Below are 54,504 nucleotides of genomic sequence, written 5' to 3'. Positions count from 1 at the left end.
TAATAATATGTAACTTACCTATGTTAAAAAGGATCAATCGTTTAAAATCTTTTATTTCATTCATATGAATGGACTGGGAATATAATTATATTATCTAGCACTCATTTTTATATTCATACATGTCACCGATTAAAAACAAGAATATTTAATTAATCGAAGAACTTAGAATTAACTTACAACTAGTACCAAAATTTACATTTTTTTTATTTTTTATTGTGTGATAGGGAAGCGCTTGACCACGATCTCGCCTGATGGTAAGCTGAGATGTGGCCTATGATGGAGCGCGCTTCCCTAGAAGGTACCCGTTCACTCTTCGCTTGAAGACCCCCATATTGTACTCGTCGGGGAACACATACTCAGGAAGCATGTTCCAGTCCCTCGCGGTTCGGATGAAGAATGTCGATCCGAACCGCTTTGTCCGGGTACATGGAACATCCACCATATGGCGATGCCTAGAGTCTGTGCGCCTCGACGATCGATGCAAAAACGGGGATGGCGGAATTAAATCGTGCAATTCCGCAGCGCACTCACCAAAGTGTATCCGATAAAATACCGATAAACTTGCCACTCTGCGACGGTGGGCGAGGCTCTGGAGTTTTTTGCCTACTAGCTCATCGTCGTTTATTAGCCTCTTGGCACGCCTCTCTATCGCCTCAAGCGCCTCCAGCTGGTACTTGGCGGAACCGTCCCAGAGGTGAGAGCAGTACTCCATGCACGATCGAACTTGTGCTTGATAAAGGTTGAGCAGCTGTCCCGGGCTGAAATACTGTCTCACCTTCGCCAGAATTCCAAGCTTTTTTGAGGCTACTTGGGCTTTGGATTCTATATACGAACCATGGATACGAACCAAAGTTCAGAGTAGGCGTCAGGGTAATGCCAAGAAGCTCGAGGCTCGAATTCCATATCGATGTTGGCAACCCATAAGATACCAACCAAATACCAACCAAAGTTCGTTGCGGCTGAAGAAGTATTAATTTAAAAAAAAGACGGGATGCACTCCGGGAGTGCCGGCAGAAGTGAAAACTTGATTATTAACGTTGAGCATGTTCGATATCCATCCGTCACGCTTTTTCGATCAGGTCACGTGTAACGCGAGTTTAAGATTTTATACCCATTACAGAAAAAGTGCTCAACGCCGCTAAAGAAGTTTTCACTTCAAAAATTAACATAATTATTTACAACTTTTACAGGTTAAAAATATTGAAATCTATCTAATCTTTACCATCCGAGAATAAGATAGATATTATGATTTTAAAAGGCATTTAAAAAAAAGAGTGCAAATATTGATGATACAGACGGATAGAGTATGTTTTTGTCTCGCGCTGTTTTCAGTTCCGTTATATTTTTCCATGAATTCCATTAAATACGCTCTGTCTGTCTGTCTATTTAACCTATCTGACTCTTAAATTTCTAGTACTAACTCTTACTTGAAGATTTATTTACTACACACATTTAATACAGTTAAAGGTCCGAAAACAATTCAGTTAAAGGTCAAAAGCTAACCGCGTCACGTCGTAGGCTCGTAGCGCGTGGTTCTTGTACAAAACATATCCATTATTTTGTCATAACTACGTTATCCCTCTATGTCCGACTTCATTATTGAGTTATAAAGTATAGTTTGCTCGTTATGTCTACGAGGAACACAAAGGAAATTCACTTATATTCTTCAATAGTATTAGTTAACTTTTTCCAATAATAATGCATTTTTATCGAGTAAAAACTATATGGCATTAGTTCTGAAGGAGGAAGGCTCATTTCTATAATAATTAGCATTTTATTTTTACTAGATTATTTATTTTATTACTATTCACAAGGTAGCGGGATTTCTTTAGTCAATCAAAACTATAAAAATGTGTATCCTGGCGTTTATGATGCGCTGATACATTGTTTTGAATATTGAGCTCGTGTTATAAACAAGGGGCGTGGCTTGCAGGAGAGCCGTGGGAAAGCCCATCGATGCTGTGTTTTCGCAACTGCCCAAACAATTAACTACCTATCAAGCTATGAGAGCCTGGTACTCAATGTTTTTGTTTTCGGTATAAAAAAAAATACTGTTGTTTCATTTGTTTCGCTTCATTTTTTTAAATAATTTAAATAAGTAAAAAGCACTAAATAAATAATTTAACATTATGTTCTAATAATAATATCCCGCAGTTTCGAAACACACGGTGGGATCATAAGATTGTTCATTGTAAGTATATATCATTAGTTTGTGTACAAGATCTTCAAATCTTTATTTCTAAATTAAAATAATGAACGAAACGAGTCAGTTGAAAAGTTTCAGCTTTTCAAAGCCTTCCTTTAGTTTTTCTAAGAACTTTGTCATCCTGAATATACTTAGTTAAAAACAGAAAGTATCTGCTATTCCGAGAGCATAAGAAGTCCCTAAGGCTCAATAAAAACTTTATACGGTCTGCAACATACTATTTACTTACAAAGAAGTTTTCCATAAGGAATTCGTAAGCATAAACTACATTATGCTATGACACAAAGTAAAACGATGAATAAGTCGTAGTAATGTTGAATTAATCCTTTTGGAGCACCTAGTCAAGTAAAAGTTTGTTATTTTAACAATTAGCATAATCTAAGCGGACACATACCGAACAAAATCATTATATTTCAGACGTTTATTTTTCAACGACTTGTTGAATCGTCAAAATACAAATTTACCTAATATTTATCACCGGTTCCGAAAACGGTTTACATAGAGAAGAGCCGAATCGAAACTCTGTAGTTAATACTTTTAAATCATACCTATAAACTGTACAACTTTCTTTATTCAAATAATAAAGCAAGCTGAGTAGATACCTACTCCAGTATTTTCTTAAGGATCTCCCTCCTTCTTCCATGGACTCATTAATACAAGGCAATCTGAATGAAAATACATTTTAAACGTGTGTGACGTTTATAATATTCTTTCAAACATAGATTAACATTATTAGAAGTTATTATTTAGTACATTAATATTTGAATAAAAAAAAATATTTTTTTTTTGCTCTTTATTGTTTTTTAATTCTTTAAAGCTCAAACTTAGAAATACAAATTCAGAAGTTCTATAAATAAACCATCAGATTACAATTGCAAATATTTAACCTTCATCAAGAGTTTCTCGGATAAAATATCAACATGTATAATGAATATAGACAATTAAGTTGTATCAAACCAGTCGCTTGAAGTCTAATTTGACTTTCAAATTAAATTGTGTAATTGGTCCTATTTTCTTAAAAAGATTTTTTCTTTGTATTTGTAGCGAAAATAAATACGTTTTTCATTCATTAAAAAATAACAACTCTAACTTCTGAAACAGCATGATCCGTAGAAAACCAAAACATAGGATACCAGGCTGACATAACGTAACGGGAGCATATCGTAATAAAGAAGGCTTTTGGGAAGACCGTATATAATACAAGCACGTACGGCGGAAGCACGTAAAAGAAAGACATAATAAGGAAGTGTAATCAATGTCCATTCAATGTCTATGTAAAATTCATCTTATTTTTCTATTATAAGTAATAATATAAAAGGAATTTTGGAATTGGAAAGGAATTTTCTTATTAGTATTTTTTGTTAATTTACAAAGAAAACAGTTTATAAATCTAAAATGTTAACATTGATATTGAATTTAATCTTTGGCTTACTTTGAAATTGAAACTTTCTGGAAACATGTATCGGGCAGCGGGCTCTATTCAAGTTGTATGATAATTGCTAAAATTAATATTACCGGCCTTTATCTACAACTTTAATTGGATTGCAATTTTAACCTTGTCTTTATATGCATTATAACTTTTGAATAAATTAATTATGAAAAAAATATGTCTTGTATATTTTATAAGTTTCCAATGGGTGGATTTTAATTCGATCAAAATAGGAGGTAACTAATTTATTATAAACGCGTGCATTTCCGTTTGTCACAACATACATTGTCAGTGGGTACATACAACCGGTGGGACCTTGTTCCATTTGAATAATCTGGACTCTAACCCAAAACATTGGATACTAGGCTCTCAAAGATAATAAAGAGCTTCGCGATTGCTAGCTGTCTGCGTGGGCGGAAAGCTCCAAGCTTAGTGGCCTCAAAGCTCCGTCCGCGTCGGCTCGCAACCGTCTTCTTGTGGACTTTTGGAAACAGTAAATTCTCAGTAAGTGTCGTCATTATTGAATAACGACAGTTGCTGATCTTAACGCGCTAACCATTCAGCAATCATATGGCGAGCGTTATAATATCATCTCTGATCAAGATTGTAACATGGGCTTACCCATATCTAACTAGATGTTCGGCCTAGACATTCAATCGAATTTCGTCATTGTATGAACGCGCTAGTCATTCAAACAGATGACGGCGACATATGCATAAAACGGACCGTAGGCTATGCTTTAGAAAAGAAATAAAAAAATGAACATAAGCACCAATTTGATAGAAACAGGAAATTTTGCAGAGGAAAATTTTAATTGAGTTCTAAATAGTAGGGTTTTTTTTTTCTTGATATCATTATCTGACAAACTTGTGCGACCATTTAAAGGTTTATAACTTCAATTTTTATCGATTGTAAACCGATTTCCCAAATAAATTCACTTCCCTTGTGCTTTATAGTGATCGTCCCACCTTTTTGCAGTCAACGCTTGGATGTTTAATTTGTTACCTTGTTTACGCATGCTATAGGGAAAATACCCCGCCCACTTCGCTACATGTGATTGAATTGACTGAACTCTTACATATTTATGAGAGCCTGGTATTGAATGTTTTGGTTTTCTGCTGTTCAAGCAAAATTTCATTGTTACTTTTTGTATGTGTGTGTTTACTTGAAGTTAGTTTACACCTACTTTTTTATAAAACTTGTTTAACGAAATTATTTCATTTTAATTTGTTATTTATATCATCATGGAATATTAAAAACATCGAATATAAGATGATATAGGTAAACCAGAATCTGATGGCAATTAGGGAAATCAAAATTTTGAGTGTGCAACCCTAGGGAAAATGGACTGAACGATCTTGATACTGCTTATTTTTTAGTTTGTTCTCAATATCATTAGTCACATTACATAAGTGGACAATACTGTACTTAATAATGAGATATCCACTTAATATTATGTAGGTACATACTTACATGTATAATATATCTACATATTACTTTTATACAGGTAATACATATTATTATTTACACATACCTATATTTGTATGTTCATTATCATTATGCCATGTGAAAATATCGATGTTATATCGATAGAAAGCTAGACTGCTTATAATTTTTTATAAAATAAAATAAAAATAAAATAAAACTATGTTTATTTTCGTAAGTATTAACAGATACACACATTATAAAATTGACTTGGACAGCTTGGACTTGACGAATAGCCGTATTGGAAACTCCTGTAATAAGTTTTCATAAAATTATATTCCAATCAACAAACAATATTATAGTTACCTACATTTAATATTTTTTAATTGAAAGTATCAAAGCGGGTAAGTCCAATTTACCAATAAAATCTTCTAAATTGAAAATTGTGATGTGTTTGACCCTTCTTCATCAAATATTTTTCTATACACATTATAAACAACACCTCTTGCTTGTGATCACAGCGGCTTTTTCGACATTTTCGAAGATTTTTTAGACAAAATCCTAAAAAAATTTCATCAACAAATAATTTGACAACCAATTTGATAGTTGTCAAATAAAGTTGCCACATGAAAATCGTTGTTTTATTAAATATAAATATGCCATCAGATTCTGGTAGACCTATAGATAACATCCATATTGGATGTACCTATGTTCTTAATAATACGGTTGAACACACATATTTTTATTACATGAAATGGTACGTACACAAGTTTCCTCTTACGGAGTGGGTGTTAGCTCTCTTAACTTATGCTCACACTTCATCATATTTTATTAATATTTTGCTGAGGAAATTTTTCATTTTGCTTTTATATTTAAATAATAATATAAGTAAAGAATAAGTTAGATGAGAATGATGGTAAGAAAGAACAAGTAGGTATTACGTATAAAAAAGTGCGCATATAGAAAATACATTTGACAATTATTTTAAATTTCCAAATATTGGATGTGTCAAGCTTACAAATAAAACATATTTTTCAATTATTTATTTGTTGTATTTTTCATGTAAAAAATATATACTTTTCTGTAATCTTTTTGTTAGGTAATCTGCCTGTTTTCGAGTGTTGTTCGATCATATTATAACCGCTTCCATAAGCTTTCGCTTCGTAAGAAAATAAAATGTACAATACTTTAAATTTTTCCTTTAAATAATAATGTTACCATGTTCGTCATTTTATCTTTTCAAGATGAACTCAAAATCTTTACGGAACATTTCCCATGCATTTTTCCATTTGTAACATTGTAACACAGACGATAATTTTTTACCAGGAAAGTTTTGCATGGTTTTGTTTTTCTTTTTGAAAAAAATAATTATCATTGACAATAAATTATCTATTTATATAAAAACGAAACCCGTTTCGCGTTGTCACGGCATCACGTGTGAACGGCTGAACCGATTTCGATAATTCTTTTTTTTTAATGTTTGTGGAAGTCCAAGGATGGTTCTTATGTAGAGAAAGCATAAATATGTACCACGGGCGAAGCCGTGGCGGAGTATATTATAAAATATAAAGTAGTATTATATTATAATGGGATTATTTATACAAATACACTTTTCAAAAGCAAAAATAAAACACACCCCCTATTTCTCTGTAACCAAAACATAGGCTACCAGGCGATCATAAATAACTAAGCTCCTCAGTTCAAGCCATCATTTGGTCACGCGTAGCGCTCACAGACGGGAATAAGGTAGCATAAACGATACAGAGACTATTTTTCTTTGCATAACATTACATTTAAATTTTTTTGTATTTGAGAAATATTTCAGCAGACATGTAACCTACTTTATTTTCAAGTGTATAGTCTCTCTTATCATAAGACAGTTTTGAAAAGCTTTCGTTCTATATTAAAACAAAATAATGTACAATAATAATTATCAATTTATCTTTTTCAATAATGATATCTGTTCATCAGTCTGTAGTCAGTATTGCCGCGATTTGCTCAAAATGTTCATTAAACCAAATTTAACAAAATTTTTAATTTTTGTACAAATAAATGTTACAATGTTATTTATGTATCTATACCATCATGCGTGTACAAAGAAAAATAAAGTGTTATCCGTCAACACTTTCTAACATAAATATCAAAAAATATCAAAAATGGATTAAACAATGAAACTACAAAGCAGTAGTTTGAAAACTTGTAAAAGTTTTGGCAACAGGGTTTGTTGGACACATAGCGACAAGACGCGTGCCGAAGTTACACAATTGGACATGTTACAAAACACAAGAACAAAATATAATAGAAATATTTTAACTAATTTACATGTAGCTATTAGTATGTACTATTATGTAAACTGTGTATCTAACTATCTAAGCTTATAAAATTCAAAAAGTCTAATCATAAATTCAGTAAAATTAGCAACTGAGAAAAAGTTATTCCAGTAACCTGCTGCTTTTTAATTTTGCATGTCGCAGATCTCATATAATTATGAGGTAAATGATAATTTTTTATTGCGATTATTACATCAGATTTAATAATCGCAATTATTTTGAATGTACGTATATGAATAAATGATTTCATCATAATATTAATAATCACAATTGTTTTATTTCCCATTTGTTGCAACCCTAGCGTATTTTCGTGTGGCAGCGTAAGTACCTACGCTGGCGGCGGCATCGCGCGACATCAAAGGCGTTTCCTTACTGTAGGAAATAATATTGTAATACTGTGGTAATACTAAGAATAAGCTAGAGTCCAACAGAAATAATTTATTTTTTTGCATATTTTTACAATAATATAATAATCAGAGTTGGACATTCGCAATATTATACAATATAGGTACATAATATTATGTTTATACATATTTAAATATTTATAAAGCTTTGGCCTTGTAAATGATTGCTCTACACTAAATCTTATTTCTGAGGTTCAATTTCCAGAATAGTAAGCTTTTTTGAATGAATGGTAAATAGTATCTTGGTAGTAGTAGCCCCTAGAAGTACGACTGATCCAGACTGTCATCTTTCCTGTAACAACATTTTTACTTTACCAATAGTGGCATAATCTTATTAGTGCCAATCATTTTGAAAATATCAATAGAATACTGAACTTTCTTCGACTCTTAATTAACTGTGACATTCGTCAATTTACCAAACGAAGAACCTTCGAGAAACTACAGCGTGAAATAGTTTGAAAACTTGTACAAAACGAAACTTGGGAACAAGTTTAGTTTAGCGTCAAATTCCTTGTATTATTCAATACGTAAGTTCTACTGCACTTCAGATTTTAAAGGTTAAAGAAAATCTTAAGAAATATTGATTTTAACGGAATAGTAAACAAGTACAGGAAATACTACTTATATACTTATAATATACTTATTACTAATAGAAAACTGTTTTTTCCTGCTATTGATTTCCATATGCATTTTGGAATATACGTTATCCAAGTCAATTAATAAAGCTCCTTTAATCGCACTTTAAATGCCATTCTATTTTCAACACAAGGACGAAGGCCCACGATTCATTTTAGTTCTTTCATTTCCAAATTCGCACCTATATAAGGAGGATCAACTAATGTAACTCTGTCATTTAGAATACTTGTTTCGTGGTGTCGCTTCTTCTAGATTTATAAACGGCAGTGCGTAAAATCTAAAATGTTCAGTGCATTAATAGTTTCTGTGTTATGTTTATTAGTTTTTAATATTGAGAGTCATGTGATTAAACCTGATAAATTTCCACGTGAAGGGATGGTGGCTAAATTTGATATCACAGAAGATAATGTCCAGAGTCCAGAGACTATAAACGTTAATGAAAACGAAGAAAAAGTACATCCTATTGAAGCTACCAGGACATTATTACCACCAAGAGGTATTCCAGATTTTGAAAACAGATTCTTAATTCATGATAATAACAAATGTGCGAACGGGAAGGTACGATTAGCGTTTAGATGTATATAGTTTGTAAGCAAAATTCGCACGACAGAAAATATGCATTTTATTATAAAAATATTCTCAAAGGATTCATCAAAATATCAATATGAGCATCATAACTACAGTTTTTAATTAAAATGTGTAATTAATAATATATTGTGTACACAAAGACAATAATGAAAATATATTCTGAAACTGGACGTAAAAGTGTGTTGTTTATTTTAATATCGTGTGCGTTTATGTTTTCGCTTAAATAAAATAATAATGTTAAATATGTATTTATGTGACTAAGATTTATGAATTAATTATGTAATTTAATAAACAATTGCAAATTACAAGTTTTGTTATTTTAAATGAAGATACGATAATTTTTTTTTTCAACAAATAAAAGTAGGTAATAGGTACATTAATAATAATAATTATGTCGTATAGCTTGTTTTCATACTTTTAATCCTCAATAATAACGAAGTAATTATCTATGAGCCAGCCGCCATCTTTGTGATGTTTTATATACATACATTTGTTTTATCTGGTTAATCTAATTTATGAAATAAAATTGTACATCCCGATCATGTCTTTTTACTTAACCATTTAATTGTAATTAAATTAAAATAGAATTTCATACTAATTTCAGTAGTCACTTGCACATATTATTGGGCTAAAGGTTTAGGTTCGATACAAATACTACTACCGGAAAAATATTATAATGTGTTGCGGTAAGCATAGTGTTTTTGTAATGGACTATTTATCACTTATAATACCACAAGAGCTTCAAAATTATCGGGTATTTTCCGATAGGTTCGTTGCAAACAAATGAAGGAGTCAAGTTTTTAGTCAAGGTTAAAAAATCACGAGCGCTAAGGGCGAGTGATTTTTCCTGAAAAACTTGACGACTTTATTTGTTTGCAGGGAACCTTGAGGGAAATGCCAGATAATTTTGAAGCTCGTGTGGTATTCGGGAGATTATTTTTCCGTCCCAAATGTCGGCCAATAATTTCACAATTGAATTGAACCTGTCAGTTTGACGTCAACGACCAGAGAAAATTTTCAAAAAATTATCAGTATAATACCATGTAGGTTGTACCACGTGACGTCGAATGGTGCAATTCTATTGGTCGATATTTGGGTCGGAAAAATAATCACAATAAAAATACACTGACTCACATAAGTAGATATGTATTGTGTTTATGAATTATCCTTTAGTACTTACATACTCATTGTAAACCAGAATAAAGGGTAAAAGTTTCAAACAATGTTTTTATGGAATGACATTCCTTATGTTTTTATTAATGTTTCCAGGGAAAAATATATCCTGCATACTTTCTATTCAATAGTCAAATTCAAATTCAAATCATTAAGCTTTTCCCCATGTCATATAAAGTATATTGATCAATACTAAAATACAGTAATGAGATATGAAAATTCTGGAATAAAAACACAATTTTATACAATCTTTATTAAATAAAATAAATTATGCAAAATGTCAGTTCCACAACATAATATAATACATTCTAGTCTGTAACGTCATAGCAACTCATAATGTTAAGGACGAAATTCATTTAGTAGTGCTATCCGCGAGGAGGGCTAATAGTGATCTGTACTACAGGTCTTTCACAGACCTATTTCAGACTCTAGTCCTTCACAACGAAAATGCTGCACATTTACATATTTAGTTCTTTTGTAATAGTTTAAGTTGTGAAGGCAAATAAATGAACAATTTATTTTTTTATTTATTTCATTATACATTCCAAAAACACAAGATGGAATAACTAAAATAATCACCAGACTTCTATCCAGAGCTTCCTATTTTTCCCTTTTTATAGCTGTTATTGTTCTTGTTGATGTTCTTAATCCCATTCTCGTTTCCTTATAAAGAAAATCAGTTCTTCTAACACGCATATTTTGTTTACATGTTTATACACCTAAAACGATATCGTACCTGTCCATCCGGACACTTGTTATCAAAAATTAAGACTCTGTCATCAAAATTTGGTATAAAACCTCCTGGTGGTAATACTCTCCTGGTAGCAACTGTCTCAATAGGATGAACTTTTCTTTCTTCGTTTTCATTAAACCGTATACTCATTGTTGGGTCTATTTTATCTTTATTTACATCAAATGTAATCATAACACCTTCACTTGTTATTGGAATTTCATCAATTTTTATCACTCTGCTCTCAACACTTAAAATAATCAAATATATCACAGACGCTACTAATGCAGTGTACATTTTTAATTTTTAACTCCAACGTATATTTTCTGGTACAAGACAAATTACAAATGACAATGTTACCTTAACTGTTCTTCCTTATATAGGTGCGAAGAATATGACACAAATCTGACGTATACTTATATTAAATTGTTATTATTATCATTGTAATAGACGCGTAATTTAATGAATCACACATCCTCCGTCTTTGCCTAGAACATAGAATACCAATTAACCAAATTAAATCGTAATAAATTGACCGTTAGTATTGAAATTGGGTTATGTTTTTCCCAGAACATCTAATGTGGTCTAATGGTGATCAGTTGCAGGAAAACTATTGCCAAAACTTTGACTAACTGAATAATTCGATAACAAGGCAAAGTATCCAGAAGCTTTTTACAAGGTTAAATTATGTTGCTCTAATTATACATTATACAATATGATGAATGATGATAATTCAATAGCTTTATCAATAGCGTGTAGGTAGCCTTCGTGTTTATAATGACGTATGATTTGTCAGATGAACGTCATTTGAATTGATTTATAATACGGTAGATATTTCCTGAGGTAGACTTAACTAGAGGGAAGTAAGTTCTTACGCTGATGCTTTGCAAACAATGTATTTGCCACATATACCCGAAAATGGGTCACAAGTCAAAGGAGATGAAAATTATGAACTGGCTAACAATCGATATCTGATAAAAGTTTGTAAACTATAATTATTCTTACGATTTCTTTTGCATATTCGTAGTATCGTCGTTATAGTCGTAATCTATTTTTTTTTATTATTTTAAGTGAATATGGTATCCTGGCATGGCAGAACAACAGGTGAGATCTAGTACATCTTGTTTGTATATAAAGATATTTTAAATTAATTGTGTAAAATAAATTATTTATTATTTATTTTATAAATACTTAAGCCCCTAAGATTTTGTAATGACGTCACATGTAACGTATTATAACCACATCGTTTCCTTAACGGTTGACACACTTTCAGGACATGCAAATAACAGTTTGTTCTACAAACTGTGTTATTAATTATTATTCATTTAGCATTGACTTTGAAGTATTGTCTCAATAATAATAATTATCCACTCGAATCTATATACTTATATTGGTGCTCTTCTTTAATTTTGGTTACGCACTTAAAAATCAGGAACGACAGAATAAACTTTAATGATTTTCCTTTCTTGGATTTGCCTTGGCTATAATAATTAGGATAATAACTTATAAAAAATTGGTGCTTACAAAAAATAGCCAGAGACTGGGTGTGCAGCTAATAACATAGACACTTTTGGATGTAATGTACATGTTGATTTTGAAAATTTAATCCCATGAAAAAACTGATTTTGCATAATAATACCTTACTTACTTGCCATAAAGAGATGTTTTCGACGTATAGCTTATTCTTAAATATTTTATTTTGTTAATGATTCGCAAAATCAATTTCTGTTAGAAAACGATAATATACAGGGAAGTGACCCTGTATTATTATCGTTTTCTGTAAAACACCAGCAACCTCGCAGGACAAGATATCTAATATCATAAGAACAACATTTGTTCTACGACTATTGGCATAACGCAATCAATTATTTTTAAATGATTTTTTAAGCTTTTATTGTACTCTCCTAACATTTGTAAGTCTATGCGCTGACCGTCGCAGATAGGTCAAGTTCAAAGGCGCTAGCGCCGCTATCCCCCTAACTTCCATCTCTCGTTCGCTTCTTGTTTACGTAATTTTTGGGATGCGCGTAGTTTATAATACTCAAACGGAAAATTAAATGGATATTGCACGCCTCATAAGCGAAGCGTTGAGGTGGGTACTACTGTCACTTCGTGCAAAACATCTGATTTTTCAAACTTAAAATGTCTTTATGTATTATATGATTATGTATCATACATTGCACTTGTAAGATAATACATACACACACATATTAAGAAAAAACACTATTTTTAACGTTCATGATATTTTTTATGTCATATTTGTTATTTAAACTAGTTAAAAAACAGTTTAAAAAAGTTCTGTCTTGGACGTCCGTGTGTCTGTATGTGCGGATCCTTTTTCTTGTTAACACGATAGCGACCGAAATACTTTACTAATCGAGTCTTTTTTTTTCTCTTACGCTTGAGTATGCTCAGGAATAGAACCCTTTCATTTTTCAGGGTCTGATTCGATGTGGTTTAATTGTTATTGAATAAACAAAAATAATAATTAATAAATATTTATTAAAAAAAAATTATGAGGCGTGCACTTTTGGATTTTCCAAATTATTTATTTTTGTATGAAAATAAAATCTAACAAATTATCATAAGTCGTAGAACAAATGTTGTTACTTATGATGTTAGCTATCTTGTCCTGCGAGGTTGATGGTGTTTTACAAGTAACCCTGTATAAGACAAAAGCGGCGCTGGATTTTCTCATAAATTTCTAAAAAGATGATTGATCCTAATCGATATTTGAAAATGCATAAAATTCATCGATTTTAATGATAAAACAGTATGCATGCTGTATGAAATATAGAAATGGGATTCGTTTGTTGTTTCTAAAAAGTAGGTATTTACTGCCATTAAGTATGAACTAGGTAGAGCTGATTATGGAAGATACTGTAATTATCTTTTTTTTAACAATTGAAAAACATGTAAATGGTCACTAGGAACAGCACAAAGGCGACTAAGCATCCCGTGATTTTATTTAGCACGAGTAACATCAAAAAACCAAAACATGCGGTACTAGGCTCTCATAAATAGATAAGAGGTCAATTGGAGTCTGTGCAATGGGATAGCCCTCGAGGGCGGGCGGCAAAGGCTGCATACACAATGCACATAATATATAAATACTAGCCATAAGGTATATACATTATTGACGCAATATGCAGCATGCCTTTGTGATGCTTTCCAACAATTTTGTGACATCACTTTTTCCGAATAACAAAAGTAGCACAATGTGTGATTGCGTAGAAACTAAAAATGAACGTACATACCTATTCTTTTTCATTCGATGAGCACTATAAATAAAAAACCGTTTACAACAAATATTTATTTATTTCAATTAAAAGCAATTAATTTGTTGCCAATCATGTATACATATTATTTAAATAATCATTCGTCCATCGGAACACAGACGGGACCAACTCTGACAAACCCTTCAGGACAATTCCCATTGCCAATAATATGCTCACATGTACCAACTTTCACAGGCTGCATCTCTTCTTCAATGGCCACTTGACATTCCTGTTTCTGCTCCTGTATTTCAACTGCTTGTGTTTGAACGCCTTCTGCATCCATCCTTATATTCTTTTTGCGTTGATATTCCGTTCGATATTTGAAACTGTTTCTTTTTTAATTAGCAGACTGTTGTGGGCACAGACAATTGGAAAATAATGGAAGAAGAAAATTGGAATTTAAATGTTTATTATTTTTAATTCATGTACCAGCCGTGTTGCTGATGCCAAACTAATAATGAAACTGTTTGTCTCAATTGGCTAGCGTTCAAATATACTTTCAATGAGAGAATACATGACTAACAAAATTTTATCAAATGTGTATAAGGGTAAATTTAAATATGTGGGGTTTTTATAATTTATGCAAAATGTCGTTGTTATGTGACAACATCTCTAAAGTTTATGTCAGTCAATGAATATTTTTATTTAATATCAAGAAAATTGTAGATTTGCACCTTATTAGAATGACGCACAATTGCGCGTTTCCAAAGATAGATATTCGAGAACTTGTACATATTATGGCTAGTTATTATGAAAGTTTGCGATGAAAATCCCTCAGACATAAATAACTATCTATTATGCTAACAATTTTGCTTCTTAAGAGAGTGGTAACTTATTCTACATGTTATAGTAGATACAAGAGATTTTATAGTATCAACATCTAGTATTGCTTTTTACAATACTTAATTTTGTAATTGGCCAGCCTTAAAATATCATGCTTATTAAATTGATATCTTCATTTTGAAGCAAATTAATCCAAACAAAAATAGTTTATATATCACGTTGAGATCGAAACATTTTGGTCAGAAATAAAAAAACAGAATAATAAATAATTAAAATATAATAATTCTTACTTAAAGTATTTTTTCCACTTATTTACACTTGACACATTTACATATTCCATATATTAGCACATATCCTTCGGCACATTTTTTATTACTGATAACACTTTTACTTCCGAATGTTGGTTGTAACTCGCTGGTAGCTGCTGCTATCCTAGTACCATCATCAAGGGGCACATTTTTCTTATCAGCAATTGATGGACCCACGTCTATCATTTCCACTTTTCTTATTTCTTCTAACGGTATACCTTCAACTTTATTTACTGTTTCAGCACTCAACACAAATAAAATCATAATAAACACAATATACATGTTTTTAGAAAGACTTTTTTAATTTGCACTCAACTATGGAGATGAATCGATAAGACCCAAATGACCGGGATGAAAGTTTAAAATCTTCTTATAAGTATGATACCTCGTACTTATTTGGTAGATTTTGTAATATTATAGTTATTGCCCATCAATTATAATGATTCATATTTTAATCGACCTCGTATCGAAATTGTAAGCTTTGTCATTCGGTAAAAACGTCAATAAATAAAAATTAAAGACACTGGTTTGCATATTTAGAGCTTTAAATCATATTTTATTAATTAGGTGTTCTTTATTTTTTTGTATTTATATAATTTGCTTCTAGATTTAAATTCTATGTTCGCCAACTCATTTGGAAATCAAAGATTAGACATTAGAAACCTTCTTTCAATAACAAATATGGAATTGTGTTTGAGAATATCGGCCGTTAGAAACTTGTTCTCACATGGATAAGATGTTTTATATATATCATAAATTTTATGAATTAATTGATTCTTCGTAATATTGTATATAGACATTTTTTTCTGAAATAATTATACAATGCAATCCCTACTAACGTTACAAAGACTTTATCAGAAAACTCAAAACTTACAGAAAGTTGGTCACAAATGTTATAAGTTCTTATATTTATTGCATTTTACCTTATGATAACTGAACCGATTTTGATGAATTGTAGCACGGGGATAGATCATACGAGGACATTGTGCGATTTATTTTTGTTAGTGTAATACTTGAAGTGATAAATAGGGCGGTAATAAGACAAAACTGGACAATAGTAGGTAATATCTTGCAGAGCAATCAAAGCAGGTACATATTAGCTTCCTAATAGAATAATCGGTTTTTAAATTACCTATAATTATATGGATTCCTTATTTAATGATAGTGCAATTTATTGTAATCTAATTTATGACAATTTTGCAATGCTATTCCACACACAAACACACACACACACACACAATATAATATGTATAACCGTTGAGGATAAACCGCACTGTTATTAAAATATTATAATCGAGTACAGGTTGAAGAATACTGGCCTTTACTACCAGCTAATTAATTTCCTCTGCATATAAACTGAACAGACAAAACTTGCATCATAGATTTTTCAAGATCAGCCATTTTTTAAGTTGCAAATTATCCCCCGAAAGTGTCCATATTAGCATGCCTATGAAAAAATTTGCAAATAAACACTTTTTGAAATCCCACTCTGTTTTAAAGGAGTATAAAGTATTAAATATATTATGATCCATGATTTTATGGGACGATAATTAAGAAATATCTTTGATTATATAACAAGAAGCAGCTACGATACTCGTAATCTTACGAAATTAATATGTTTTCTTTAAAAATGTGTAATGTGTATGTTTAAAAGCACACAAATAGTGTACAGTAATTATTTATCGTTATAAGCTCACAGGAATTAATGTATTCATGTGTCCTTCATGTTTTGAAAAGGTCAAGTAGGTCTGACGATTTGCAGTGAATGAAATTAACATTCAAAAGATGTGTCGAAAGAAATAATATCAAAAATATGTACATAAAAAAGGATGAAAGAACAATAATACAAAGTACATTTCATACCAGTAAACATTTATTACAAATTACCAATCAACAACAACAATTCTTAAAGTTTAATATCACATTTTTGGTTCATTGGAATAATTAGCTATATTTAAATTACATTCATACAAATAAATAGCTGAAACATTTCATACAAATTTAACAAAATTATTAATAATTATAGCCTTGAAAACACTTCGTCCGTGACCTACAAGTCACCAAGGTACCAAGCTAACATCAACGAAGAGAGCTTCCATCGATGTATTGCAAACATTTCATGAACACGTATCTTCCATTACAATCTTCAGTAACAAGACGCTTTCACTTCTTTCACCATTCACTGTGTAAGCTTAAATGCAAGCAAAGCCCTTTCTCACTTTTCCTAAAGGACAGCTCGTTCCCGAAATGAACGATCTGTCATTTAAACTTGGTATCGATTTGAAAGTCGATTTCACAAATTTATCAATCAAATCCATGGGAGCTTGAGGCTTTTCGATCAACTTGATCGAAGCCACGGGGTTTCCTTCGTTGTCTTTCTTAATAGAAATCTTCAACGTCATTTCTTCTTTAATTGGAATCTCTTCCAGTTTTATAACTCTGCACTGTACACCCAAAACAGCGAGGCATGTAACAAGGAAAAATACTTGGATTGCAGACATTTTGGTTGAATACGACACGACTGTTTGAGTTTGTGTTGTTGAATGATATGTTGAAAGGATGAACGAGTATTTATACAAAAGAATGGCTTGATATTTTGTGCATCTTTTTCCCATGACGTAAACCTTGTGTCTTCGGGGATCTATGAATGGGATGATTCAAGTGATGACGTGGGATAATGGCGAGCTGGTGCTAATTTTAGAAATTGTATAGGTATCATTTTATAAGCTTTGCTCTATGAGCTTTACAAATATTTAACTTTTACTATATATCGTATCGATTTTCATTGTTCGGTTATTTGAGAGAGCAACAATTAATCTTCAACATTGTTGTCAAAATTTAATTGATAGTTAAATTACTATACCTATTTCAAAGTGTCAAGATACACATTAATTTAGGATATCGAGTTCATACCTATAGGGCTGTAAAATTATTATTTATAAATCAATCGATACATTTAATATTTAGGTGTATTGGTTAATTGTAAATGCTTCATTATTTTTAGCTATTCTTTGTCTCTATTAAAAGACCAGATAGGTTAGGATATGATTAAAGTAAGGGATTTAATGAAAATTATCCTCAAAATACTTTCTTATATTAAGGGCTGATTTTTGAATCCTTAGTTAAAACTTATTCGTCGAATAATGTATAAAACTACCATTTTAAAAACGTATTCTAATTGCCCGTATTTGACAGTTTACGTGACATTTTAATATCATCGTGTAATACTTTATTGGACGGATAAGTTTTATCTAAGCATTGAAAAATCGGCCCTAAATGTTAAAAAAAGCAATGGATACCTAAGCTTATACTTAGCTAACATAATTTAAGTTTATAAAGGCGGGTTTCATAACTTTTGGATGAGTTATATTTAGCTTATTTTTCAGTTAAAATTAAAGATAATCTATGGCAAAAAAATTGTAACTAGGTAAGTAAAACATATTATAAAAATAAAAATGAACTTTAGGTCTTTCTGCTAAATTAATGCGATTACATTGACTAGGAATTAATTAGTGATCTTTGATTGTTTGATATATCTCCAATTAAATTAGGACAATAACTGTTAAAAATGTGAAAATATTTATGAAAAAGTTAAACGTTCAAAGCAAGCGTGTTTACAATTATTTCTCCTATTCAAAAATTGATAATTTGTCATCATAAAATGTGTAATCATAATATTATGTGATATGCCCTTTCCCACATGTATGAATAAAGTTGGGGAATTACGTCGCAAAGAATTACTATTCGATAGAATGGTAAGCCCCGCGCGTGCCAAACAGGTAATATAATTTGTAATATATTTATGGTAATAAATACATAAACCGGTTGCAAATACGTATGGTAGTTTGCAGGTTTTTTAGATGTGGGGCAATTTATACGTCACGGTTTTTGATATTAAAATAGATTGGGTTTTGATGTAGCTTTTATAATTTGAAATTTAGACTGCGCTTGCGATTTATTTATGATAATTGATATGACATGAAATATGTTCGTTGATTTATTTTTGAATGTTATTCTTGTTTTCTTGTTTGTTTTTTTAGTACCGAATTTAGTTTGTTACAGGCTTACGTATATAAATTTACTAGACTTTGCGTCTGCAATACTATTTCGTAACATGGTATACCAAGATACATATAAACATATTAATTTCCTTATTACATACGTAACCATTGTCATAACCGACGTAACACGATTTCAGATATACAGCATGCTTCCTGGTTCCAAGAATTCAGGGCAATTTGTCGTAGTTACAACTGCGCAGGATAATGAATTTATTGTAAAATAATCATCATTTCTTAATACATTCGATTCAATTTTCAATTGCTTTACTAGAACTTTTAAGCTTTTAGTTCTCCCCTTTCTAACAGAAATTGAGTATCCCATGTTAAATATTAGGTATATGTTTGACAATCTGGTGTTGAATCTTTTATCAGACGGTGCCTGTACGTAAAAGTGTTTATCGCAGGGGAATACAGATTTTTGTCTTAATTTTTTTTCATACTAATAGGTATCAGAATACAGATTCCAACTCGATATTTTTACAATTTATTACGCTAGAAAGATGCGCCTATGTTTTATTTGTGTCATCATAAGAAGAAAGATATGTCGAAATAAATTCAGCTGTTTCACATAAGAATAATAAAAAAATAATTATAATAAATTATTTATTTATTTGATTGATTCAATATACTTATTTGTTTGAGGTTTTGTTAGTGTTCAATAGAATTATTAGCTCCTTATCATAGAAAGTACGGTTGAATGAACGATGTTTTTAGATAATTATATTTTACAATATAGCCAATGTTTTGGTATTTTAACAAACGATTGTCTACTGAGTCTACTGAGAACATTTAACAATGTTACAAACAGAATTTTTTATATAAAATCTCAATCCAATTCATTAAATAACTTACAAAAACATTTATAAAACCGAGAACATAGACCAAATAAACAACAAAAAGTACCACCAATCAGCTTCATGATACAGTGATAATAATTTATAACATAATGAGTTAAAGATAGTTTATCAGTTGACATTATCATGTGTAATACACTCGTTCTTATATAATAATTTAGTCGACTTGTAAACGAGATTAAAATTGGAAGTAAATTCTGTTATTTTAACGTGAGTAATTTAACTAAATATTAAGGAAACTTAATTTTGAGATAGTAGGTACCTAACTGAGTTACCTATAACATAATATCTATGTACGTAAATACATCATTACAAACATATAAAATAAAGTCACTTCCTGTCCGCTGTCTGTATGCCCCTATGTACCTACGGGCTATGCTAAGATCTTTCAAACTGCGCAGCTGATGTGTTTCTTTTAGATAGTGTGTCAAAAGAAAGGTTTTCAGATATATAGTTTAAGACATGCGGGTGAAGCCGCGGGCAGAAAGCTAGTAGTTTATAATGGCAACAATATAACACGTAGGTACATACCTATAGGAAGTTTTGCTTGTAAAGTGCAAACTTTTATTAGAAGGTATAGGATTCAAAATATCTTTATAGTTTCATAAACTAAACATGACAATTATTATAATTTAAGGTGTGCATTGTTTGTCAACAGAATGACGACCTACTTTTCATATCCCTCTGAGGAGTTACAAAAGGAGTTGAAGAGGACTGCCGAAGCCATTGTTGCTCCTGGAAAAGGAATTTTGGCTGTAGATGAAACCAATGGTAATTAAAATATTTCTATTGCGATTATGTAAATAATAATATTTCTATTATAAGGTTGTTATATTGTGGCTGTTATTAATTGTCACATTGTTTCAAGTTCTTAAAATACAAGGGATTAATTTAGAATGTTATGTAGGTATGTAGATTCAGAATGAGCTAATTATAATAATTGTGAAGGTAGGTACGATATTTCATCAAATAAAATATCACTAAACAATTGACCTAATTAACTACCTACGCTAAAATTTTTTTTAAACGAATTAAATGGTGATTATAGACAAATACATATTTTAACTGTTATATATGTACTTATTTTATCATCTAAAACTAATAATATACACATAATCATATTGTTTACGCGAAATTATTTCAGTAGAACGAATCAATAATATCATATTTACGTACCTAGTTTCCGAGAAACTAGTCTTACATAACAAAGGGTTCTATATAGGTCATTTCATGAATCGATATAAAAGGAAATGTTATTATTTATCCTTGTTATGTGACGTCACAATATAGGTAACCGATGTGCGTAACAGCTAATGGAAATCCTAATTTAGTCACTTATTATGAATGAAGTTGGATCCCTATTTAATAAGGACAATGTACCTTCTTTTCAATAAGAAAAACGTTTTCAGTATGTCACATATTATAAATTTTCTGACTAGAGTTAAGTAATTAACTAACTCTTCGCATTGGGTTACTAAAATTGCTTACTATGTATTTCGAAACATTTAATAATTTGGGACCTATTACGTTATGTAAATCAATACCTGACTATCATTTTTACACGTACTATAGCTTGTATGATGGCACTTACAAAACTAACAAATATGTCTTTTCACAAAAAAAAAATACAAAATTATTTTGCGCATATAATTTTGGAAATGTGTTCCACAGCAGAACCCGTTAATCTCAATTAATGAGTCATGTAATTACAACACCTGACTGTTTACGATCTCTAGCTGAGCGTAAATGCACTGTATATTAATTTATGAGACAGCCTTATGTATTCATTTACTTATTTACTTACTGTATTATCAGATGGACATTATAGAGGACATTATTATGTGTTTATGATAAGTGACTTGCCCCGGTTGGAAGATTAAAAGGGAACTAAACCAATGTATCTTACTATGTAACTTATGACTTATGAAGCTAGTTATGTTTGTTAAAATAATTTTAAAAATATCTAGAGAAGTCTTGGGTTACCTACTCAGTTACAATTTATTACCAACTTATAAAACAAAGAAGCAGCAAAAATCATAAGGAATTTCTAAATTCTTTAATGTTTTTTTTATTAATTTTAAATTAAACTTGAAGAAATAGAGCATAATATTCATTACTTCATTCAGAAATGAAAAAACAACGTAATAAAATTTTAAGAATAGAAATCTACGAAAACACCAGTCATTCTTCAGAACTTACAATCTTGCATTGAAGTAACAAAAGTTCTATTTTCGCTAACAAAAGCCTACGTAAATAAAAGATCTTTTATTCCAGAGGGAATTGGCAAACTTCTTGCCGCAGTCGGTTTGGAGAACACCGAAAATAACAGAAGGAAGTACAGACAATTACTCTTCACTGCAGATGATGTAAGTAAACAAATTGTAATTTTAAGAAGGAAATAGATGTTTCAGCAAAATATTACTAGGAACCAGCATCATTCATCTTTGAAAAGACCCCTTTCGTACATATTATTAAATAATTATTAAGTTACGTTTTTCAATGGGTGGTTACATCTTCGTCGAAGTATATTAAATAAAGTTGTCTTATTATTTAATTTAAAACACAACCGACGTGACTGCATTTAATTATTTTAACTTATATTTATTTGACACCTGAGACTTCTTTCAATTGAAACTGTAAAACCATTTATAATTTATTAGCGACCTAGAATACGTAAAAATGAACGGCCTGGCAAAATTTCATATCTTATTGCGTCAAAACTCAAAGTTATGACGATAAAATATGTGATACCTTTGTTCACGAATCCCTCTGGGTGCCATTTCTTATTTGTCACATTAGTTTCAAGTAACACAATATGTTACCTTTATCTAGGCTATAAATATAATCTTATACCTATCTCGGTAAATCGTGTAAATCTCCCAAGATGGGCGTCGAGTGATTAAAGTTTTATCCCCACACTTTGGATGGTAGGTAATAGCTTTTTTATCACCTCTTAGGTGGAATTATTTATCAATCAGTACCTTGATATAGCACTCTGATGGATTTTTGATATAAATAATTAAGTATGACACCTCTCTACTGTACTTAAGTATAAATTGTTACTAGACTCGACAGTTAGAATTGAAATTTGGCTTTAATTACCTTTAAGTCAATTTTAGGCTTAAAGAATTGCACAAAATACAACTGTCTATATTTTGGTAATCTGCTATCGATCCTAAACAACTCATACATAGTTTACTTGAGATATTTATAAAGAGAATTGAAATTTCAGCTGTAAATAATAACAATTAAATTGATCATTCCTCTATTTATTCGTAAATTAATTACTTACGTATTGAGAATTACAAATATAACAACGTGTAATTAATTTTTATACGGACAAAGGTAAAAAAAATAATTTCTTTTTTTGTATTTGAAATGAAATAAATATTTCAATTATTTATTTCAGGTTTTATCCGAGAATGTATCTGCAGTTATTCTTTTTGATGAAACTGTGTATCAAAAGGCAGATGATGGAAGCAGTTTCATTAGCATATTGCAAAAGAAAAATATTATACCAGGAATAAAGGTGGATAAGGATGTTGTGCCTTTACCTTTTACTGAAGACGAAGTAACCACGCAAGGTAAGTTGCTAAAATCACAAATATAAAAAAACTACATTATATTACAACTATTTTTATTACGTACAAAGAGAAATAGAATATTATACTGAATTAATTATTCTCCTTTGTTTTTTTCTCTTGAAAATGTGTAAAGACTAAAGAGTGCTTCTCTGGAATAAAAGCAGAGATAATTATTTATCCAACGTTATCTCATTATGTTGTAGGTATATTACTTACAAACTGCTTCTAAGTCGACACAATTAGATTTTTTTATACGGGTTACAATTTATAAGATGACAAACAAAAAAGTTCCTGAAAGATACATGAGGTCTGAATATTTATTTCTATAGGAAACACACTATTTAATAAATTTTCAAACTATACACTTAAAGCGCAACGCATCATAGCAATACCGTCACGTCACGATTATGGTATCTTTGAATCTTGCCAAAGAAGTTTCACTTCTGACACGTGTGCTCGGCTCACACGCTCTTTTTTATGGATACCAGGGTAACATAAAATGCATAAAGCTTTACACCACATCCATGCTCTACAGGTCTCGACGACCTAGCAAAGCGGTGCGCCGAGTACAAAAAGCAAGGGTGCAGGTTTGCGAAATGGCGGTGTCCTCTACGCATTAGTGATAGGACTCCATCAGTCCTTGCTATTGAAGATACAGCACGTGTGCTAGCTAGATATGCTTCTATATGTCAAAGTGAAGGACTGGTGCCTATAGTTGAACCGGATGTACTGTTGGACGGTAAGAACTAAGAATTAAATTCCTGCAATTATAATAATATTTTACATTTACGTAAATAAAATGAACCATGATTGAGATGACGTAAATATGAAAAATACTTTTTGGGGCAAGAAATTCTCAATGTAAATACATACATTTTTGTGGGATATAACTGAAATTAAATTGCACCAATTTGATGGTGATCTACCTATATGAAACAAGAAAAGGCCGAATAAGTTTACCAAAGCGGTCGGATAATAAGTGGCCGCCTAGAACGGTAACTTGGAAAAAAACAAATAAAAGTGCCTTTTATATTATGGAACGTAAGTAATTAAAAGAAAGCTCGCAAATTTATTTTCCTCGGGCATTTTATGTTATTCCTTCTTTACGCAATGTACTGCTGTTGAATGCTACGCTGTTTACTTCAATTTAAAATAATAAGTTTATTGCAATTAAAATAAATTGATTTCTTATAAAATTTCAATAAGTACCTACTTGTGAACGTTGAGAATTGAGATTATGACATAACTGACAGATAGGCTACCCAGAACACACACAGAAGATAAGAAACTAGCTTTAAAAGCATATTATAACGTTCCTAATATCACCTTATTTTAATACCAGGCGATCATGACATTGTAAGAGCCCAAAAAGTGACTGAAATTGTACTAGCAACGGTATACAAAGCGCTAAGTGACCATCACGTTTTCCTCGAGGGATCACTTCTAAAGCCTAATATGGTAAATATTTTACAAATAACCAGACCTAAAGAAATTGGTACTTACTTACATATTTATTAACATTTTTACCACGTAAAATTTGTGGATTAAAACCAAAACAAGTGTAGGCAAAGATGCATTCGTTTCAAAATAATTAATTAATCCCTATGTGATTATATAATATGTACGTAATTATATTTTAAGAATATTCAACTCTGGAATTACTATGTGTTTATTGCGAAAAACACGAGAAGCCTAACCCGTCACCTAGTTATACGCAGCTTACAGAATTACAACCACGACTATTTTAGCTAGGTAAATGAAGGAATATTCGAGCAACACGTTTTCCATATTATTTCAAACTATTTGCATAATAAAAGTGGGATCTAATTAAGTTCCTCTCGTTCAGGCTCCGAGAACACGAAATTGCTCTTCTGTTAAAATCATTTTAAACACAAGGCGCTGCTTGCTAATAAGCAATTATATTACCTATACTTTATGTATCGTATAGTTCTCATAGTTTAAACTCCTTTGACACAATACACCGAGTCCTATTAATAAAGTTATGTATAGTGGATCCTTTCTGAATTCAGAACACATGAGTTTCACTGATCATAACTATTTTGATATTGAAATTGATTTGATTCAATCAGTTCACTCATAGGTTTAGTTTACATACAAAGTTAAGTCTACTATCATAATTCAAAAATTCAGTCAATCTTAAACTTACTACTTAATAATATCGTTCTTTTATAACTATATCCAGACAATTTAACTTACTATTAATAAAAAATTGCTTTAGGTAACTCCAGGACAAAATTGCAAGATAAGGAACAGCCCTCAGGAAATCGCGTTAGCAACCGTGACAGCCTTTTTGAGGACAATCCCTGCTGCAGTACCAGGTTTTTATATTTATAAAGAGCTTAGCAAATTGACGAATTAATTTCAAAGCAAACTACATTCTTACTTTATTCTTAAGTAAGAATGTAGTCATGTATATTTCACATGACTCTACATTTGAAAATAATGACGGGGAGAGCTATTGTAATTTTAGGCATTACCTTCCTATCTGGTGGCCAGTCTGAAGAAGAAGCAACCCTGAATTTAAATGCTATAAACCAGGTGCCTTTAAAGAAGCCCTGGGTACTAACTTTCAGCTATGGAAGAGCCCTACAGGCATCCGTGTGGAAAACCTGGGCTGGTAAAGATAGTAATGTAAAGAAGGCACAAGAAGAGCTCATCAAGAGAACCAAGGTAAATAACAACGGAAATAATCTAATAAGAAAATCTATTTGCAAGATTTCTGTTGCCAAGGGCAACGGAAAGGCGTTTAAACCATTCATTGAACGAGTATTGTTGATTGTTTTTCATGCTATTTTTATTTTAAAAACAATAAAATGGAAATTCTAATCTTTATTTAATGGGCATAGAGATTCAATTTAAAAATAAAAGTTTAACATACGCAATACCCTTAGATGGCAAACAAATAAATACCTAATTAATTTAATATGTAGTCAAAAAAGGACAGCTCACAGCGTATCATCTTGGATACATTAGGGCTTATTTCTGTCAACAACATTATAAATTGTAACTACTAACTGAATAAATATGATTGGTCGATGTCTCATCATGTAGGGGATTATTTCTTTACTTACGAGTAGGTATATCGAAGAATTTCAATGACGGTCATACAATTTCGGGAATAACCCTTTGTAAAAAAATAATGAATCACACTAGTTCAAAAAGGGGCCAATTATTCATCAAAAGTCTTCTATAAATAGAATAGTTATTTCGTATCAATTTTTATAGAAATTCGTTTTTTTATAAAATTTTACAACAGTACATTGCTAATTCAAATTGAAATAAAAGTAGGATTTATCTACGCTATTTTCTGTATCGAAGAAACATATACGATGATATTATTTAACATTATTTTGACGAAAGCTGTGTAATATTCGTATTGTAATAAAGTACCTAGTTGTTAGTAAGAAACAGATCCCTGAAATAGGTACCTACTTTTCAATATTATCTCTTTAGTCTATATTATAATATGTTATAATACAAAAAGTTATTTTATTACTCATACATTGCTATATAAAACTAATCTTATTTATAACACACGAGAAATATAGATATATCCCACGGGGCTTGACCCACTTAGGAAATTAGTTTCAGTCAAACTTGCATAATAAGCTGGAGTCAATCAATACTATGCTATTACTGATTCTCGGAGTAGATTATTCAGATATGCATATTGCATAAGTTAAAACAATATTGAAGTCAATCTATATTTCTACGTATTAATTTGAACCAGATTACCAAGATTCTTACTGGCATGATGTCGCTATTATTATTGAAATTGTAGGAGACAAACAATTATTTTTGACGTGACAACGTCTTATAATTCGATAGAGCCGGCTGCACGCACGAAAAAACATGACTCATGCGGCGTTACCTCGCTCTGAGGCGTTCCATGTAAGGCTTGAAGTGCAAGCGAGAGCGCGGAACGAGCGACAAAGAAGCACAATCGGACGTTGTCACGTTCAACTATCGTCAGTAAACCGACTTTACAGACAACCAATTTTTTTATTTTATTTTTATAATACCTAGGTACTTAAATTATTACACGTTTCTTTTATAGGTAGCTTCTTTTATACGAGTCTAAATTGAGACGAAAAAGCTCAAAATCACACAGACGTTGTACCTACCAAACTACAAAATTTAAAACCTTGCTATAAATCTACTCTTGGAATCTCTTACCATATTGGAATTGTTAATGATTAAAAAGAGAAGATAAAAATATGATTAGTAGAGTCACCTACGTATAACATTTTTTTATTTATTTTTCAGGCAAATGGATTGGCGTCAATGGGAAAATATGAATCGGGGGCAGTTCAAAGCGTAGCGGGAAATAAGAGTAACTTCAAGTCCAATTATAAATATTGAGAGAAAATAAATTTATTTTATAATGTTTTTGACTTTTATTTTTATTAAAATTTTAACTTTAATCATTATTTATCACGTCTAGAGCTATCAATTCAGCCTCAATCAACATAATGCCTAATGGTTGCCTGGAAGAGATTGCTTTAAGCAATAAGGCCGCCTTTTGTGCACTTACCATATTTATGTTTTCTTGTTAAATTATTTTTTTATTACTGGTACAATAAAGTGTCATAAATAAATAAATAAAATAATATACCTACCTAAACTAGGGAGTACAACGAACTTTCCAATCAATGCAATAAATTTATATACATAGTTTGCTTGTTTTAACACTCTTATCTCAGGAACTATCAGCGTGTTCAACCAAACAAACAAACAAGTGTAGATAAACATGACCAAGGCATTATTACATTGACTCTTACACGGAAATGCAAATTCATGAAAAATAATTTTGTATTGGATAGTCAGTTTATTCAGGAAGCCTAGTAGCATCATACATTTGTACATTTTTTTAAGCTATTGCATAGCTTCTATCGCGGGCCTTGAGCGCGGGGACCGAATCGAGAAATTCCGTAACGAAAAAACCTCACGCTCCCCACTCCGACGGGCACGGAGGTGTGGCTTGAAGGCATAGCATGCAATCACCATGCAATAGCTTTACCGCGGCAGTCCCCGAGTGCCTCACGGCTTTTTATTTTATGCGGGGGAAAACGCAGGTCAGCTTCAAATAATATTACCAAAACTTGTATTTCATGTACAATAGAACCATTCTGAAGAAAAAAAAATTAAAACTTTAATATGTAATTAACCAAAAGATATAATATTAAGTTAATTACGTCTGCTGGTAGCGAGTTGATCTCTTGACCCATAGATTAAATTTGGGTCTTTAGCCGATGAACATCATGATCAGGAAACATGGCATTAAATTATAATCATGCGTATATTTATTTGTCTGTCTGTTACGATTATTAAATATCACCGATTTGAATGAAATTTTAAACGAATATCGTAATTGAAGGCAACAAACATATGCTATTATTATTATTGAATCATTGAAATTTTGTCCATGGATGAAACCCCGGGGAATAACTAGTACCTCTTATTAGTGTTTTGTTTTACAGGGTCAAATTAAGTTTACTTATTCCATTAATGAATAAATAACCTATTTTTGTATGCAATATTGGGAAATCCCGGTTTACTAATATTTTATGCCTTTAGTCATACGCACGTGCTACCAGGAATACAGAACCGCGGAAATGTCATTGACACTGGGTATGAATATGTACGTAGTAATAAAGTACAAAGTACACAATGTGGTTTAATTATGTTAATTAGATGGGAATCGAAATCGCTTTACTTTATCTATGGATAGTTTAACATGGTTGTAATCAATTTTATATAATAACTAGCTGTCCCGGCAAACGTTGTTCTGCCTTACACTTATCACTTAGAGGTGTGCAAAATAGATGTTGGCCGATTCTCAGACCTACCCGATATGCACAGAAAATTTCATGAAAATCGTTCCAGCCGTATCGGAGGAGTATGGTAACTAACATTTAGACACGGGAATTTTATATATTAGATTTTTAATAAATTGAACCAAATTGCTATACTTCGGTACTTAAAATTATCACTTTTAGCAGACAAAACATAAGATATTAAATACCAATGCACTATACATGCTGTGAGGTTGTTAGGTCATTCTTTATGTTTACTATTTTCAATCCAAATTTCATCATAATCGGTGTAGTGTAGGTGTAGTAGCCGTAAAAGCGTTTTTCAAACAAATACACATACAGACTTTTGCATTTCTGATAGTTGTATTGATAATAAAATATATTAATATATTCGTCTAACAATAATAAGTAAAATGTTAACAAAAAACATGATGAGCACATGATGAACACATTATAATGAAATATAATTTTATTTACTACACTTATTTGCCACCCTAGTCAATAAATACGGCGATAAGATAAATATTTGTTTGTACCAAATGTAAGATAATGAACAATTTAAAAGTGTAGTAGTAGATAATCATTCGACAAACAGACAACAAGTGACTCAGCCAGTATTGTAAGTAATTATTATTTTAATAAGATATGTTTCTAATTGAATGGATTTGAAAAAAAATAAGTAAGTATTGAATATCAAATCAAAAACTTAAAAAAAACATGTCTGAGCTCCTTGATTGTTGCGTTAAAACTTCAATTCCTTTAGCCAAATATTTAAAGTAATATATCATGTGATTATTAAACCAAACCAAACCATGAAATTGAACAGTTTAACCCTTGGCATGCCTGGTAGGGTCTGTCAGACCCACACCAACGCGCGAACCGTTGTAGTTCGTTTAAATTTGAATTTCGCGCCTCACCGTTTTTAGTAGCTGGCCGTTACTAACCGCGGAATGCCCTCCGCCCGCTTCCTCAGCCCGAGGCGAGCTACGAGCGTAAAAGGACGTGCTTAAAGTGCGTGCGGGTCCCACAGACCCCACCAGGCATACGGCGTGACTTTATTTTGTAAGTATTTATTTTCCTTTTTTCTTATAAATATTGGAATTTGGCATTAAATAATATTAGTTTGTACATAACATTATACTATTTTATTGGTTTTTTTCAGTTTAATCATGAATAAACAACTAACAGACGAGGATATAGCTAGTTTATTATTCTAAGAGTTGGATGAGGAAGACTTAGTTGCATTTGATTGAGGAGGAAGAAAATGATGCGGGCTCCACCTCTTCGGATACTGAAATGGAGGTGCCTCTGTCCATCCATTAGTACATTTGTGAGACATGTAGTTGTCACATTTATCTTGACCACTCGATTTTTCCATGCGCAAGGTGTTACCAAACCAAAGCTTTACAAAGTGTAAATGCAAGTGATGAAGACTAATTATTTTGTTATTTAGATTAAGTATATGATAGTGCCTTACACTGGATTAAAGTCGGATTATGATCTCATTACTTTTGATGCTAATTATATGTTAACAAAGTTATAGTCACGAAATGTTGCTTAAAAATGTGAGTTAAAGTTTAATTTCAAATATTTTAATAAAGTTGATTAATTTCTAATGTGATTATTTTTACTATCTCTTTTTTGCCCTTTAAGCATGCGTCTTGAATCATTAAATCACCTTACATAATAAAATTTATAGAAAAAAATACCATTTTAAGATCGGGGTCTGAGAGACCCACCAGGCATAGAGTGTAACTTATGCCCACCAGGCATGCCAAGGGTTAAAATGTAGATATAATATGAGTTAATGTAGAATAAGTTTTTAAACATTTTTCAGTCAAAATGTCCACGTATTTTGATTATCCAGCCCCCGAAATTCAAGAGGAACTAAAAAACATAATCAAGGCAATCATCGCACCTGGCAAAGGAATTCTAGCTGCTGATGAATCTACAAGTAATTTTTTGTTTATCCTACTCACTTTAATTGGATTCTATAAAGTAGTAATTAATTATTTCAAACTCATACTCAAACATTTATTTATTCAATTACACTTCTTTTAGAAGCACTTTCGAATCGTCATTACATATTTTTAATAATTACCACCGATTCGGAAAGCAGTATCTATGGAGAAGAACCGACAAGAAACTCTATATATTATCAAAAAACAAAAAAAAAATACAATTTGAAGTCAAGAATCCGATTGTAGTAACATTCGATATCCAATTTTATTTCAACTGAAAGGATTAACAATGACCACATATTTTATCCAGGGTCAACCCAGGCAGAGTCCGGTTCTTAAAAAAAAAGGCAGAGCCTGGTTGAGCAGTAGAATATACATATATACCTATCTAATACATAAACCATTAATCTAGTACATAAACACATTTCAAGAAACGAAATTTGAAAAGAATATACCTTAGTATTATTCTCGATATAAGTACATATTTAATGGAAAATATCTAATAAAAAGCTAATAACACCACAGAATATGAAAAAATGAAGAATATTTACAGACAGATACACACCATATCATAATATTATAATGTAGGTAGATATAATATTTATCAGGTTGATTATTTATCTTCTGGTCATTGTCGTGACGTAATAGAGATAAATAATTAGAAAATAATTAGTCTTAGATTATTAAATTGTATACTATATATAAGTTAGTATTAGATTGTTATATTATACCTATACTAGATTTAGGATAATATAGAACAGCCACAATAACATAAAAACCTTTTGAAAGACCCGAAAAAGCCTGGCTTTACAACCTGCCACTCTAAAGGTTTTCCGGGTTTCAGAAAAGGGTACATTTAATTCAAAATCATTTCAATCTTTGTCTGTATATCTCTCTCTATCTATTTATTTATTTTTCAGTATATTTATCATAATATTACCTGAGCCTTTTAAAACAGCTCGAATTACGTTGCTATGAAATCTGTAAAATGAAATAAGGACTCTAGATAGAGTCGTTTCATATAATTTCTCGTTTATATATTTTTTCGTTAAATAAGCATCGAAATAAAAGGAAATATTCACGTAGTGACAGACTAATGACAGCTTTTATTATAATTATTACGTTTAATTCAAGATTCAGTAGAGAATACATTAAAAATAAACGATTGATATAATATTTTTATTACATACTAGCGGTCCGCCCCGGCTTCGCCCGTGGTACATGTTTACGTTTTCTCTACATAAAAACCATCCTCGTACTTCAAGGAATATAATAAAAAAAGAATTATCGAAATCGGTTCAGCCGTTCTCGAGTTATGTGCTTACCAACACATTTTGCGATTCATTTTTATATATAAAGAAGATTAATGTGATAGTGACAGTCAGAATATCAAAAGAATAAAATAATAAACATCGGATCGTTCTATCCATATACATAATTAATCCTTTGAATATTTTATTATATCATTTAATAATATCAGTATATTGATACATTTATGATTTTATGGTTAACTATATCAAATCATTATCAATAAATGACAAAAACGATATTAAAGCCAAACCAAATTGCCTTAACGAATATATTCATAATTTAGGTATTTAATTTAAGCTTTATCCTTTGCCTATTTTATTTAATAATATTCTATCCAATAGCTTATAATATAACATAATATTTTCAGAAACCGTGGGAACACGTCTCGCAACTGTAGGAATAGAAAACACAGAAGAAAACCGTAGAAAATGGCGCCAATTGCTTTTCACTGCTGACCCTGTAAGGCAATTTTGTATTTTTTTTTAATCTATTGATTATGTAGTACCTAATGTAAATCCATTTATTTTTGTACATGAAGGTAAGCATGTAAAGCTAAGTAAATCGTGTTTCAATAGTCTAACTGCTAGAAATATAAGTTAATTTTTTATCAGGCGTATAGATTGCAGTTAAACTAAATAAAAAAATTTATTAAAGCATGATTCACTTTATTAACAGAGCTATAGGTGCCATAATATTATAATAATAGAAAAAATATGGGTTAATAAGCTTTCATTTAAGTGATTTGACCGCTTCCAAGGTCGGTGAAATGCTCCTACAATTTTCCTTATTGCAACAGTTATCGTAACAATGCCGCTACTTCATGTTTATTCGAATTATTCCATACATACAATAAATATAAATTGATCACCACCAAAATAAAATGACGACGCGGTTGGCGCAGTGGTAAAGCAACTGCCTACTGAGCCGACGGTCCCGGGTTCGATCCCCGGTCAGGGCAAATATTTGTGTGATGAACTCAATTATTTGTTCTTGGGTCTGGGTGTTATTATCTATATATGTATTTATAATATTATATTTAGGTATCGTCGCCTAGTACCCACAACACAAGCCTTTGAGCTTACTGTGGGACTAGGTCGATTTGTGTAATAATGTCCTATAATATTTATTATTTATTTATTTTTATTATTATTTTTAATCTTACTTATAGGAAATTAGGAATTTAGGAAAGGAGTTGAGGAAATATTACTATAAAAAAATACACGAACACTATAAAAATACCAATTAATCAATGCTATAAATCTACATAATAATATTTTGAAAAAACTCGTAAATATCCCTGAACACTTACCCGAGTTAGTGTTTCCCGAATATTTCAACTAAGTGCTGTATTGTTTTGAAATACATAACATACTTAATAAAATATTTTCAGGTGATTTCTGAAAACATTTCTGGCGCGATCCTATATCCAGAAACGTTATACCAGAAAGCAGATGATGGCACGCCTTTCGTCAAGCTTCTAGAAGATCGTGGTATTATTCCGGGAGTAAAGGTGGATACGGGTCTTGTACCTTTATATGGGTCTGATGATGAACATACCGCACAAGGTAAATATTATTTGGCAAATTATAAAAAAGAGTTGCTTAATATTATCTACCGTAAAACTTTTATCAGGATACTATGAGGTAAGTGGGTACAATACAAAAATTATATCTTTAATTCAATTTTCAGGTCTCGATGACTTATCGAAGCGTTGCGCGAAATACAAAAAAGATGGCTGCCATTTTGCAAAATGGCGGTGCGTATACAGAATCTCTGAAAAGACTCCCTCCTACCAGGCAATCATAGAAAACGCGAATGTCCTTGCGCGTTTCGCTTCCATCTGCCAGAGCGAACGCATCGTACCATTTATAGAACCTGAAGTTTTGACTGACGGTGAGTAAAGCAGGTTTAAAGGTTTACATGAATCAATTTTGTCAATTTGAGGATTACTAACCCATGTAACTTTCCGATGAGAGTGTAAGAAACAAAGGACGGATGTTTATCAGTTTATGCCTTATGTTTGTGTTTATGAACCAATGTTAATTTTTCTGTAATAGCTCTCTAATATTGATCAAATTATGATTTGTACATATTTTAAACCTTAAAAAAATTATAGGTAGGTATATCTTATATATATAAAATTCACGTGTCACAATGTTAGTCTGCATACTCCTCCGAAACGGGTGGACCGATTCTCATGAAATTTTCTGTGCATATCGGGTAAGTCTGAGAATCGGCCAACATCTATTTTTCATATGTACCACGGGCGAAGCCGGGGCGGACCGCTAGTATTATATAATATATATTCATGTTACAAAGTTATAAAAAAATACTTTAAACTGACTTCTATAGTATTTTAAAATTTTGCTACCAGGGGAACATGACCTGGACCGAACGCAGAAGGTGACGGAACAAGTTCTGGCTCACTTGTACAAAGCTCTCAGCGACCACCACGTTTACCTCGAAGGAACATTGCTCAAACCTAATATGGTATGCTAAATATCTAGTTATCTTAATACATATTTGCAAATAATCTTTTAGTCTGAATCCTTCATTTATAATTAATATTATAAACTGTAGGTGATGGCGGGTCGCGGTTGCAAGATACAGTACACCCCACAGGATGTTGCCAAGGCAACCGTCACCGCATTGTTGAGGACTGTACCTCCAGCTGTGCCTGGTAAATCAATATTATAATGATTCTATTGCAAAGGCAAAATGAGTCAAGATGAACAGGGTTAAAGAAATAAGTGCTCGTAATTTTCAAAATATACATTCTTGAAGTAGATTAGGTTCTGCTTATATTTATGTTTTACTGTGTTACATGAATACTTATCTACATGATATATTTTATTAGGTACTAACATTAACATATTTTTTCAACAAATCTAAAAATTTACTTTGCTCTACCTTAAGTCAATCTCTTCTATATTTAAGTTGTATAAATATATATTTTTTCCTTTGCTCGTATTACTTCTATATTTCTATTACATATCGTATTATATGTACCTTTACGCCTTTTAATTCCAGGGGTCCTATTCCTCTCTGGTGCTGGTCAAAATGAGGAGCAAGCGTCAGTACACCTGAACGCCATCAACACGGTTGACCTGAAGAAGCCCTGGACCCTCACCTTCAGCTATGGACGTGCGTTACAGGCCTCAGCATTGCGTATTTGGAATTGCAAAGACGAAAATGTGACTTCTGCGCAAGAACAACTGTTGAAAAGAGCTAAGGTAATTAATTATTAGGTTTTTGAGATATTTAACATTGAAAGGTATTTAATATGTAGAGTTACTTATTACACATTTTCATAAATTATCTAAATTTTGTCATCAGTTTTTAATTTGTCGTCATAATAACAATATAAATAAATAAAATAACAAGTCAATAACTGCGTTAAAAACAACCGACTTCAAACTTGCACTTGCAACATTTACAAATACAGACAAAAATGCTCATAAAATAAAAACTACTGGGCCTATCCGAATAAAATTTTTATGGGACCAATTCGACACCATCCCGCATCGAACAAAAAAAGAATCACGTACTTAAATCGGTTCAGAAACCACGGAGTAATCGGTGTACATACATAAAAAAAAAAACATACCGGCCGAATTGATAACCTCCTCCTTTTTTTTGAAGTCGGTTAAAAATAACTACCCATAACTGTCAGATACACTAAACAGAACTTATCACGAATCTTTGAAAAGAGCTCTGAGTTGGTTTGTAAACATTTTCACACCAAAAACGAATTTGCTTGAGTTTTATTTGAAAGATATTTACCGAAATGTGCATGGGAAGAAATCGTTTGGTTATAAGGAAACTGCGGACGAAAGCTAGGATAAAATACACCTGAATTCCTCATACATAATATATGTACCAGGTTTGTAGCGCTTCTCAAGAGTCACATGTTAAGTATTTCGTATGAATCATAAAATATAGGTAATATGGAATTCCCCAATAACTAGTTGTTCCTAGAAATGACTTTAAAGTTTTCAGAATTCTTATATATTCTGCGGTTGCAAAAATGTGTCAATATTTTAGTTATTTACACATTATGTGGAATCGGTGGTAAATGTTAAAAAATGTTATGACGATTCAAAAGTGCTTTTTTTAAAAGTCTAATTGAATAAATAAATTTTTGAGTTTGAGTTTATGATACTAATTCTTGTCTTTTATCTTTTTCATGTTCCGTTCCTACGCTGGTGTCGCTACGATTGACTTCTGATGAATTAAAATGAATTGAAAACTAGGCAAATGGTCTCGCTTCTCTTGGAAAATATGTACCTGGCTCTATTGTTTAGTTATTTTTTTAATTATTTATTATTAAATGTTAGGTATTCAATACGAAAATAATCCGCAATACATATGAATTATGTAAATTAATTTAACGTATATACTTACTTACCACTTTAGTGGATACTTACCTACAGCTTACTACTTTTCTTAAATATTATAAGAAATTTTTTGCAAGTTAATAAATTATTTTTAATAATGTTTAGTAGGTAGTTTTATTACTTACCTACCTTCTTTTCGTTAATTTCTATGTTACTAATATAATAATAAACGTGAAAATTTTGAGTAAACATAATTAGTTATTTATACCTAGTTGTTTTTATTTCACGCGTAAACCATGAACTTCTGATGCCAAACTTCAAAACGATGACTTCTGATCTGAACATGGCTTATCAATTCTATTTCTTGAATTCTCATTATTACTACGTATAGAAAATGAAGGGGCATCTGTGTTGAATTTAGCAGACGTGTAGTCTGCGTGTAGTAGACGAAAACCAAACGAAAACACTATAGACCGGGAGATACTGACACAAAATTTCGAGTCATTTGTAACAGGATGGCGGTTCTACAGGGGTCTTAGTACGCAATGACAAAAAGAAAAATAATGGTGTGAACGCTGGTACCGGTGGGTTAGTCGCGTGGGCGTTAGTCGAACTCGTCGGAAAAATAGCGAAAGTCAAACGATTTGTAACACAAAAATTTTAGAATTTACCGATAGCCCATAAAATAGAAGTAGGCGGTAGTGTCATGCCATACTTTTCCGGTATGACTTACAGCCCGCCATACCGACGCGAATGTGTTGATTTAAAAAAAACAATTATTCAACCATTTGTACCAAGCTAACTTTTGCACAGGTAACCATCGTCGTGCAGCCATTTACGAAAATCGCCATGCCATACTTTTCGGACGATTCCAAATGGTCGCCATACCGCCGAAAATCTGCAAATTTTTTTTATTTCGCCTATCTTTTTGTACCAGTATTACATTTGGCTTTTTGGAGAGTATTTGATAAAATGTGACCATTATTATATTTGCCATACTTCTAGTAGGGGGAAAAAGTGCTGTCATACTTGAAAAATAAATTTATTATTAATTTATATAAGTGAAGATTTCCAACACCTAGATCTTTGAAATTTTGTATTTATATTCGTTGATCCTCAAACTTACAGGAAAAATAAGTGCCATACTGTTACAAATCGTTTGACTTTCGCTATTTTCCGATGAGTTCGACTAACGCCCACGCGACTAAGCCGCCGGTACCAGCGTTCACACCATCATTTTTCTTTTTGTCATTGCGTACTAAGAACCCTGTAGAACCGCCATCCTGTTACAAATGACTCGAAATTTTGTGTCAGTATCTCCCGGTCTACTATATTATAAAACGTCAAATTATAGCGAACATAAAAATTATATTCACGCCATCTATGAAAAACGTCTAGTACTACGATAATTCCGTACTACAAACAATTTATCAGTCATATCTTAATCTGCTTGTAAACATAAAGATGGCGCTGAAACATATCAATGAATGTGTCATAGCTTACGGTACTTTATTTAACAGACCTTCAAATGACCTTTCTTCGTGTCCTATCCTCAAGTCGCGATTTTGACAGTTGAGCAGCAGCGCTTGAACAGTGTATTAAATCTAGAGTCGAGGAAATTAAATCAAAAAATGTGAGTATGTTTTCAAAATTATTAACAAAAATAGTCTTATTTGCCACTGATGTGTAATTTATCAGAGATTATTAAAATATTAAAGTATAGGTATACGATTATATTGTAAGTTGACAAATAGTGATGTAATATAAAAATTATTAATAATTTATGTATGTAATTTATTTAACTAGTGCATTATAATTATTAAGGAGTGTATAAAATATATAGCATAGTATTTTTAGGGTTCCGTAGCCAAAATGGCAAAAACGGAACCCTTATAGTTTCGTCATGTCCGTCTGTCCGTCTGTCCGTCTGTCCGTCTGTCACAGCCGATTTACTCGGAAACTATAAGTACTACAGTGATGAAATTTGATGGGAATATGTGTTGTATGAACCGCTACAAAAATATGACACTAAATAGTAAAAAAAAGAATTGGGGGTGGGGCCCCCCATACATGTAACTGAGGGATGAAATTTTTTTTTTCGATGTACATACCCGTGTGGGGTATCAATGGAAAGGTCTTTTAAAATGATATAAAGTTTTCTAAAAAACATTTTTCTTAAAGTGAACGGTTTTTGAGATATCAGCTCTCAAAGTCGTAAAAAGTATGTCCCCCCCCCTCTATTTTTATAACTACGGGGTATAAAATTCTAAAAAAAATAGAGGTGATGCATGCTAATTAACTCTTTCAACGATTTTTGGTTTGATCAAAGTATCTCTTATAGTTTTTGAGATAGGTTGATTTAACTGTAATTTATTATATTTGCTGCTACGGAACCCTTTGTGCGCGAGCCCGACTCGCACTTGGCCGGTTTTATTTAATTTAATGGAGTACCTATTGGACCTAGAATGTAAACCTACACATAGAATCTATTGATTAAAAATAATTTCTGATGAAGGTGTGAAATGTGAATACATGTTTACTATTTTTTTTTTCTTTTTTATTTTATATTATGTGCTTAAATAAGCCTTTTCATTAATTTCATAATTTTAGCTAACCTCTAAATGATAACTTGCAATATAAACCCTTAATTTAAGTATGCATACTATATATCTTGGTACCGTTCCAAGTATTTTTAATGAAAGTATTTGTATGACGTTTGCGATTTGTATCCTAATGTTGATAATGTTTTACTTTCTGTGACCCCTGAAGGTCACGGTCACCCTGGCATTACAATAGTACTCTTTAATCATTTGATTTTTCTCCTGTACCATGTATGAAATTTAATAGTAATATAAAAAATAATGGTAATTAAGCTCTCTTTATTGCAATTTTAATCTACTATTTTATACTCCAGGAGATTAAGTGATACAATGGATAATAAAATAAAAATAAAATATCGATATATCGATTTAATATTGTACCACATCACTACACCATAAAAATATATTTTGTCAAGATTTTGTCATTAATTTTACGCCTAAACGTCAGTGTCAGAAAAGCAAAAAAAAGTTTCAATTTCAAAACAATCATTTCGAATTTTAAAAATAAAAATCAGTCATCTAATTTGACAATCTAATCAAGCTGATTTATATTTGGTGAGTTTTTAAAGCAATGTCGAGTATCTTTCCTTTTATTATTTTTAGATAAATTTATTTTTTATAAGTTAAATAAATGGCTCCCAAAAAGGGTAAAGGAAAGAAGGGTCCACCCGAATCAGGATGGATGCCAGGTTTCGGTACCAAAGGTAGGATATCATGAATAGGGCGGTGTTTGACCTTCTTCGATCTAATATCCGATTCATTCAGCTACCTAATTCTCTAAATAAGAAAACTATTTACATTGTTTGAAGTTTATAGGTACTCTCTCAACATGAAAAACTAATGAAGAGTCTTTGATAATTAAAAAAAACGATTGATCGAAGAATGGAGTAGTTAAATAATTTAAGAGACCAAATCAAAGAAAATGTGACTCTAGATTTTACTGGGATTCACTGTGTTACATAAATATCTTTAAGAATATGTAGATACAATAGTTTTAACTACTTCTTGATTCATCTGGAGTGTGTTATTACACCAATAATACATAAAATAAAATAGAAAATCTATACCTAGTCTATATAACCACATTCATTACCTACTGTTGACAATAACATTTCCTTCCTCGATAAATGGGCTATTTAACACCAAAATAATTTTTCAAATCGGACCAGTAGTTCTCGAGATTAGCGCGTTCAAACAAACTCTTCAGCTTTATAATATTGTTTATTTGATATATGAAAATAATAATTATCAAGGAATTTAAAATAAATTTGAAGTTCCAAAGTCCAGTCTAAAGCCTGTTTATCAAATAATACTGGAGGTGTGTCAAAACTGAATATTTTATCATTCATTATGTTAATGATGAAACACACCTTCTGTGATGTCAAAGTCATTAAATCACAAAAATAGATTGTTATTAACATTTGATAAAGTTGTGAAAAACAATATTTGAGATATCATGATGATATGAGCAAAAAACACTCATTGTTTTGCCTGCTTTTGGCTTGAGCGGTTGTGTTGAAGAGATTTAAGTCACTTTTACCATTTTAAAATCAGGCAAGTCATGCTTATATTGTGGATATAATATTGCTTCTTATTATAATAACATATTTTATTTTAAACCGACTATACTATTGATATTTTATATTACCTATATTAATTAATAATTTCTTTCAAGACTTTTTCAATCTTTTTCATATTGTTACTGCAATAGCATTGTGTATTTTTTCTCTTTGTTATTAATTGTACATTTAACTTATAAGTACCTTATTTTTAACCGACTTCAAAAAAGGAGAAGGTTCTCAATTCAGCCTGTTAATTTTTTTTGTTTATAGAGTGGTTTATAATTATAAATTATAAATATTATAAATATTATAGGACATTATTACACAAGGTTTATAATGAATGTATTAAGCGATGAAATCCTCTATAGGTTTATTTTGTTATGATGAGTAGTTATTTTAATTTCATAATTGTTGTTTGTTACAGCAACCATGAGCACCTACTTCCAATACCCCACCCCTGAGATCCAGGAGGAGCTCAAGAAGATCGCCCAGGCCATCGTCGCACCTGGCAAGGGTATCCTCGCTGCTGATGAGTCCACCGGTAAGTTGGGTTAAGTTATATGCTTAGATCTAAGTTATATATTGCACTTATGTGAGGAATAGGTATTAAGTGAAAGAAATAATTCTTTGGACATGCATAACAGAAGATTGAATTAAATAAATTGATGATAATAGTTTCTTTTCAGATTCATTTTTTGTTCCTAATTTTGATATTCCTGTTTGTATAATTTGGTGCATCTGTTTCATTAAAAAACGTAGTACATACCCATGTAAAAAAGACGTGTGGCACTCGGGGACTGCCGCGGTAAAGCTATTGCATAGCATGCCTTCAAGCCACACCTCCGTGTCCGTCGGAGTGGGGAGCGTGAGGTTTTTTCGTTACGGAATTTCTCGATTCGGTCCCCGTGCTCAAGGCCTGCGATAGAAGCTATGCAATAGCTTAATAATTTTAATTAATAATATTGCATAGGCCATAGAGAATCAATCAATAGATATATGTTATGTTATCCTTTTAAACGTACCTTTGAATTATTAATTCTAATAAAAATATCTATGGTCTTACATTTTTATAGAGTTTATAATTTATATGAAAAGAAGAGAATATCTTTGTATCATTAACTTTATACTGATAAATTCTATTTTATTACTTTGGAAACTGTTATCAGTCAGTTTATTGTATTTATCTTGAGTAGCACTCACATTTATTATGTTTTACATCAAAGAAATGCGACAACAATTTGTATGTTAAACTTCAATTTTGTATCTTAAACTTTCATACATTTTTCAGTAATTTTTTATTCAAATGTTATATATATTTTAATAAATTAAATATAATGACGTTTTGACTGCATGTGAACCCATTTGACATGTTATAATGTTTACTTTTAATGTTAAAATGATCAGGTCCGGTACCTATTAAAAAGAAAATCATAAAAAAGATTATCAAATTTTTAATCAATTTTTATGTTTGTAATCTTAAATACTGCCTAACATACATTTAGTATATTATCTTTTATCCCAGGTACCATGGGCAAGCGTCTCCAAGACATCGGTGTCGAGAACACAGAAGAGAACCGCCGCAAGTACCGTCAGCTGCTGTTCAGCTCGGACCCAGTGAGTTTTGTTTTTTGCTTTTTTTGTGAGAAAGACTACAAAAATTATTTATGTATGTATGAACCTTATACATATAGGGGACGGGAAAGGAAAAAAAATACTTAAGAAACTGTTGAAAACAAGGTCTAAAATGAACTGATATTAACATGTATCACATAGGGGAGAGGTAAAAAAGTGTACAGTTAGGAGACTGGTAAAATATTATTACTCATAAAACATTTAAATTTTAATCTTAAAGCGAATTCACTTTCGATTCGGGCAGTTACCTGAATTTGGTATTGCCGTTCTGGAACGAGTACGCGTTCTATATCTTTAACTTTTAATACATCTTGAGAATGAAATCTGATTCGTGACTTTTAAAATGACAAAGTTATGAAAAATATTCCTCAGATTTCTGCTTAACCTACAAAATCTTAACCGCAATAGGATATAATAGGCTGATCAGTTACTTGTCCTTGATATTAATGACCTTTTTTGTTTCGTCCAGTTTTTTTTTTAATTTAATAATAAGTGCTTCCATTTCACTAATTCCAATCAGGAACCTACTAATTAAGGATATGCTATAATAATATTATGTAAATCTATTGGTTTATTGGCACTACAACAAGACATGTGTAAGTTTTCGCTGTTCAGATGACGTGTGTGGCGTCTGTAATTATTGCCAAATAATTTTACCTGTAACGTAGTGATATTTTTAATTACTGCGCATTGTGTTTTATTAATAGTAATATTTATCAATGAAACTATTGCAGATGTGAAGGTCTGTCTATTTAATTTTGTGCGGTTTTAAAGCTGTCTGTGTGTTTGTTTCGCGATCTCTATCCAATTAGAAATGAGATGAAATAATACATTTCTATAGTAGTCCGGGATACATCGCCCATTTTTGCAAGTGATTACTATCAAGCTAATTTTTCGTGAGTAGCTTTATTTTGATGAGATGCCCAATAATTTCATGTTCAAAACTCTCGATTGTGGTAGCTACCAGAGGAAACAAGGATAAAATATTTTGATTTGATGGTTCTCAAATATTAATTACTAACTGAATGTTTTTTTTTGTTCAATCTCAAGATAATTATCTAAATTATTAGAAAAAATATTTGTCCTACAAAATCTATGGTTTGATCAAAGAGTCCCCCTTTCCAATGTGTATCGATAACGAAGTCATCATAAATGATTACTAACCAGCTGATTTTTTTATTTTCACTTATTTAATACTTATATAATTCAACAGACATATTGTCCTACAAATTGCGTAGTAAATATTTGAGAACCGTCAAATCAAAAATTTTCATCCTTGTTACCTCTGTAAGCTACCACAATCGAGAGTTTCGTACATGAAATTATTGGGCATCTCATCAAAATAAAGCTACTCACGAAAAATTAGCTTGATAGTAATCACTTGCAAAAATGGGCGATGTATCCCGGACTATAGTGATAGTTAGGATCACGAACTTATTTGCGATTTAATATTATAGACACGACAAACCGGTCTTTGTTTATAAGCTGTATTATTTACAAAAATATTCATTAAAATCATCTTTCCATCGTCTAGGTATTCAGGATAATATTTGCTCGTTACGATATATTTTATGTATTCACAATGTTAGTTTTTCCTGACATTATTGCTAAAACATTTAACATGAATAGGTTTAATTGGTTCATTTCGCCAACTATGCAACGATTTAAATGATATTTTGTATTGTTGATGTAGGTATTCAATGCATATTGCATTGTTTATACAGCGATAAATGATATAATCTCGTTTGTAATATATCTCATTATGATATTTTACTTTAAATATAATACCGTAGGTAGTGATTTAAATTTATGTACTATTACTTATAACCTACTAATTTTTATGAGGGTGTGTCATGTAAACAATTTTTTGCACACTCATCATGACTCGGCCTAATGTCTGAGCTACAAAATATACCTACATATTACAGATTATATCGAAGATAAATAACACGTAAATAAATCATTGATTTGCATCACTTTTTATCTGTGACCAATGTCCATGTATCTAAATTTGTAATAGGATGGTCGAACATGAGTCACAACTCACAACATTAGGTACAAAAATTAGGATATTAAAAAAAATACAGTTACCTATATCATTTCTTACGATTTTATTTTGATAAATTTATTTAAGTAGGTAAGTATGTATTTACATCATCCTTTTAATCCATAATTATAAATATACGTTTTCGGTATTCCATATAAGTAGTTATTAATATTACTTGACTGAACTATATATTTTAGTCTTACACCAATTCAGCTCCAAGTGAGAATGATTGAAATTCTTTCCCAGTCAAATCTATATTAAAATAATTGATGTAACGCCCCACTTGCTATTTCAATTGGTTCGACCGTCCTCAATGTCATTCGTTACTTCTAGATAAGAGTAGAAATGACAACGCGTAATATGTAGTTAAAGAAAATAAGACAAAACCATGCAAAATTTCTCCATCAATCCATTTTGAGAACTTTTTTCAAACAATCATACAATTTTTAAAAGTAGATTCTTGATAAATAAAATCTAAATAAGTATCCTAGATGTAGTTAAGATACCGATAAAAAGTATTAGAATTTATGAGCATAACTACTAACTTTTTCTTTAATTGCATAATATGAGTTCGAAGGACCAAAACGTTCTTAACAAATACACAATGTATTCGGCTATATAAAAAAAAAACAGGTTATCGAAGTATTAAGTAGTTATTTTGAAGCAAAATTAAGTTATGATAAATATTTATTATAACTTAACTCTATACTAAAGTTAGCCCCTTTTTGCTTCTCCAGAAGTACGTAAAACTTCTCTAAAATACTACAAATTTTTGACGATACTGAGAACTTAAAAGTGCCTTCTTCCAGGCCCTCTCCGAGAACATCTCTGGTGTGATCCTCTTCCACGAGACACTTTACCAGAAGGCTGATGATGGTACACCCCTGGTCCAGCTTCTGGAGAAGCGCGGTATCATCCCCGGAATCAAGGTCGACAAGGGTGTTGTACCACTCTTCGGATCGGAGGACGAATGCACCACTCAGGGTAAGAAAATGCATAGGTTATATTTGCATAAAGGCATAGGTTATGGACTTTAATTTAAAAACGAATAGGTAACCTAAAATTTTCAACATTGTTTTGCTTTTTTTGTCCATATAGGAAAGCGTTTTAAAGTATAATTCGTTTAAGGGTCACATGGCGATGTTTTAAGAGTTGGAAAAAGGAGCTAAAATAGGGAATGTCCTTTTAAATCCATTTAAATTTTAACTATTGAAAACTATTTTTAAACCCTTGACCACCGAGCAGCCCGATCGGGCCACGACACAATAGATTTTCTATTGTGTCTGTGATTCCGGGCTGAGGCATTAATCAACTCAGTATGTGTAGGTACTTATATCTATTGCTACTAATTTACATCGACTTTCTAATTTCCTCACTCGATATCCAGTTTAACTCAAAGAAAAACGACTGAACCTAGTTTATATTGCATAGTTTGTATATTGCATGATGCATCATACAACTTGAAATGGCTTTTAATAACATGACTTTCCATAAAATATTCCACATATTACAATAGCATACATTTCATAATCAGTAGCCGATACATTGACTAAAGTTCACTGTTTTGTAATAAAGGTCAAACGAACGAACAACATGTGTTATCAGAACTATATTTATCTTTAGGGGCTCGTCGCTTGATCTTGAATTTGATAATGGCGGTGTAAACACTTGAAATTTTGATTATTTTTGTATATTTTTCTCAAGAACATTACGTCTATTTGACTTGTATATCCTATAGTTGGAATATTATGATTAGATTTGCACTTATATTATAATAATGGGGCAAAGATTAATACTATTAGAACATGTGATCTTTACTCGAGTATAAGAGCATCGATGTTGATAAAATTAGCATTTCACATCGTGCATGTGTTCTATTAAAGTATTGCATTACATTGCAACTATTTACAAATACATAATAATGTATGATATAATTAAAAATACATATGTAAATAAAACACATTTTTAAGATAAAAAACATTTATTTGCACCAAACATAAGGAGAATTAAAGTCTGTTTCACTGTCCGAATAATCAACAAAAAACTATTATGTTACGAATTTTTTATTACTACTAAATGTGGTCTATATTCCAGGTCTCGACGACCTCGCCCAACGCTGCGCCCAGTACAAGAAGGACGGCTGCCACTTCGCCAAGTGGCGTTGCGTGCTCAAGATCGGGCGCAACACGCCCTCGTACCAGGCGATCATGGAGAACGCGAACGTGCTCGCGCGCTACGCGTCCATCTGCCAGAGCCAGCGCATCGTGCCCATCGTGGAGCCCGAAGTGCTGCCCGATGGTGAGCTACACGCGTACACACATACATGCGCGCATACGTACATACACACACAAGAACACAGAAACACGTACGCACACGCTCACATGCATGCGCGGCGCTCACACACACGCTCACATATAAATGCACATGTATTTATTTCCCGTAGTACATATTATTATTTTATTATGTATGTACTTATACGTAACACATTAATTCAAGCATTTAAAGTGCAATGTGTATCATGCAGTATTTTTTTAAAGATATTACCTAGACTTCAAAATTCCACAATTTGAATATCTACTAAATTAACGACTTAATTTTCATTTATTTCTTCAAATAGTTCTGACATGGAAACTTATTAAGCCTTTTTTTAAATAAATATATAAAACAATTGTTACCAGGCGAACATGACTTGGACCGCGCACAGAAGGTGACCGAGCAGGTGTTGGCCGCCGTGTACAAGGCGCTCAGCGACCACCACGTGTACCTCGAGGGTACCCTTCTCAAACCCAACATGGTATGATTCATTCTTTTTCTTATAGCTTATAATTTTATAAATATAGGTTGCACAAAATACATTTGCCTTTACTTATATTGCCTATTTGCCTCAACATTTTGATAATATGTCATCTAGTAATAAAGTTTTTGATGCCGAATTTACAAACAATATGTTGCCTTAAAATCATTTTTTGTTACTAACTAACAACATTATTTGGGATTGCAACGATAAACCTATTTATTTTAATATATTTTATTATCTTCTTCAGGTAACAGCCGGCCAGAGCTGCAAGAAGCAGTACACCCCCATGGACATTGGCCGTGCCACCGTCACCGCTCTGCTCAGGACCGTGCCCGCGGCTGTTCCCGGTAAGCCTTGCTTTTATGTGACCCTGGTATTTTAAAATTTATGATGACTTGATTAATGTAAGTATATAATTTGTATGTAAATTAAAATTATTTATGAGTAAATTAAAAAAAATATTATTGCATTTATTTGATTAATTTAATTTAATTAAAATTAAATATCAATTTTTAGTACAGTGAATACATTTTGAATTTTAATATACATTTCTCATTGTTGACTATTTTATAAAATGCTCTATTCAGTAACAAATTACAGCACTCAAATCTTGTTACTTTGATATCAGACAAGCATTACCAAAAGTTAAAATCATACGAAACAAAACTCAAATAGGCAAAAATGACATACAAGAATACTTTATTAATATTTTTTACACTATACAAATTCGTAAAAATCACATGTAAAATTACTCACAATGAAACTTTATTAAGTACCTCATCTAACACCAGGACTGCATGTATTCCAGGAGTAACCTTCCTCTCCGGTGGTCAATCCGAAGAAGAAGCGTCAGTGAACCTGAACGCCATTAACACTGTGGACCTCAAGCGACCATGGGCCCTGACCTTCAGCTACGGTCGTGCGTTACAAGCTTCGGTCCTGAGGGCCTGGGCTGGCAAACCGGAGAACGTTGTCGCTGGACAGCAGGAGCTGATGAAGCGTGCTAAGGTATGTAGACTTACTGACTGACGCAAAATGACTGACTTACGATTGAACCCATATGGAACTTGTAAAATGAAGAACGACCATGGGCACTGACCTTCAGCTACGGGCGTGCGTTACAAGCTTCAGTGTTGAGGGCCTGGGCTGGAAAACAGCAGGAGCTGATGAAGCGTGCTAAGGTATGTGGACTTACTGACTGACTGAGAATGACTGACTTACGACTGAACCCACACGGTGCCTTTAAAATGAGGAACGATCATGGGCACTAACCTTCAGGAACGTTGTCGCTGGACAGCAGGAGCTGATGAAGCGTGCTAAGGTATGTAGACTTACTGACTGACGGAAAATTACTGACTTACGACTGAGCCCACTCGGTACTTGTTAAATGAGGAACGTCCACGAGCAGTCTCTAAAAATGTGGTGAATTGTGGACTGACTTACTACTAACTCTGGTTACTAACTGACTGTCGACTGAACTTCATGTCACCTATGACATATGTGGTGATTGACTGACTGACAGTAAGTGGTCCTGTAAATAAATTATTACTTAGTAGTTTCAAAATTTCAAATTAAGAATTTTGAAGTTCAGATCTTCGTATCGAATTTTTTCTAATTATTTTTGTATATTTGTATGCTTCTATGTTTTGTGTTGTTAGAATGTTGCATGCTTCTACTAGATTTAGATAATTAATTTTACAGCAAAAGGCTTATCCAAATATCCAGTAATTTAATTGTACTCACACTTTTTTATTAAAAAAAAAGTGTGACTTTCTTTTATTATTAAACTGATAAAAAAATGACGTGGATAAAAAAAGGACTTGGTATGAGTTTAAACAACAATTTAAAAAATTTAAACCAATAGCGCAAAGATGTTTAAAATTTAAACTTAAGACTTAAAGATACAACAAAAAAATTACTAGATAAGCCTAGTATTTATTTAGTAACATACATATTTAACAACTCATTGTGTTGTCTATGCTTGTATGTGTTTATTAATAATTAACATTTTTTTCTCACGCCCATCCCTCCTTGCACCGACATCTTCTGCCGGACTTCAAATCGTCTGTGTTGCCAACAAAAAAAAATCAACTCAAAAAATGTTGCCATATTCAACAGGCCAATGGATTAGCAGTCAGAGGAAAATATGTAGCCGGTTCGATTCCTTCCTTGGCCGCATCGAAATCGAACTTTGTTAAATCGCACGCTTATTAAGTTTTGCGCTTCTAATCGATTTTTATATCGATTAAACATATCTATTATTCGATTAAAGACTTAAGTTTATGATGATGTTATGTTCTTTTGAAATTTTATACATGTACAACTTGTTGTATGATTTTCTTGTTTGATTCTTTATTCTGTTTTTGTTTTTTATCATGATTTTATATTTACTAAGTTACATTGCCATATAAGAATAAAAATAATCAATATTTAGTCATTAAAATTATTGAATAGAGTGATTTGGTAAATGAAATATTAATTTATCTATGAATACATATAATAAATGAAATAAAAACCCTTTAAATAGTAAGTAAAACATAAATGTTTCATCTCCAATTATACAACTTCGCACATTCCTAATTTTAACCATAGATTCACAATTAAAGCACTTTTCATCCATCTATTTACTTTAATAAAAAAACTTTATTTAAAAAAAGTGCGTGTGTGCCGAGCACACGTGTCAGAAGTGAAACTTCTTTCTCAAGATTCAAAGATCTCAAAAGAGATATCGGTGCCTACTTCATGATGTAACGGTATTGTCATGAAGTGACCTTGAAATTTTATTTTATTTATTTATTTAAATTTTACTCTGAACGTGCCTAAAGAAGTTTCATTCAAAATTTTGAATCTATGGTCATTCATAATATGTAGCCTTGTAGAACATAAAGCATAATAACATATAGTTTGCCTGCTAAAGTACTACCCTAGACGTAGTTACGTTGCACTAACCATTTATGTACCGCTTGCTGTATATTAATAAAGAATTATATTATACTGTTGTTTTTTTGCCATTCTTGTATGCTAGAAGTGTCATGTAGATGTACATATATTATTATATATCCTATTATTTCGTATCAGTTGATATAATTCATGTAAATTATTGTCGAGCCCTTTTAATAGGCAACATTTGACGTCTATCAATTTTATCTTCGAAGAGAGGTAACCTGCTAAAAATATCGATTAAAGTGAATTAATCGATACGGATTTGAAACATTTGTCAATCGAATTTATTAATTTATGATGATTTTTATTCACAAGTAATCAATGCATTCGTTTCTAGATGTCAGATTTCGATTTTTAGAGTAACGTCTCTGGTATTTAAAAAGAAAAAAGGTTTATTGACACAAAATTGTAGTGACGTCAGTTCTTCAATTCAGAAATTGTTTATTATGTTTAGAATGGTTTATCAGTAAAATGAAATCTTAAAATTACTTGTATCGGTCATTATTATTATAAATATGTAGTCGTAATTGAAAAAAGTTAGGCAAATGTCGCTACTAGGTTACGTTCTTGAATTTTGTTGAACTGTCAAATGTTGCCTATTAAAATGGCTCTACTACAGTCCCCTATTTCGAAAAATATTCCTATATTTCATATAAAAAAATTATTGACATACAATATACAACTAGACTCCCAATACGTCAATGATTTTTGCAAATTAATTATTATTCTGAGGAAAGCAGTTAGTCCAACTCAAACTAAAACATATATAGTTTTAAAGACAGGTTTCTATCAAAATGTTAAATGAAGTTAAGAAACTGCCAACCCGCACTTTACAAGTGTGGTGGATAAATAACTAAAATCCAAATAGGGAGGGCAGTCTACGTACTCGGTTCATATTAATAAATAGGGTGATGACAGCAGTATATTTTTTTATACCTAAAGCCACAGCTATAGACATGCACTCGCTAAAGCTATTATTGCAAATTAAAAATAAGATATATAAATAAAAACGTCAAGACAAATCGTTTATCTTGTATCATGAGTTTTAACCTCAAAATTAGTATTGACTTTTTTTTCCAATGTAAGACAATTATAATATACCTACTAAAAAAAAGCGAATCATCTTTCATCAAAAACAATTATTTTTTCTACTCCTGTTATAGTTTAAGAGCAAAACGTGAAGTATGATGTATAAAGATTAGGTCAGAGTAATAAATTACTAGAAAAGCTACATTTATTTCAAACCTAATAGTATACAAGTTTAACAAAAAGGTATAGTAGTTTAGTATTTAATGACCCTATTAACATACTGTTGACCCAAAAAAAAGACGGGTTGCACTCCGGGAGTGCCGGCAGAAGTGAAAACTTGATTATTAACGTTGAGCATGTTTGATATTTTGGAATGGTATATGTCTTACGCTTTTTCGATCAGGTCACGTGTCCTGACGCGAGTTTAAGATTTTATACCCATTACAGAAAAAGTGCTCAACGCCGCTAAAGAAGTTTTCACTTCAAAAATATTCATTTTTATTCAAACTTGAATACAAAATAACTGTCACAAAATACAGATATTATTGCCTCCTAGGTGACGTCATAATATATTTATGCTTTGAGAGGTTATTACAATTAATATTTGTTGTACATTTTCATCACATAATCTTGATGCCACTTTAATATGCTGTCTACTAAAGTCAGATATTTTTGCTGTACATACGGGCAGACAGATATTATTCAACTTGTTATGTGTTGTTTGTGACATATATTTTTGCTAATCGCCCCCTAGTTATATATTATTGCTCGTGACTGTACTTATGAAATATTAAAAATATCTTACTGAGACATAACTGATAACAACAGGAGAATTGATTAGTTCAGGTGATTTGCCTTTAAATATTGGGTAGGCGTTTAAGTTATTCTATTAACTTTTGACGTAGTTTGATTGATTCACATAACTGATTATGTTTTTCCTTAATGGTTATGTATATAAAATAATTTTAATACAAATATCGCAGATTTTATTATTATACTAATACTCGCTGTCCATGGGGCAAATAATATATGCTCGTAATCGTCAGTTGCGCTCTATCGCATTTATAATGACAGGCAAAGAGACGCACTACCTTCGTATTTATGTTCTTATCACGAGAAAGTAAAAGGGAGCGCCCCAACGCACTCTATTCTTCAATCTTCTGGGAATCCATAAGCGGTTATCGATAGTGGTCGTGTCTAGCACACCGATGATTAATGGCCTCTCAGCCAGCGAGTGTTTGACATTAGTATTTTAACAATAGGTTAAATATGTATATCAAAAGCATTACAAGATACACCTTCTAAGTATATGATAGAGTGTTATCGCAAAAGTTTAATCTCTATAAAACTTATGCTTATACTTATTAGGTCTTCTAGTTTTTGCCTCATGTTCTATATTGAATTGTTGAAGTTAACATGCCTATATTTATTTAAATTTCTATTTTTTCCAGGCCAACGGTCAAGCATCGCAGGGCAAATACGTCGCCGGCTCCGTAACAGGTGTGGGAGCTGAGGCTGGTCTTTTCGTAGCTAACCACGCGTACTAAACGTAGTAGTGTAGTACATAATCGATTACAGCTGACGATGCCATCATTGTGGTAGGAATGATTCCAAAGCACAAGGCTCCACGAATTCATGCAAGCCTGATATCGTCAGCGTATTGCATAGCAATGTCAACGCATAATACATTCGATTTTTAAATGGCAACACTATTTATGACATTAGTTGAACTGTCAGTGTCAGAACTGACAGTGACATTGTGTAGATGTTTCGCGCCAAAACTTTGCTATGTGACGCTTTAGTGTAATTCGAAATTGTAACCATAAATTTTAATCACCAAGCGCGTATCGTTGTTGTTGCTGTGTAAATTAGATATTTGAATTCATTATGTATTAGATTGAGATTAGGCGTCATATTAGATGCTTTCGTATTTTGTGATTATTCGAATGCATTATTATCTATATTAAATTATGTACACAATTATTTAAGAGTCATAGGCAAATGTAATTTTTTAATACATTGATAAAAATATACAAAAATAGTTTTATATCATCGATACAGTTTACACTTGGTTATTTGTATAAATTATTTAAATATTTACTATATTATTTTAGTTTTAAAGGTATTTTGATAATTAAGAGTAAAGTGTAATGTTCGATCATTTGTAGTTTTTTATTTCACCCAAATATACTTCCCATCCATCTTAAGGTTCTTAGTTCGTATTATTCCTATACTAGTCTATAAGAATCTCTACTTATCACAGAAAGTGAATTGGCTACGATTTTTCTTTGTGACAAAGAAATGGTTTAGTTTCCATGTAATTAAAACTTTTAGTTCAGTCAGAAATATTTCAGTGCTATTAGTTAGGTACTTTGTATAAGGATTTGAGTGCTTATAACACGTAGCAAATTTTATTATTCTCTCATTATAACATCGATTTATATAAGTACTTAAATTCATAAAAATTGTGATAACTGTTGGTTTACCTCAAAGTCACGATCAAAGCCTTTTGGTTTTGAAATAAATTTGTTTAAATAATTTAATCTAAGGAAAGCTACAATACCAAAGAACTTTGTTAGTAAATTAAAAAAATCAAGACTTTCAGGGAGTATACACATGATTGGAATTACGTATTACTGGCACATACATAACTTCTTTT

General features: G+C 31.6%; 3 protein-coding genes across 6 annotated transcripts; all 3 read left to right on the top strand.

Moving 5' to 3' along the window:
- The first annotated feature begins 20,325 nt into the window (after window positions 1-20,325).
- Window positions 20,326-28,197, top strand: LOC149898979 (fructose-bisphosphate aldolase-like). The gene is made up of 9 exons (XM_090114341.1): window positions 20,326-20,415; window positions 20,864-20,976; window positions 22,480-22,571; window positions 23,615-23,789; window positions 24,325-24,528; window positions 25,132-25,247; window positions 26,029-26,128; window positions 26,281-26,480; window positions 28,077-28,197. Exons 2-9 carry the CDS (start codon window positions 20,865-20,867, stop codon window positions 28,170-28,172), a joined length of 1,095 nt encoding a protein of 364 aa, XP_089970467.1. The 5' UTR covers window positions 20,326-20,415; window position 20,864; the 3' UTR covers window positions 28,173-28,197.
- Window positions 28,198-31,468: 3,271 nt separating this feature from the next.
- Window positions 31,469-37,234, top strand: LOC149898978 (fructose-bisphosphate aldolase-like). Its single transcript, XM_090114370.1, has 8 exons — window positions 31,469-31,580; window positions 33,266-33,357; window positions 34,289-34,463; window positions 34,588-34,791; window positions 35,273-35,388; window positions 35,479-35,578; window positions 35,929-36,131; window positions 37,152-37,234. Exons 1-8 carry the CDS (start codon window positions 31,469-31,471, stop codon window positions 37,200-37,202), a joined length of 1,053 nt encoding a protein of 350 aa, XP_089970496.1. The 3' UTR covers window positions 37,203-37,234.
- Window positions 37,235-38,749: 1,515 nt separating this feature from the next.
- LOC149898977 (fructose-bisphosphate aldolase-like) lies at window positions 38,750-54,006 on the top strand. Of its 4 annotated transcripts, XM_090114090.1 has the most exons (10): window positions 38,750-38,868; window positions 41,822-41,938; window positions 42,920-43,011; window positions 45,886-46,060; window positions 47,171-47,374; window positions 47,755-47,870; window positions 48,121-48,220; window positions 48,682-48,881; window positions 49,992-50,066; window positions 53,297-54,006. In XM_090114090.1, the coding sequence occupies exons 2-10, from the start codon at window positions 41,827-41,829 to the stop codon at window positions 53,390-53,392; spliced, it is 1,170 nt and encodes a 389-aa protein (XP_089970216.1). In that variant the 5' UTR covers window positions 38,750-38,868; window positions 41,822-41,826; the 3' UTR covers window positions 53,393-54,006. The 4 variants fall into 4 exon arrangements, with proteins under 4 accessions (XP_089970216.1, XP_089970213.1, XP_089970212.1 ...); XM_090114087.1 differs by lacking the exon at window positions 49,992-50,066; XM_090114086.1 differs by lacking the exon at window positions 53,297-54,006 and having other exon boundaries at window positions 49,992-50,867.
- Window positions 54,007-54,504: the final 498 nt, after the last annotated feature.

Source organism: Colias eurytheme, chromosome 21 (genome assembly GCF_061535395.1).
Source record: "Colias eurytheme isolate Ceu_HAF_F1 chromosome 21, ilColEury1 Martin Lab GWU primary, whole genome shotgun sequence".
Taxonomy (NCBI): domain Eukaryota; kingdom Metazoa; phylum Arthropoda; class Insecta; order Lepidoptera; family Pieridae; genus Colias; species Colias eurytheme.
This window is presented reverse-complemented; position numbering and strand designations above follow the sequence as displayed.

Excerpts from the sequence above, each read along its gene's own strand:
- LOC149898979 (XM_090114341.1), top strand. The coding sequence starts at position 20,865 with ATGACGACCTACTTTTCATATCCCTCTGAGGAGTTACAAAAGGAGTTG. Across the intron at positions 26,129-26,280 it reads AATCCCTGCTGCAGTACCAG|GCATTACCTTCCTATCTGGT; the intron begins GTTTTTATATTT and ends TTGTAATTTTAG. Across the intron at positions 26,481-28,076 it reads AGCTCATCAAGAGAACCAAG|GCAAATGGATTGGCGTCAAT; the intron begins GTAAATAACAAC and ends TTTATTTTTCAG.
- LOC149898978 (XM_090114370.1), top strand. The coding sequence starts at position 31,469 with ATGTCCACGTATTTTGATTATCCAGCCCCCGAAATTCAAGAGGAACTA. Across the intron at positions 33,358-34,288 it reads TGCTTTTCACTGCTGACCCT|GTGATTTCTGAAAACATTTC; the intron begins GTAAGGCAATTT and ends AAATATTTTCAG. Across the intron at positions 34,464-34,587 it reads TGATGAACATACCGCACAAG|GTCTCGATGACTTATCGAAG; the intron begins GTAAATATTATT and ends TTCAATTTTCAG.
- LOC149898977 (XM_090114090.1), top strand. The coding sequence starts at position 41,827 with ATGAGCACCTACTTCCAATACCCCACCCCTGAGATCCAGGAGGAGCTC. Across the intron at positions 48,221-48,681 it reads CGTGCCCGCGGCTGTTCCCG|GAGTAACCTTCCTCTCCGGT; the intron begins GTAAGCCTTGCT and ends CATGTATTCCAG. Across the intron at positions 48,882-49,991 it reads AGCTGATGAAGCGTGCTAAG|GCCAATGGATTAGCAGTCAG; the intron begins GTATGTAGACTT and ends CATATTCAACAG.